This window comes from Lolium perenne, chromosome 1, assembly GCF_019359855.2.
Source record: "Lolium perenne isolate Kyuss_39 chromosome 1, Kyuss_2.0, whole genome shotgun sequence".
Lineage (NCBI taxonomy): Eukaryota > Viridiplantae > Streptophyta > Magnoliopsida > Poales > Poaceae > Lolium > Lolium perenne.
The window spans coordinates 135,678,286-135,747,372 of NC_067244.2; the positions used below are offsets into that span (position 1 = coordinate 135,678,286).

At 44.9% G+C, this 69,087-nt stretch overlaps 7 protein-coding genes and 1 long non-coding RNA gene across 15 annotated transcripts; 4 read left to right on the forward strand and 4 right to left on the reverse strand.

Moving 5' to 3' along the window:
* Positions 1–16,408: 16,408 nt before the first annotated feature.
* On the reverse strand, positions 16,409–18,280 carry LOC127305535 (uncharacterized). The gene is made up of 2 exons (XR_007853989.2): positions 16,878–18,280; positions 16,409–16,793 (listed from the first exon to the last, which is right to left on the reverse strand). It is a non-coding gene; the product is annotated as an uncharacterized lncRNA (long non-coding RNA).
* Positions 18,281–21,388: 3,108 nt separating this feature from the next.
* On the forward strand, positions 21,389–23,928 carry LOC127305544 (uncharacterized). Its single transcript, XM_051336019.2, has 4 exons — positions 21,389–21,548; positions 21,628–21,939; positions 22,062–23,471; positions 23,563–23,928. Exons 1-4 carry the CDS (start codon positions 21,497–21,499, stop codon positions 23,652–23,654), a joined length of 1,866 nt encoding a protein of 621 aa, XP_051191979.1. The 5' UTR covers positions 21,389–21,496; the 3' UTR covers positions 23,655–23,928.
* Positions 23,929–29,500: 5,572 nt separating this feature from the next.
* On the forward strand, positions 29,501–31,353 carry LOC127305554 (uncharacterized). Its single transcript, XM_051336030.2, has one exon. It carries the CDS (start codon positions 29,688–29,690, stop codon positions 31,194–31,196), a length of 1,509 nt encoding a protein of 502 aa, XP_051191990.1. The 5' UTR covers positions 29,501–29,687; the 3' UTR covers positions 31,197–31,353.
* Positions 31,354–32,158: 805 nt separating this feature from the next.
* LOC127305559 (heavy metal-associated isoprenylated plant protein 39) lies at positions 32,159–33,752 on the reverse strand. Of its 2 annotated transcripts, none has more exons than XM_051336044.2 (3): positions 33,435–33,752; positions 33,268–33,346; positions 32,159–32,551 (listed from the first exon to the last, which is right to left on the reverse strand). In XM_051336044.2, exons 1-3 carry the CDS (start codon positions 33,444–33,446, stop codon positions 32,322–32,324), a joined length of 321 nt encoding a protein of 106 aa, XP_051192004.1. In that variant the 5' UTR covers positions 33,447–33,752; the 3' UTR covers positions 32,159–32,321. The 2 variants fall into 2 exon arrangements, with proteins under 2 accessions (XP_051192004.1, XP_051191998.1); XM_051336038.2 differs by having other exon boundaries at positions 33,268–33,349; positions 33,435–33,746.
* Positions 33,753–37,049: 3,297 nt separating this feature from the next.
* Positions 37,050–46,187, forward strand: LOC127305570 (valine--tRNA ligase, mitochondrial 1). Its single transcript, XM_051336049.1, has 21 exons — positions 37,050–37,343; positions 37,540–37,587; positions 37,696–37,755; positions 37,863–38,032; positions 38,158–38,230; positions 38,462–38,527; positions 38,628–38,711; positions 38,980–39,057; positions 39,426–39,509; positions 39,614–39,693; positions 39,814–39,871; positions 39,974–40,276; positions 40,404–40,574; positions 41,476–41,666; positions 41,783–42,185; positions 42,478–42,729; positions 42,809–43,306; positions 43,545–43,642; positions 43,835–43,934; positions 45,412–45,557; positions 45,693–46,187. Exons 1-21 carry the CDS (start codon positions 37,335–37,337, stop codon positions 45,847–45,849), a joined length of 3,129 nt encoding a protein of 1,042 aa, XP_051192009.1. The 5' UTR covers positions 37,050–37,334; the 3' UTR covers positions 45,850–46,187.
* Positions 46,188–46,448: 261 nt separating this feature from the next.
* On the reverse strand, positions 46,449–51,710 carry LOC127305579 (uncharacterized). 4 transcript variants are annotated; one of them, XM_051336067.2, is made up of 15 exons: positions 51,505–51,710; positions 51,244–51,378; positions 50,840–50,926; positions 50,548–50,619; positions 50,200–50,410; positions 49,997–50,112; positions 49,303–49,689; positions 49,028–49,162; positions 48,788–48,925; positions 48,202–48,357; positions 47,876–48,109; positions 47,626–47,789; positions 47,411–47,525; positions 47,231–47,311; positions 46,449–46,877 (listed from the first exon to the last, which is right to left on the reverse strand). In XM_051336067.2, the coding sequence occupies exons 1-15, from the start codon at positions 51,631–51,633 to the stop codon at positions 46,653–46,655; spliced, it is 2,385 nt and encodes a 794-aa protein (XP_051192027.1). In that variant the 5' UTR covers positions 51,634–51,710; the 3' UTR covers positions 46,449–46,652. The 4 variants fall into 4 exon arrangements, with proteins under 4 accessions (XP_051192027.1, XP_051192020.1, XP_051192038.1 ...); XM_051336060.2 differs by having other exon boundaries at positions 49,997–50,115; XM_051336078.2 differs by lacking the exons at positions 50,548–50,619; positions 50,840–50,926; positions 51,244–51,378; positions 51,505–51,710 and having other exon boundaries at positions 49,303–49,699; positions 49,997–50,115; positions 50,200–50,340.
* A 105-nt stretch (positions 51,711–51,815) lies between these two features.
* Positions 51,816–53,997, forward strand: LOC127305609 (uncharacterized). 2 transcript variants are annotated; one of them, XM_051336115.2, is made up of 3 exons: positions 51,816–52,652; positions 52,744–52,810; positions 53,687–53,997. In XM_051336115.2, exons 1-2 carry the CDS (start codon positions 51,904–51,906, stop codon positions 52,754–52,756), a joined length of 762 nt encoding a protein of 253 aa, XP_051192075.1. In that variant the 5' UTR covers positions 51,816–51,903; the 3' UTR covers positions 52,757–52,810; positions 53,687–53,997. The 2 variants fall into 2 exon arrangements, with proteins under 2 accessions (XP_051192075.1, XP_051192080.1); XM_051336120.2 differs by having other exon boundaries at positions 53,694–53,997.
* Positions 53,998–54,167: 170 nt separating this feature from the next.
* LOC127305597 (vesicle-associated protein 1-2-like) lies at positions 54,168–57,311 on the reverse strand. Of its 3 annotated transcripts, none has more exons than XR_007854033.2 (10): positions 57,176–57,311; positions 56,989–57,059; positions 56,789–56,870; positions 56,566–56,681; positions 56,265–56,471; positions 56,127–56,195; positions 55,992–56,033; positions 55,374–55,456; positions 55,223–55,300; positions 54,477–54,519 (listed from the first exon to the last, which is right to left on the reverse strand). XR_007854033.2 is itself a non-coding variant. In XM_051336097.2 (9 exons), exons 1-9 carry the CDS (start codon positions 57,228–57,230, stop codon positions 54,415–54,417), a joined length of 825 nt encoding a protein of 274 aa, XP_051192057.1. In that variant the 5' UTR covers positions 57,231–57,311; the 3' UTR covers positions 54,168–54,414. The 3 variants fall into 3 exon arrangements, 1 of the variants encoding a protein (XP_051192057.1); XR_007854036.2 differs by having other exon boundaries at positions 54,488–54,519; positions 55,385–55,456; XM_051336097.2 differs by lacking the exon at positions 55,374–55,456 and having other exon boundaries at positions 54,168–54,519.
* Between the last annotated feature and the right edge of the window lie 11,776 nt (positions 57,312–69,087).

Below are 69,087 nucleotides of genomic sequence, written 5' to 3' on the forward strand. Positions count from 1 at the left end.
TTGACAAGGTATTAACTTGTCAATGCCTACGGATTGTAGACTAGGGTTTCGTTGGATGTAGAGGGCAAGTAGATCTCGAAGGTTTCAGCCGAAAAGTACTCGACGAATATGAAACTAGGGTTGTGTTGACAGTAAATTCGATCCTTTCTTTGTCCCTCGACTCCCCCTTATATAGGAGGTGGAGCCGAGGGTTTCGTAATACACAAGTTTACAGAGTCCGGGAGGGTTTCTGACCCATCCTGCAAGATTACAAGTTATACTTCCTAATACAACTCTAGCTTTCCTTATTAACATCTTGGGCTTCCCAATCTTCTTATCCTTCGGGTCGTGGGCCTTTAGTAAACCCCAGGTACCATCTTCGGCAGGCCCATTGGGGATGCCTATGTCACCAAGGTACTTATCGCTCAAAGCCTCCGTCATGATATTCAAAATTTGACACACTTCCGCTCTCTCCTCCACAGTAGTATTAGGACTGAAATATAAACTAGATTTTGCCTCACTAATTCTCTAGCCCGAACTTGCACAATATATGTCAAGGATCTCTTTTAATTTCAGCGCATTCCTGCTATCCGCCTTCATCAAGATCAAGGAGTCATCAGCAAATAACAGATGGGAAACCATCGGTGCCTCACGGCACACCCGCACACCTTCCAATTAGCTTATTTTCGAAGGAATAGGTAGGGGGATAATGGGTCCCCCTGCCTTAAACCCCTTGTAGGTACAAATTCATCTGTTTCCATAGAATTAAACCTGACATTGTATTGGACAGAAGGCACACATGCCATAACCATATCCACCCATCTTCTCTGAAAACCCATCTTGATCATAATTTTCTCTAGATAAACCCATTCCACCCGATCATATGCTTTGTGCATGTCAAGCTTTATAGCACATAGACCTCTATTTCCCTTCTTCTTCTTCTTCATCGCATGTATACTCTCATAAGCCAGAAGGATATTATCAGTAATCAACCGCCCCGGAACAAAGGCACTTTGATGATCACTAATAATCTTAGGAAGATAACCTTTCAACCTATTAGCAAGCATTTTCGATATTACCTTATAGATCACATTGCATAGGCTGATAGGTCTACACTGAGCCACACTTTCAGGATTCTCAATCTTGGGAATCAACACAATATTAGTATTATTCCACCCCCTGGTACTGCAATAGTATTCACCGCATTCAACACTTCCTTGATCAAATCATCCCCCAATAACTCCCAGAACCTTTTATAAAAAATGGAATGAAGAAGACCATCAGGGCCAGGCGCCTTCAGGTCTCCGATACTAAACAGTGCTTTCTTTACCTCCTCCTCGGTAAAAGGAGCCAACAAACCAGTATTCATGTCTGCAGTAACTTTTCTTTGAACATCATCCAGAATATTGTCCTCTGGTTCTGAAATCTCAGAAGTAAATAAATTAGTGAAATAAGCCAGCGCTACATCATACATACCTTCCCTGTCTTCATGTTTAGTCCCATTTGCATCAAGCAAACACTTTATTGTATTCTATTTCTTCCTTTTTGAAGCTACTCTGTGAAAGAAATTTGTATTTCTGTCACCATATTTTAGCCAGTTTGCTCTCGCACGCTGTACCCAAAATATTTCCTCCTTCTCTAGAGTCTGCTCAATCTGTAATTGGACTTCCTTTTGTGCAGCAAGAGCGGCATCTGTCATAGGACCCCTGCGCGGGAGCTCTAAATCTTGCTTCAATTCCTTCAGTTTTTTACCTGATCTTTTCAAGACATTTTTGTCCCATTTATGTAACTCCGAATGAACGTCACCACATTTTTGCATCAGCGTTACTTCTTCTCCTCTATCCTTTGCTCTTTCTCAGGCAACTTTAACCATATTTTCTACATCATCCTCTTGCAACCATCTTGCTTCAAATCTCTTCGGCCCTTGAATCCGACCTTGCTGTTTATGAAGATATTCCGTGTCTATTAAAAGAGGGCGGTGATCAGACCGTGTAGTCTCACTATTAATTAAACTAGCAAACGGAAACAAGTTGTTCCATTGATCATTAACAACACCTCTATCAAGTCTCTCACGAATTTTCCCCCTCCTCCAAGTGAACAGGTCCCCCACATATCCCATATCCTCCAACTCACAGTCTCTAAGAGCATCATGAAAATCTTGCATAGCCCTTTGGGCTCTTGATCGGCCACCTTCCTTCTCATAATTAAATAAAATCTCATCAAAATCTCCCATAACTAGCCATGGTAATTGAATTTGACCATGTAAAGTACGAAGAGCTTCCCATGTTTTTGCCCCCAAACCGGCTCACCATATATACCTGTGAACCTCCAGGTTACATCCTCTTGTTCCACCACATCAATATAATTTTTGCAGACGCTCTTTTCAACGATCTTTACATTGTTTTTCCATAACATCACTAGACCCCCACTCTGACCATCACTCTCAACAAAACTGTATTGATCAAACCCCATCTTCCTTCTCAGATTTTCTGCCCTTGATTTATCCAAATGTGTCTCAGACAGAAAAAAACACATCAGGTTTTAATTGCTTCTCAAGATTAATAAGCGCTGGAACTGCCCGGCGGTTACGAAGCCCACGGCAGTTCAGTCCACATAGTTTCATTGATCCCGGCGATCCTCCAACACGGAGGTCGCCGATCCTATGATTTCTTCTATTTCCTCACCATTAACCACCTTTCTTTGTCTCTTTGGTGCTTGCACCTTTTGTGGAGTAGTATCAGACTTCTCCTCATTATCACTTGCAGTACCATTTTCCAATAAGTGAACTTGTAAAGCAACCTTCCCTGAATTTGTACTTTGAGAATTCAAACCACTTCCACGTGTGTTCACTGTTCCATCCACCCCCATTAGACGCTTCCTTGTTCCAAAACCTGCAGACAAGGGATTCTCAGTACCCCAATCCATGTCAGTAGTCTCTGAATTGTTTGGTTCGCCCGACACAAGACCTCTTCCTCTACCACGGCCCAAACCAGCCCTACTCGCCGTACCTCTACCACCTCCCATAGGATTATTTGGTTCAAAGATAACCTTTAGCCACTCACCCCACTGACATTGCTCCTTCCCATGGATTCCATCACCACATTCAGTAACCGTGTGCCCCATCAAACCACATAAGTAACAATAATCTGGTAATTTTTCATACTGAACCGGATATACTTTCCTTTCCTTTATAGTGATGGGCACAATACGCACCAATGGTTTATTAACATCCAGATGTACTCGAGCTCGCAGATACTTAGATAAATTCAGCACTCCTTCATTGACAATTACCTTAATCGGAGGCTCCCCCACTTTCTTTGCAACCTTTTCAGCAAGTTCCTTCTTCTTCTTCATTAAACCTTCTGGGATTCCTTGGATCCGCGTCCAAACTGGGATTTTGTCAAGCTTTTACTCTTCCACATTAGTGAAACCGTCGTATTCCGACATAACCAGAGCCGCCCCTGGTAATAGACAGGGTCCTCCATCCATCACACGATCCCAATCCCCTAAACAATGAAACTGAGCAAGAAAGAGATTATCTCCTTTGGTTTTGAAAGTAACCGACTAAGCAGTTGCCCATGCAATACGCATTTGCTTGAAGAGTGCCGCATGGCTAAAGGGTTTTGAGGTATGAACCCTGAATATCGCCAGCCACCTGATCTCCCCAATCAGAACATCAATCTCTTCCAAAAAATCCAAATCCGTTTCTTCCTCCCCACACAGATCTAAACCTTAAAATCTATCCTCTAGATCATCCCAAGGTACCTTACTCCCCGAGACTTCTGCTGTATCAACATCCGCAGCACGATCCTTGGTCGTTTCTTCTCCAGATTTTGCCCCCAGAACCGCATTTGTTTTCTCCGGTAATGGTGGTGGTGGTGGCGGCGGCGGCGCTGCCCCCGCCTATTTCCGCCATGCACATGAAGAGAAATCTTCAGTACTAACCCCCTCCACCGACGCCGAGCATGATCTCACGAAGACAAGGAAGAAAACGCGTCGATCTCCTCTCGGTAGGAAAGAGACTCTCACGGTCGCCCGTGAGAGGAACTTTGGAACCATAGAAAAAACTAGGGGAAAAAACAGGTAGAAGCGGTGGAGTTAATGGGAGAGAATGAGTGCTGCGGGGAGAAAATCCAGGAGGCGGAGGCGGTATGGGCTAGTCCAATAATGCTACATAGTTGGGGCTAGTCGGAGCAGGCCAAATAGTTGGTCAAGGCGGTCCACTAAAAATGCTACATCCACCCATTCCAAAAAGAAAAACACCACACAGTAAAGAAAAGGTGCAACCAAAAATTCAAGAGAGCACCCGAACTACACACAAGAAAAAACACCCGAACCTCAAAATTCTAGCAAAAATCGAAGTTGTTGAGGTTTAATATAGTAGTTATATTTTTCTAACTGGCTGAGCGGTACAGGATAGTAAGAGAGGCGACTGGAGCAAACTTTTCTACCATGCATACCCGCCGGTACAGTAGCACAGAACCAAGGCAATGGAGAGAGACAACTTGGCTTGAGGAGGACAGATCGATTGGTTCCTCAAAACTACAAGCGTTGTTTTATAAATGTGCCAGTACCAAATCATCAAGCTGGATCTTGTCTGCCTCCTTGCATCCAATGATCCAACACCCAATATATTACAGGTGCAGCCCGGTGCATGGGTTGCTTGTTTCACACGGAGTACATGCGTTGGGAGATACTCCTCCATGTTTTTTGCTCCGTGTTCTTGTTCTGGAAGGTACTCTTTTCGTTTTTATTTACTTCATGTTTTGAATCTAATACTCGCTCCCTTTTGTGGAGGATATCTTAAATTTCTTAAACTGGGATGGATCTTGTTACTATTTTGTGTCTGAATACATCTAAATTTATACAATCGTAAAACATATTTTGTAGAACAGAGGGAATACATACAACAAATTCTATACTATAGATGTTAATATTTTTAAAAGTATTTGATTAAAATTGACAACATTTGACTTTAAACAGACTAGGAAAATTGCCCGTGCGTTCAACCGGGTGATTCAAATTCAGCTTCCTATTCTAAAATCTTATTTTGCTACGGATTAATTTTTATTAAATATGTTTTTAGATCATGAAGAATTTCACTGTTGGAGAGACAATGATTTACACATCCATCTACATAACTCACTTTTAAAATATGGATGTTATTATTATAATTATAAATCTAAATCAAGAAAAAAAAGACCATCTTGTGGTTTTAGTTAAAATGAAATCAGTTGTCTTGTTTGAATTAATTGTAGATACTCCCTCCGGTTCATAATAAGTATCATGGCTTTAGTTAATATTTGATTGAATTTAAAGTAAAACTATACCACTTATTATGAATCAGAGGAAGTAGGAAATATGCCAATAACTATTGTAAAACTTAAATTCACAAAATCTTTGCTGAATTGAAAAATACCACCCAACCGAAGAGAACTCCGTTGGCCCCTTTGATACGTCTCCAACGTATCTATAATTTCTTATGTTCCATGCTAGTTTTATGACAATACCTACATGTTTTATTCATACTTTATATCGTTTTGATGCATTTTCCGGAACTAACCTATTAACAAGATGCCGAAGTGCCAGTTCCTATTTTCTGCTGTTTTTGGTTTCAGAAATCTTACACAGGAAATATTCTCGAAATTGGACGAAATTAATGCCCACGATCTTATATTTCACGGAAGCTTCCAGAGAGCCAGAGAGGGACCAGAGGGGAGCCCTAGGGGCCCCACCCCACATGGCGGCGCGGCCAAGGGAGGGGCGCGCCAGCCTATGGGGGGCCACCCCCTGGCTCCTCCGAGGCTGCCCTTCCGCCTATATATTCTCTCCGCCTCGAAAACCCTAAAAACATAAGCCACAGGACGAGAAAAGTTACGCAGCCGCCGCCATCGTGAATCCAAGTTCGGGGGACAGAAGTCTCTGTTCCGGCACGCCGCCGGGACGGGGAATTGCCCCCGGAAGGCATCTCCATCGACACCACCGCCATCTTCATCGCCGTTGCTGTCTCCCATGATGAGGAGGGAGTAGTTCTCCCCCGAGGCTGAGGGTTCTACCGGTAGCTATGTGGTTAATCTCTCTCTCATGTACCTCAATACAATGATCTCATGAGCTGCCTTACATGATTGAGATCCATATGATGAGCTTTGTATCACTATTAATCTATGTGCTACTCTAGTGATGTTATTAAAGTAGTCTATTCCTCCTTCATGATGTAATGTTGACAGTGTGTGCATCATGTAGTACTTGGCGTAGGTTATGATTGTGATCTCTTGTAGATTATGAAGTTAACTATTACTATGCACTCTAGAGGTTACTTTAATATGAACTCCGGATTCACTCTCCACGGTGTGATGGTGACAGTGTGTGCATCGTGTGTGATTCATTTATGACGTTGTGGAGCTTGTTTACTCCGGCTTGAGGGTGCTCTCGTAGCCCTACACAATGAATGGTGTTTGTTATCCAACAATAGAGTCTTTGAAAGTAGCATAAGAGAAGAGAAGTTATTTATTTATGTGATCATTGATGAGAGTGTCCACTAGTGAAAGTATGATCCCTAGGCCTTGTTTCTAAGCATTGAAACACCGTTTCCAACAAGTTCTGTTACATGTTTGCTTGCTGCCATCTTTATTTCAGATTGCAATTACTACTTACAATCATCCATTATACTTGTATTTCACTATCTCTTCGCCGAACTAGTGCACCTATACATCTGACAAGTGTATTAGGTGTGTTGGGGACACAAGAGACTTCTTGTATCTTAATTGCAGGGTTGCTTGAGAGGAATATCTTTAACCTCTACCTCCCTGAGTTCGATAAACCTTGGGTGATTCACTTAAGGGAAACTTGCTGCTGTTCTACAAACCTCTGCTCTTGGAGGCCCAACACTGTCTACAGGAATAGAAGCGTGTGTAGACATCACGCTTCCATTTGTCCTTCCTACCAAACACCGAGAGAACTTCGCAGCACACCATCCATTCCACTCCGACATCACCTCCCGACCCTTCATCTTCCACCATTGGCTCTGCCCACGTTCTTGCTCGCCGCCTTGACTTGGCCCTCATCTTTTTGCTCGGTGGTGAAGCCCTGCCTCTGCTTCCTTATGATTTGTTTGCACGCCACACCTCTTGGGGACCGCCGATACATCTTTCTACGGAACAACCCTATTTACTTCTAGATGGGCATTTCTCGCACTTCTTCGAGCAATATGGGGTACTATTAGTCGAAGTTATGTACTTTCGATGAACTCCCAAATAAAAATCAACTCCTTCTTCTGGTGGTTATTTATTTTTAAATTTTTGGGCGAGAAATATACCACCTGGTTGAATTAGTGAACTACCAAATTGCTTTTACATTGGTATAGATTGTCACAAAAAAAACATGGTATCTTTGGTAGGACCGGAGATAGGCAGCACATGGAAAAAATCTACAGTAGCAAAGCAACATTTTTGAAATACCTTATATCCTCCGAGAACTTCATATTCTGCAAAGAAGTTGTGCAGCACTACTTTCTTTAGAATCTTTGTGCGAGATCCTACATCAGCTATTCAGGCTCCATGGCAATTTGTGGAGGCCATCCCACTCCATACTCCAACCTACACGTTAGATGGTGATCGCAGCTCGCAGGTTACCTAAGAGGGGAAAAGACTATGGAACGAGACACTGAAGATTTCTTGTGATCATCTCATCTAATTTTCTTGCTTCAGGTTGGCCGTCCGCTGCTTGCGCCATCGTCTAGAGTGGCGTCGTCGCGCCGGGACACACAGCCAAGGACAAAAAACTTACTCACCTTGTGAATCGACATCCACGCTGTTTCTTGCTATGCTGCCCTCCAAGCCGCTCCGACCAGTCCTGTTGGCGTGCCATGAAGTCCAACATGATGGGTGTGCTCTGGTTCCCGGCGAGGAGCCGATGATCATGGACTGTGGACTGTGTGCGTCCCCAATTACACACAGGACGAACACAGGGGTGGCAACGCTGCATCCCCAACTTTTAACTGTGTGGTCGCTGCCAAGGATTGTATCATTTGCGAGGCCATCAAAGATATTGGTGAATAATGTGTTGCTCTCAGCCGCGCAATTGACCCAATGCCAGAATATGCTTGGACCGCCACCACCTTGTCTGTGTGCCGCTGCTAGTCGGCCGTCTCCCACGTAGAAAGTCGACGTCACCACCCGATTCCCATCGTCTGAGATTGATCCCAGCAGCCGTCGCCCGCTTGACTCCCGCCGACCAAGATCGACCAAGACGCTGGACTCAACGTAGCCGGAGTTGTCTAGTTATATGCAACACTCGTTCGAGATCAATCCCGCTAGCCGTCACGCCGCCGCACCAAGACGACCTGCTGTCCGACCCTCTGGTGCAGCCCCCTGCAGCTCTCAGGTTGTCCATCTACATTGGCCTCCGCGCCGTTGCCTCTAATTCAGGCGACGCCTAGCCAGCACGCCTCCTCTTCCCATCGTGGCATAGCTCCAATCCCTCCTTATTTTCGTTGTGCATATGGATAGCCACGGAGAAGCCACTTGATCTATTCTCGTGGGATTGACCTGGCTGCATAGTTAATTGTGGTTTCAGACACCGTACGTACATGTATTTAAAGTCCAGGCTTGATCGATCGGGTTTAAGCTGGACTCCGCTGCAGAACCGACGGACAAAGCACTCCATCGAAAGTCCTGTTCTACCGGGACTCTAGCAAAACGTAGGAACAATGGAAACTTCACCGTCGGAAGACGGACGAAAACACACTTATGGACGGACGAAAGCTTATTATGACGGACCAACGGACGAAAGCTTATTATGACGGACCAAACCACAAAAACGTTAGAGTATCTCCAGTCGCGTCCCCCAAAGCGTCCCCCAAAGAGATTTGGGGGACGCCGGCCAAAAAAACGTCCCAGTCGCGTGCCCCAAAGGCCGCTTCGGTCCGGACGTGCTCCAAATGTTGTCCGGGGTCCCTAGCCCATCCCCTGTGTATAGAGTCTCTACCGGGGATGCCGGACACGACTTTTACATTTACTTTTTGTTTGGAGGTCGCGTTTGGGGGACGTGGCTAGAAAAGGGACCTTCTCCAAACGAAAATTTTGTCCGGACGTCCCCCAAACGACTAATCCGGCGCTTTGCCTAGACATCGTTTGGGAGATGCGACTGGAGATGCTCTTAGCACCTTTATTATCTTACCTATTAAATTGCAATCGGTGGTGGTCGTCATGGTACGTCAAAAGAACCAGATTGTCCGTAAAGAAAATCAAGCGTACGTAAAAAAAAAAAATCGGATGGATCGCCTTGGCAGGGAGGAAAAAGCGGAGGGGTTGGCGTTCCTTCTCCCGAGCGAGAAAAAACCGGATGGACCGAACCTCCTCCGTCTGCACGTATCCGTGAAGAAAACAACTCCACGTCCAGCACGTTTAGTCTTCCCTTGCACGGACGTTCCTGCTCCCCTGGTTTTCCTTGTACATATACGGCCGGTGAGGTGAGATCGACGAGATCGACCATCATGGAAACGGCCTCCTCCCGAGCACCAGGCTCGGCTTTGTCGTCCTATAGGCCCAGCCGCTCCTCCAAGCGGACGACCGCCTCAGACCCAAGAGGCGCGTGAGAGGATGCAGCAGCGGCCATGCGCTGGACACACACGCGCTGTGTGCAGGCATCGGTAGCTGAGAGGCGCTCGGTCTGCTCGAGGCGTGGGGCATCGGCGGCGCTGCAGTAGGAGACCGGGACGAACAGCAGCAGGGAGGAGGCGTCCTGGGAGTGGCGTCGGCGACATCGCGGTAGCAGCCCTTGGGCTCCTGGGGCGACGACGAGTCGACGATGCAGCAGTACGCCCGGGTGACAGAGCTGCCGGGCGAGGCAGAGGAAACCATGGCCGGCCGCGGCGAGTTGGAAAAAGAGCCGGCGAAGGTGGTGGCTGGATGTACTCTGCCAGATACCCGGCAGCCACCCTGCACTGATGGCGTATGCGCCATTCGACCGCGTGACCGCCCTCTCGCATTCGCTGCTATTCACCGACGGAGGCAAGCTCAAACCGAGATCCCACCGCTGATTTTTTTTTCTCCGGGATGAACCACCGAGCTATCGATTGCCCGAGCATGCGAACCAGTCACATCCGTCGCCGTTTGCCCCCAGCCGATTTGGCCCAGCTCCCGCCGCTGTCGATAGAGAGAAAGAGAGCTCCTGAGATATGGGGAAAAGTTTAGACCGTGCTTCTCTCTTCCATTCGGGCCCATGGTGATGTATTCGTTCGATGTGAATGGCGCCTATAGGCTATAGCACACATATTTCAATTTTGTTGTTGATTGCTGTATTTAGAAACTTAGATCAATCACACATTCCATCCTCAAAAACATGACCAGCCATCTAAATTCTATTTCCTTAAAAAGAATCAAAATTCTACTATGTTGTCAAGAAAGGCGATAAATCGTTGAAGCATGATACGAGAAACCAATCTTAGCGTGATTCAACATATAAAGTCATGATTTTTTATTGGTTATTATAGTTTTGTAATGATACATTGTTTTGTGAATTTGACTTCAAATGTTGAGACATTAACCAATCTATACCCCTACAATCAACTATTTTTAATAAAAATCTAAGAATGAAAAAATGTTTGAAATATTTGGGTATATATTAGCATTCACACTTGCTCTTTATCACAGAATATATAAGAATTGAAACTTAACCCTTATCTTTTACCCTTTTTGTGTGCGGCATTAATATTTGTTTTGCCATGCGCAATGATATACTTCCTCCAGTTCACTAATTTGGACATTTAAAAATGAAATACATACAAATCAAAATGAATGAAGCTACACAATAAAAATACACTAAATACGGATCAAATGAGTGAATCTAAAAAGATCAAAAAAGATTTATATTTTAGTGAACGGAGGGACTAACATAAGAAATGGCTAAAGGAGAAACTTGTGAGGGGGAGAGAGGTGAGATCCGCCGCAACGCGCGGGCACTTCGCTAGTTAGGTATAGAAACGGAACGCGAGGATGAAACGTACCAGTATACCACGGTACGAGATTGCACGAGATCGAAGTGCAACTCGGTAATGGATGGGCTGATCGGGAGGTGCAAGGCATCTCGCCTAGTCTACTGGGCCTTGGAAGAGACAAATCGATGTACGTGCGTAGGCTGGAATTTGAGCGCAATCCCTATTCCCCGCCCATTAGCGTGCGTTAATACGGTGTGCACGCTAATGGGATGGCGTGGGCCGAGGCCCATTTAGTGTGACTGTTTTGGTTTTTCCGATTTTGGTCGGTTTTTCGTTTTTTCTAGTTCGTGGTTCTTTTGGTTCTTTCCGATTTTTCTTCGGTTTTCCTTTTTCTCTTTTTTCTTTTTCTGATTGAATTTTTTTGTGACCAAAATATTTTTGTACAAATAATATTTGATTTAATAATTTTTTTGTGAACAAAAACATATTGACACATTGATTTTTTTTGTAAAAATATTTGGTTCAACCAATCAATAAACTTTGACATGTTACGATTCAGCTATGCGTAAATTAAATGAAGAAACATTATTAAATCAATCACTATATTTAGTGCTGGAATTTATATTATAAGGTGTTTGCATAAATTTCTTTACGTTCATGTAACCTTTCCACTCAGCATCATTTAGAAAATTAAAATTGCATAAGAGTTTCCACCATGCATGATGGGACACAACCTACCATAAAAATCATGTTATTATGAATTTTACTCAATTTATAATTGTAGGTGTGTCTTATTTATTTTGTATCATCAACGCTGTGTATGTATAGAAATAAATATTCGACAAATCACATATACATATATTTATATGTTTTACCTAGATCACAAAATATGTGCATATTTTTCTTATGGTTTTATTTAATTTAGAATTAGTTATTCTTTGTATTCTGAACATGAATACGTATGTGTCAATATATTGTACCACATACACATGCATATGTCAGTCTATATTCTATCTCGTAATACACGGTTAACTTATCTAGATTAGTATTTCTTCTGAACGCCTAGCCTATGCAATTTTAAAAAAACGGATAGGGCTAGAGTCTCGATGATTTGTACAGATTACAATTTTGTTTTTTAATAGGCCCAGCTAAAGTCAAATGTCGTGTCCTTGCCACGTATTGTATCAAATTGATCTTGTCCTACACATAGTATTTTTCACTGAACACATACACATGAAGCTTGGTCAACTTTTTTCTCTTTTTTTTTTTACACAAACACTTTTCTACTTGTTTTTTTTTCTTTTCTATTATTCTTTTTGCCAAAAACGATAGAGGCGGCCGGCTGTGTATCGAGCCATCAAAAGATCCACATGCCAAAGGTTTACTATGAGTCACTATAGATTTTTTTTTTTCATTTTCTCCGTTCCAAATTAATTGACTCATATTTATCTTGACATATGAATATATAAAAAAATTGAGTCAGTTAATGTTGGATGGAGGGAGTATTTGGATAAGGGTTTATTATCTTGGCCGGAATTTCCAAAGTTTTGCCGAAAGTCAATTACCACGAGAAAACTGTAATATTGGACGCAATTTATCAGTACCACATAATTTTGCTCAGATTTGAGAAAATAACAAATTTTGGATGATTTTATAAATTTATTTGAAAAATGTTTGGTGGCATTTTGGTCGGTATTTTAGGGAACCGGATTTACCCATGATGAATCGGTATTTATTTCTACAAGGATCCTTGATTTGGCAGAGAAATAATAATAGAGATAAGTGAACTGACTTCTGCTTTCTTAATATATGTACGTGCTTGCAACGTTAAATCTGCACTACAGTAAATCTGCACTATTTTTTAATTGGACACGTAGAGTCCTTGGGAGGTACGTGTGTGATCAAGATAACCCACGCAATATTTCATTTCCATATTCTTTCTAATATATAACGTGTCAAACGGACTTTTTTTTTTTGAACATGTAAAGATTTTATTACATCTAACAACACTTTACAGAGAGGAGTGTGAACGGACTCACACTTAACAAGGAGAGAACATCTCTACCCGGACAAAGACATGTGTCCGAAGAAAGGCACCTAACAAGTAGAGTCCTCTTCTGAATTCTAAGCGCTAGATTTGCTTGATGATGTGCCTTTACATTATAACACCTGTTGATATGGGCTACCCTGCTACGATGGAAAGTTGAGGATGCATGTATAGTAGCAAGGATAGGTCTAATGTTCCAGTGACCTGCGTCTTTGAAGATGGATGTTGCCGCTGCTGCTGATACGTCTCCGACGTATCGATAATTTTTTATGTTCCATGCTACATTATTGATGATATCTACATGTTTTATACACATTATATGTCGTATTTATGCATTTTCCGGCACTAACCTATTAACAAGATGCCGAAGAGCCAGTTGTTGTTTTCTGCTGTTTTTGGTTTCAGAAATCCTAGTAAGGAAATATTCTCGGAATTGGACGAAATCAACACCCAGGGTCCTATTTTTGCACGAAGCTTCCAGAAGACCGAGGGGGAAAGGAAGTGGGACCACGAGGCGCCGCCACACTAGGGCGGCGCGGCCCAGGCCTTGGCCGCGTGGCCCTAGCGTGTGGGGCCCTCGTGTGGCCCTCTGCGTTGCCCTTCCGCCTACTTAAAGCCTTCGTCGCGAAACCCCCATTACCGAGAGCCACGATACGGAAAACCTTACTGAGACGCCGCCGCCGCCAATCCCATCTCGGGGGATTCTGGAGATCGCCTCCGGCACCCTGCCGGAGAGGGAAATCATCTCCCGGAGGACTCTTCATCGCCATGATCGCCTCCGGAGTGATGAGTGAGTAGTTCACCCCTGGACTATGGGTCCATAGCAGTAGCTAGATGGTCGTCTTCTCCTTATGTGCTTCATTGTTGGATCTTGTGAGCTGCCTAACATGATCAAGATCATCTATCTGTAATTCTATATGTTGTGTTTGTTGGGATCCAATGGATAGAGAATACTATGTTATGTTGATTATCAATCTATTACCTATGTGTTGTTTATGATCTTGCATGCTCTCCGTTATTAGTAGAGGCTCTGGCCAAGTTTTTACTCTTAACTCCAAGAGGGAGTATTTATGCTCGATAGTGGGTTCATGCCTCCATTAAATCTGGGACAGTGACAGAAAGTTCTAAGGTTGTGGATGTGCTGTTGCCACTAGGGATAAAACATTGATGCTATGTCCGAGGATGTAGTTATTGATTACATTACGCACCATACTTAATGCAATTGTCTGTTGTTTGCAACTTAATACTGGAAGGGGTTCGGATGATAACCTGAAGGTGGACTTTTTAGGCATAGATGCATGCTGGATAGCGGTCTATGTACTTTGTCGTAATGCCCAATTAAATCTCACAATACTCATCGTATCATGTATGTGCATTGTCATGCCCTCTCTATTTGTCAATTGCCCGACTGTAATTTGTTCACCCAACATGCTATTTATCTTATGGAGAGACACCTCTAGTGAACTGTGGACCCCGGTCCTATTCTTTACATCGCATACAATCTACTGCAATACTTGGACAGGGTGTTTCTACACCCGGGTGCATATGCACCCTTTATTTGAAATGCATATTAAACATATTTTAAAATGTTAGAAAAATACAAATAAAAATTTCCCGTGTATACCTTGACATATTACATGCTTACAAAGTTGTTTCAGCAAAAACCGATATGTTTCGTGCCTTGTGCAAAAAAGACAAATCTTTGGTGCTAAAATAGTCTATTTTTTGAGGCATTATTTGTCTTTTTTACACAGGGTAGAAAAATTGTTGGTTTTATGTGAAACTTTACGTGCACACATAGAACATGTCCCTCTATATGCTAAATTTTTTTACTAAATTTTTTATGTTTTGGAAATATATTTTATATATATCAGGTGCATATGCACCTGGGATCAGATTTGGTTTTCCGGCAATACTTGTTCTTTACTGTTTTCTGCAAACAATCATCTTCCACACAATACGGTTAATCCTTTGTTACAGCAAGCCGGTGAGATTGACAACCTCACTGTTTCGTTGGGGCAAAGTACTTTGGTTGTGTTGTGCAGGTTCCACGTTGGCGCCGGAATCCCTGGTGTTGCGCCGCACTACATCCCGCCGCCATCAACCTTCAACGTGCTTCTTGGCTCCTCCTGGTTCGATAAACCTTGGTTTCTTTCTGAGGAAAAACTTGCTACTGTGCGCATCATACCTTTCTCTTAGGGTTCCCAACGGACGTGTGCTGTACACGCCATCAGCTGCCGACACCAACATATGTCAAACAGACTTAGAAGGTGTACTACACAGTTACGTAACAATAAAAAAAAACTCTTTTGTTAAATCTCAACCACAAATTTTAAATCTAACTATCAATATAATTTAGAGGATGTGGATTAATGCGGTGCCTCGAAAAACACCCTCATTTTGCTTTTAGTATATAATAGATAATAGATGAATAAGATGTTCTAGTTTTTCGTGTTTTATCTTTGACCAAACATTGGGGTTTGATGGACGTGGAGTAAACCCATGTGGCATCATTCACGAGCGTTTGTAGTATCGAGCGGTCAACTATGACGGGTTACCACATGTAAGACTCACTTTAGACTGGTCAGTGCTGATAAGTTAGGGTCGACGTTTAGGTTAAGATAGGTGTATATCTCTTACAAAATGTTATATCGGCCTTTTAAAATTAACAATGATCAATTTCCCATACAAGAATAAACAAATTGTGCAAAATTATTTTCTTGATTGTGCAACATTGACTACTCAATTCTGCTAAACTTAACATATTACTTTTGCGAAACTGAACTTAACATTGTTAATAAGTTGTGGGGAGCGCTAGGGATCGGCATCCGATTTTTAGCTTCGCATCGGACTTGTGCTACGCCGTCTGATTGATTCCATCCGATCCGTGTGATGGCTCCGTGAAAAAAGACGTTTGCCCACCTGCCCACCCTACACGGGAGTTTCCAAAACGAAATTAATTAGCTTATGGAGGTGGATTGCTCCCGCTAACCTCTCACAATTGCCAATTTCCATGAAACTAATTCTGGTTTGATGGAAACTAATTAATTACCCTAGCTCTGATGTTAGCTGCTTCCTTATATAGCCAATTTCTTTCCAATGTTAACTACGATCATATAATTTGTTTCCTTATACAACAAATTACCATGCTTCGCACACAATTGAAGCTTGCTACAAGCCCAAAGAAAATTTATCTCTGTTCAGTTAGTTAAAACTATCATATAGTTTACTTTCTTATGATGCTTCCAATGTTACTCCACTTGGCTTCCCATGAAACTAAATTTTGCTTCAAACACAAGAAAATTTTGTTTTCCTGCTAAGAATTTTCTTCCACAGGAATTACATTTGCTTCAGTAACAAAATATCAATATAGTGTGCTTCTATATTAAGAATATTTTGATTCCAATGTCATTGTACATTGCTTCTTATAAACAAATAAAGTTCGCTTCAATGAAAAAATATTATAATTGAAAATGCATATGTTACATTGTTCATGTCACTTGCTTCATACATAGGGGGATAGAGTTTTCGTATATATCTACATTGTTTGAACAATCGAGTGATGTGCTTGCGTTGATGTTTGGTGCGGTTTGATGCTGTAGCCGTCGACGGGGGAGACTGCACCACGCCTGTCCATTGAAGGCCGCTTGCAAAATAATGCAACTACATCATCACAGACCATACCAACACGTTTGCCGCGGTTCGTTGCACTGGAACCTTCACCATGCCAGCTAGCTCATCATAGACCATGGCGACACATATTGGTCCACTGGTTCCATCTTCATGACGTATCTTCGCTAAACGCCTGACATCCATGTCGGGGATTGTTTGCTATAGAAGGAAAACTTATTAGAGAAAGTAGAAGCATGCTCAGCAGAGTATGAAGCAAAGGTTATGTACAATACAAGCACGTACCAAAAAAATATGTTCATGATCCTATTGTTACCGCCAATTTGTGTGGATGTAAACCCACTGTCTCATTAGTGTATAATGCTTCAGAAGCATATGTAGGAGATATAAGAAGCAGGAATACAAAATATAATGCTTCAGAAGCATATGTAGGAGATATAAGAAGCAGGAATACAAACTTTAGAAGCATAACTGTATTGCCAATCAACTAAGCACATACTGCACATCTTCGAAACAATGAATCTATGTAGCAATTAAAATTTCTATGACAACACTTGGGAGTGGAAGCATATAAATTTATAAACGAAAATTACCGTGCTGCTGCAAATATCTGGGTGATGAAATTTGTGACCAAAAAATAATTTGAATTTTCATCATCCTAAGTCAAACAACAAAAATCATTTAATTAAAAAATACACTCTAGCAGTAGCAGCTTGTAATATCATATTAGGATCTAATATCAGCGGATCAAGTGCTATGCTTGCAGGCTTGTACTTAAAAATAGTAGAAACTGTGATTTTGGGCCTTTAGTATTTTGAAAATATAATAAACTAGAATGAAAGCATAGACTTACATGTACTAAAAGTGGATTTGACAAATCTTGCATGTCAGTAATGGTGTTAGGAAAGCATGGAAGCACACAATAACATTGACCAAGAAGCGGGGTCATAGTGCCACTCTAGTTGTAGATGAGAAGCATATACAGAAGAAGTATGAAGCGTGCATGTTGAAGACAAAATATGATGCTATCACTACATAACTGAAGCGCATTGGAAGCATATAGAAACTAATTGGATGTTTGCTTCCAAGATCAGGTTGCATGAATTTTCGATCTATTAACTAAATGCTAGCCTTCAAACTTAATCTTCAAAATTGCAGAAGAGTCTAATCCTAGCAGCAATTTGCATGGTACTTCAGTAAACAAAGGGAACAACGGGATGACATATTTAGAGATTGGTAAAGAAGTGGTCACCCTGGAGGAGAAGATCTGGTGACGCGCTGGTAGAGGACATAGCCTGCCGCTGCAAGGAACGAAGCCATTCCCTGCCTTGAATCAAATGTCCGGCCGCAGGCACTCAGGGAGGCCTTGACCACGCTTCAACATGGCGGAACGGCATCATGTGCCGACGGCCGACGCGGGTATCAATCCAGGTAGAAGTGGCGCAGGGAACGGGATGGTAGGGCACGACGCAGTGGATCTGGAATAGGCGCCGAGCTCGGCGGTGGAGCTGGCATATGCGGCGATCTCGGCGGCGCATCGCAGGAGAGGCGATTTGGGGAAGAAGCCAAAGCCATCCTTAATTAGCAGCGTGATTTGGGGTAACCTGGCTGGCATAGTGCGGAAATAAATGTCTTTTTTTAGTGATGAATCAAGCTATTCGTGGGCCATCAGATGAAGCAAAGATGGACGGTAGGGAATGGGTCCGATGATTTGCTCCGGTCGGACTACGATAGGTAGTGTTTACCATAAGTTATTTATTCCATGGAAGCAAAAAAAATTGAATCAAAGAATGGTAACGGAAGAAGAGTTGACTGAATCCGTGTTATCAAGATGTTTATTCCCCACTAGTAACAAAAAAATGGAACCAGGCACGAAAGAAGATGTTTAATCGAAGGACTGGAGGACTATATTTATGACAAACCATCAGTAAACTAACTACCACATACTGCAATGTTCGGTCGAATGTTTGCAGATATCATCTTAGATTATCTGAGGTTATAAGTTTACTGCGGAGTACGTTAGTACGTAAGGTTTATGTTTCCTACTGCCATTTGGCCTTTTCTTTCTAGGGAAGCACAGGGCACACTCCTTGCTGATTGCATGAATACGTCCTTAAATTCACAAGAAAATTTCGCGGTTCCAAGTTCCAACAGATGGGCGAGCATCTGTACCGATTGACAAGGCTTTGCCTGTGTGATTTTGTTTTTAGAAGATTGCTTGGTCCCCTTGCTACACCCGCGGGCATGACAAACAAATGGGCCTATCGCTTTCACCTGGGCTTCGTATGTTCTTGGAAAAAGCTACTTACTAAAAAAAAAATCTTAACTTCGTAGATACAAAGGTATATAGACATGTTTTAGTTATGGGATATCCGTAACTAGAAAAAGTTAAGAAGTTTATATATAAACGGAGAGAGTATTTATTTGAAAAGTTCATATTTAAAAAGTGTTAAAAGAAATTCAAAACAAAATGACGCATGTATATTTTCACATTCTACGTGTTCCCAATTGTTTTAGCAAAACTTGATTTTTTTGTGTAGCACGTGCAAAAAGACAAAAATTGGTCCTAGAAAATGTTAGAAAAATGTCAACTTTCAGCGAAACATTACGTGCGCACATAGAATATCGAGATATACTGACCTAATTTTCCTAAATTTCTAACATTTTAAAATTGTTTTTTTAATAAAAGAAGCGAATACAACTATGATCAAAAGTTAACTTCTTTTCCAAAGATAAGGACATACAACATTTTGTCACTTAAAAGAGGAAAACAAAATCCATTGAAAAGAAGGAAAACAAACGGGAGACATAACATTTCCGCTACGAAGTGGCGAGCACAAAATCACCACTTATCCAGGGAAATTCCTATTTTGATACCACTTGCGGACAACACATATTGCGAGGTTTTCTCATGAAATACCAAATGTGAATTGACAGGAAGGTCCCACACGTCATGCTAAGATGGACTTGGTCCCACTAGTAGTCCAATAAGAGTGCCAACCGCCTCCTTCCTACAGTGTAAATTTTCCTCCAGCCTCCAGGCGACGCATGTATATATAAATTTTCCTTCCTTTAATCGTGTTGGGCGTGGCACCAAGGTTTGATCATGGCTTGACAACGCGGCGAAACGAACAACCACCATCGGCTGATATTTTGTTCAGTGGATCCGCAACGGCGTGCGCGGCAGAGTTATCGTCTCCATGTAGTCGATATCCATCGGCTGCCGCTGGGATGTTGATGAAGAAATTTGAAGCACCATCGTAGATGAGCTGACCAGATGCGACCTAGTCGATGTTGATGATAAACTCGACGGATCCCCGTCCAGATGACAAAAATCCAGTCGTCGCGCTTCTCACAGACGGCGCAAATTGACGAGGCGGTTCCTCGGCAATGCTCACCATGAGGGGCTTGAGTTTTAGAGAAAGATGACGATGGAAGTTCCGGGAGCGAGGGGAGACACGACGTACCCAGGTTCACGTCCCCGCGGTGGAGGATCGCTATGTCCTGCTAGCAATCCACTATATGAATATATGTGTACAGGGGGCCGCCATAGGCGGAGTTGTTGTATCTAGTCTAGTTCTAATCTGCGGGTTGCGTTGTCTGAGCGTGTCGCCCTATGTTTTATGTTTCTGAATATGACTGTCCTCAGGGGTGCCCCTGCCTGGCTTTATATATCAGTCAAACTAAGGTTTACAAGAGTCCTAGTAGGATTCGCATTGGAGTCTTCTTTCTTGTAATCTAAGTTGGTATTCCTTGTGGGTCCAGCTTGTTGAGTCCTTGTGCTGGTCCATCTTCATAATCTGCACCGGGTATGGCAATGTCGGGCACCCGAAGGGTAATGCCTACATGAGCTGGTCATTTTCCTCGGGCTCCATCTCCGTCTAGATGCCCTTTATCTATGGTGAGTTTTCGATCTAGCCTCTCTCTCTGGTGCCATTCCCTCTCTCTCCGACGAGGCCTAGGTTTAGGCAGTCAAGGCCGGGAAATCTACACTATCTTGCCCTAGGACTCGGGGCCGAGCGTCGTCGTCGCACGCCATATAACCCCCGGGCTTGTCGACGAGCGCCTCCACCCATCCAGAGCCTGGCCATGGAGGGGATCCCTTGCTCGTGCCGCACCTCGCCCGATGTTGCTCGCCCCGAGTGCGGGTGGGACGCGTCGGTCAGGTGGGTGGGACTTCGGTTTATTCCTTTATTCTCAGATTTCCCTTTTCCCCCCTTTTTGCAGGTATTTTCATTTTTTTCTTAATGTGAGCTTATAAGTGGGTCCGAGTACACATCAACAAAATAACACTGACAGTTGGATCCCACCTGCCAGTTTTCGTGTCAATTTGTTATCAAGAACGATTAGTGTTTTTGGATAATTCTTGGTAAAATATGTAGTTTTCTCTCCTAAAACATAAAGTCGTATCTAATTCGATATTTAGTATGAAAATGTGGTGGTTTTATCCTAGCTTGAACTTGGACAACGTGATTTTCTGAGGTCTACTCAAAACACCGACCAAAGAGGCAAAACCCGACGCGGCATATCCCAGCCAAAACGGGGATGCCACATGATGACACGGCTAGTCGGCTTCGATTCCACCTCGTCGGGGAAACGCGCAACCGAACCATGATCGCCTCCGCCTCTCAGTAACAGGTGGACCTTCGAGTCGCTTCCCCCCAAACCCAACCCCGTCACGGCACGCAGGCGCGGCGCCACGCGTCCCTCCTCCCGCTCCTGCCCACCCCCACGTATGCGTCGAGCTGGCTTCGTCTCCCCGGCCTGCTCCGCTTATATCCATCCTCGCCGGAATCAGGCTTTCACCATCTCACACAGCTTTAACGATCGAGCAAGCAAGAATCCCATTTCGTCAGCGACCGATCAAGGATCAAGGAGTTTCCAGTTTACCAGCTGCACCGACGATGGACGCGCCGGCCATGTTCACGCGCAAGCACGTCCCCGAGAACATCGCCGGTGAGTAGGGCGACGCGGAATCTGGTTTCCCGTTATGAATTCTTTGCTGACTTGGTTGCAAATGTGTGTGCGCGTGCAGCCGAGGAGGAGGGCGGACAGCAGCAGCTGCACCGCGACGAGAAGCCGCACAAGCCGGTGCTCAAGAAGGTCAAGGACAAGGTGAAGAAGATCAAGAACACCATCGCCGGCAAGGGCCACGGCAACGGCGACGAGCACGAGCACGAGAATGACACCGGTGGCAGCAACAGCAGCGACATGGACGAGGAGGACTCGGCGATGAGGGAGGCCGAGGTGGAGAAGGGCGGGTACCAGGTGGAGAAGGGTGGGTACCAGGAGGACGTCGAGGACAAGCGCGTCATGGATTCCAGCCCCGAGCTGCACGGCGCACCCAGTAAGTATAGAAGCTTGGGATATCAGTCACAAGCTTGAGATATCAGTCACTCATGTGTGCGTGCGTGTTGGTTCTGTTTCGGTGCTGATGGCTCGCTCGTCTCCTGTGACAATCCGTTGCAGTGTACGACTCCGAGAGGATCGCGGAGGTGAAGCGCAACGACGCCACGGGGGATAGGCTCGGGGACTTCGGCGTCCCGGCGGCGAAGAAGGGGGTGGAGCGCACCGACGACACGGAGGTGCGGCTCGGCGACCAGCTGGGCGGCCCCGTCGTGGAGGACCCGATGGCGCCGAACTCGAAGACGCCAACCCCGCGAGGCGGGGAGGACATCGGCACGACGGACGTCGTGCGGGACTTCGAGGCGCTGGCCGTGTCGGACGACCCGAAGCACGCGGGCGTGCAGAAGATGGATCGCGACCAGATCAAGGAGACGGAGGCAATGCCGGTGTCCGACGGCACCGGGGAGGAGTGGACCGACGCGCCCGCGGACGCAGAGTACACGGGGAGCTACACGGACAGGCTCAAGAACACGGCGGCGGGCACCACGGAGTACGGCAAGAAGCTGGCGAGCACCGTGTACGAGAAGGTCGCCGGCGTCGGCACGGCCGTGGCGACCAAGGCGCAGCAGGTCACCCCCGGGTTCGGCGCGGGTGGGAGCGCGCAAGACGACTCCACAACCGCTGAGCCAATGGCCGTGGACGCCGGAAAGAGGGACCTCGACCAGGGGATGCCGGCCTCGTACGCCGGCACGGATGAGCTGAAGAACGCGGCCACGGACGCGACGACGGAGGGCGCGCCTGCCGCGACGACGTACACGGACAAGATCAAGTCCGCGGCGGCGGGCACCACGGAGTACGGCAAGCAGATGGCAGGTACGGTGTACGGGAAGGTCACCCCAGTGTTCGGAGCGGGCGGGAACGCGCGGGACGACTCCAGCACCCCTGCCGTGGACGCCGGTAAGAGGGACCTCGACCTGCAGAAAGAGGGAACGCCGGCGTCGTACACCGGCACAGAGCAGCTGAAGAACGCAACAACGGACGCGACGACAGAGGGCGCGCCCGGCGCGACGACGTACACGGACAAGATCAAGTACGCGGCGGCGGGCACCACGGAGTACGGCAAGCAGCTGGCAAGCACGGTGTACGAGAAGGTCGCTGGTGTGGGCACGGCCGTGGCAGGCAAGGCGCAGCAGGTGATGCCGAGTTCGGCCGGAACCGCTACTCCTGGCGTAGGCGCGCAGGACGGCTCGACCGCGCGGACAGTCACCCCCGGCGCCGGCGGGCCGGGGAACGGGCAGGACAAGGGCGTGTCTGGCGTGACGGCGTATATCGCCGAGTATCTGCGCCCGGGCGACGAGGAGCGGTCGCTGAGCGAGGCGATCACCGGCGCCGTGCAGCAGCGCAAGGAGGGTGTCGGCAGCACCGTTTCCAAGGCGCGCGAGGTCCCGGCGCAGGCGGTGACCAGGGCGCGCGAAGCCGTGACGTCGCTCACCGGCGGGAACCGCGTCTCCGAGACCGTGCAGCCCACCACAGGTAAGCGCACGACGTCGCACTTAGCTTAACTGCAAGCACATTTCGCCGCACGCCGCTCACTGACGTTGGGTTCCTGTTCTTGGTGGTGCAGAGGGGAACATCGGGGAAGGCGTCGCGGCGGAAGTGCCGACGCTTCACGGGGAGGAGATCGGAGCCCCGAGGACCAACACCAATGGACTGTGAACTGTGAACTGTGAAGCCTCCGCTGGTGTAGCGTGTGATCAGTATGCCGGAGTGGTGGGGATCGCCGGAATAAGTCGCCTGGTTCGTCAGGTGTACATGCAGTGCGGGCTACGGTGCTTGGATCCATCTATGGCTAGCTGATTTTCCTTTTGGGTATTTTGGGACTTGTTTTCCAGGAGTGTTCGCGAGTCGTGATACGCTCTGTTTGTCTGTAAACTATGTATGTTCCATGTTCTACTTGTTTATACACCACTTCCATGTTTTTGTTTGTAAATTGTTCTGAACTTCCTGCGTGATCAGTGTGACTCATTTCTCTCCGTAAAAGGTTGCTAAATGAATAAAATCCCTCTGTTCAAAGAAAGCAAGTAGCGGATGGTTTCTTTGCCCTGTTCATGGTGCTGCTCGCTTCGAAATGACGCCCCGTTGTAGCTCCCGCTCTCATACAATGAGGGCTCCCTTGATTCAAGTGATTTCTAGAGGATTTGGTTTCATAGGAATTGCTACAATTCACAAACGACTATGATTGTAGTTAACAGTTTTTTTTTTTGTTGCAACATGGGTTGCAAGTTGCAACCAAGATTCCATAACATTGTAAAGTGAAATTAACTTAACTAAGAGCATCTCCACTGGCGTCCCCTATGAAAAAACGTTCCCAGCCGTTTGTATCAAAGCCTCTTTTTGTCCTGCGTGGTTCAATACGGTGTCCGGCGTATCGAGCCCGCCTCCTACATATAGGACACTTCGGCCATGCCCCCCTACATATAGGACACTCCGGCCACACCGGACACAACGAAATGCGAGACGAGGAGGCGCGAGCCCGACGCCTTAGCGGGTCCGTAGCCTAAAACCCATCGTCTACCTTTTGTCAAGCGACGTTAATGGCATCCCAGATGTTAATGGCATCCCGGATTTCCGTACGACGCAGGGACACATCTCGTCGTGCATGGCCGTCTGGCCATCCGCGCCGGTGTTTATTGCGTACAACGACCCACTGCCGCTTCGCCTGCCGCCGCTGTACATTAAGAGTGCCCCCTGCTTCTTCCCCATCTCAATCTCTCGCCGCTCCCAAACCTCCTCTCCGTAGCCAATGTCGTCGTCCTCCCGCAAGATCGCCGCGGCGAACAGCTTCGGCCGTGGCAGCCTCACTGTGGCAGAGGCATGTGCGATGTACCGCACGGGATATCCCGTCCCGCCGAACATGCGTCTGCCAAGCAGCGACAAGTGGAGGATGGCCGTCAACGGCATAGGCGTCCCGCCTCCGCCGTCGCCGGGCACAGAGCGCTGGAGGGACGCGATCATGGCCCGCCGGGCCGCCTCACCTCCGAGGAGCGGGCGGATCCAACCTGGGCGGCCACCATCAACGACGCCTGGTGGGTCGGCTACTTCCAGGCGTAGCACGACATCGAGATGAACAACACCGCCGGCCTCATCGGCCAGCGGAACATCTGGAACAAGGACGGGCGCGTCATCTTCTCGGGCGTTCCGGGGCGCACCCTAGAGAACGTCATCGACGGCATCCACAACGGCGCTCCAAGGTTGGAGACGCTGTCCTCGCCGCCACCGTCTCCCGCAGCGCGCTGGCAGCCGAGGTGGACGTACTCGTCCTCCTCCAACTCTTTCTCGTCAGGGTCGGCGCGATCGACGCCGCCCTCGTCGCACCGGGCCGTGCCCTACACCGTCCCCAAGCGCGAGGTGAAGGAGGAGCCGGAGTTCGCGAGCGACAAAAGCGACTCATCGCGAGCAGCAACGACCCCCCGAGGACTGTCCAAGGCTGCACGCGACGTTCGCGGCGTCGCTGAACGACGAGGATGCCTCGAGGGGCAACCTCGACAGGGCGATCGCCATGTCCATCCGGGACACCGGCAAGCCGCTCGTGGACCTCACCGACGACGGCGAGGCTGGGCCAAGCGGCCTGGTGAAGGACGATCCCGTCGACGAGCACGTCAAGCAGGAGGTCGTCGCCAACGACATGTACAACTTCCACCAGTACTACGACGCCTCTGGCCGCCGCAAGTACTTCTAGATTAGGGTTTAGTTTAAATTTCATCGAATTTCGTTCAAATCTATGTAATATGTAGCAACTTTGAATGATTTCGCTCAAGTTTTAAATTTCTGAAATTTTGTTTAGGGGACGCGGCTGGGGAACGACGTCCACCAAACGCGGCACGAGCAAAACACGTTCCCCAAACGCTCGATCCGGCGCCGTTTGGGGGATGCTTTGGGGGACGCGGCTGGAGATGCTCTAAGATTCCATAACATTTTAACTTTACGGCGTTTCCATAGCATCATAAACTGAAAATTAACTTAACTAAGATTTCATAACATTGTAAACTAAAAACCAGCTTAATTCTCAATTCGATTGTGAATTCAAATGATTGAAATCCTTAGGAATCTATGTTTCCTAACAATTCACACTCATATTCATTGTAGAATTAAATCCTTTGATTTTCTATGAGTCAAAGATCGTGTAGGGTTGGTTTTCATGTTTCTAAGTTTTGAAGATCATGCAAATGGAAGTGAGCCTACGTTTTAAGAATATTGCAACTGGAAGTGAGCCAATATCCAGTACAGGGACGGAACAAAAGGGTCTTGCATGTGTTGGAAGAGAATTCGTCAATATTTTTATGAATGGAAGAATTGTCCAAACTGGAAATTTGCAAGTGATCGTATGAACAAGTGCAAAACATGAATTCTCAAGTCAAGTCACACTTGCATGAAGTGTTTATGTTATTTATACTCCTATATTGCAACATGTTGACATGTATCTTAATTGTTAGGCGACCATGAAAATAACATTGTACAACAAGATGTATAGAGACAAGAACTTTGAGTTGGTTCATTGGTAGACCAAGATCAACTAGGCCCACAAGTGGAAAGCACTTGTAACATCACTTGAGAACCCCAACACATCATCCAAGAGGAAAAAGGGAAATGGATCAAGCTCCCAGTTAAGCCACATGGACTAGAGATGGGGGTTGGGCCGGCAACCAAAACAAAAAAAAAAATCACACAGGAGCAAGAGCAGGCAAAGCACTAGGGTAAATATTATGTCCAACAAAGAGCAATCAAGTCACAATAGAGAAGAAAAGACGGACAAATGATACAAGGGATTCAGAGAGATGCAAGTAGAGAAACATTGAGAACAAGGTGTTAGTCAAGGCGAAGAGGTTTTCCATTGAGTCAAAAAGGGCTGCTGAAGAAACATGTACGGGATCTCAATGCCTCGTTGCGTGGGACAAGTTATGTGTTCCGACTACACGAGGGGGTCTTGGCGCAAAAAAATTAAATGCACAGAATGTTTGCCTTCTTTTGAAATTTTGTTTCAAGTTCTTGCATTCACATGATCTACCTTGGAAACAATGGATACTATCCCAGTCACCAAATCCATACACTACCTCAAACCCCTCCTACCTTAGCAAAATTATCTCCAAAAACCTGGACACACTCCTACAGATCACTACTTGCATTGTACACAATGGTAAATCGGTACTTTTTTGGCATGACAAATGGCTCCTACCAGAAACCCTAGCCATAGCCTACCCTGCCCTATACTCCCACCATACACAAACTCATGCATTGGTATGTGACATTATGCAACATGATATTTCTGCTGGCCTTCGGTGTAGACTAACCAATGCAGCGTCCCAGCAACTTGCTTCTCTCTCTAATCTGCTGTAGGATGTACACCTCACTGATGGACAGGACACCAGAACGATGCTAGATGGATCGCCTTTCACCACCAAAGCAGCCTACAAGCAACTTCAAACCCAGCTCCAAGATCCAGACGCCTCACATATTTGGAGCTCCAACATGCCAAAAAAGATCAAGGTGTTTGGGTGGCTGCTCCACCTTGATAGGATCAATACAAGGGCAAACATGCTGCACAAAAACATCATCACATCGCAACAATGCCCGAGATGCCAAGCACCTGTCGAGGACCGCTCACACCTGTTCTTCTCCTGCCCAGCCTCCGCAGCGATATGGAGGCGGCTGTCCATAACACCAAACACTCATACATTCTCGGATATCTGGTCCACGCCGCTACCTCGCCACCTCCCCGCTTCGATATGGAACTCTGTCGCCCTCACTATTCTATGGAAGATCTGGGATGCAAGAAATGCCAAAGTGTTCAGAGCGGTTGATCAACCAGTGGAGATGACAGTTAGGAACATTGTCTCAGACTTCACACTTTGGTCTCACCGCTTCAAGAAAGCGGAAATGAAGGTACACGCCGACCTGTGGCGTGACTACCTCTCCCTATGTAACCAACAAAACATTTCTTGATGCAATATATTCAGGTGGGGATCCTCCCCCCCCCCCCCCCCCCCCCCCCCCACGGTGAAAGCTTCAAAGAAAAAAAAAGGGGTGGCATCAGAGGAGAAGCAGGTTGGCCTCCTCAGGTTCACGAAGGAGTCTACAACATTCATCACTCTATGTTGGCACGACATGCCCAATGGACGTGACATTTGATAATCTGACTATGTTGTAAGATCATGTCACAAATATGTTTGGGTATGTGTGCTCATATCAATATGTTGTTTATGCATGGTATTGCGCTCATTTTGGTATTTTTTCATCAAATATGTTCTGACTATTTGTGCAAGATGTAGTTTAAGTATATGTGTTTAATTATTAATCATTCATTTACTATGATGACAATCGAGTTGTAGAACAGAAAAAATCAAAGTTGGTTTAGACAAATGGGGTGGTCATGCCAAACAGTCGACCCACAATGTCGAGGAAGAGGCACCTCCCACTTTGAGGAAGAGCTTCGAGGAGAAAGTTGAAGACCTTGAACCGATGAAATCCACGCGCCGGTAAAGCCTATCAAGTGGCATCATTTTTTACGGCCACTCCGCGACCCCACAGCTCTAACTTCACCATTCGCAACACGACACTGCACATGAACCCAAAAACACACAGGATGGCTAGTGATGAAGGACATGTCACGACTTAGATCCACTCCCCACAATGGTCATAGTTCTCATGAGAAGTCCCCCAAATGTTGATTCCACATTTTCACAACTTCTCGTGCTTTGTTGATCTAGTTTTCACTACTCCCACAAGGGACCATCTAACCTGTTATTTACAAGATCGAACATGTTTATTTTTATGATATTTTGTGAAGGAACGAAAACAAATTCTATGTCTAGAGTGGGTTAGGAATTATGACTCAGTACAACTTTTTTTAATTGATAAACCTCCTAAGTTATAGTCACTTTTACTAGGAATGGAACTTTTTGGCTCCTGGGATCCGGTGATCCTGTTATTTAAAAACAATCGAAAATAATATTTACTAGTTTTAGAAAAAAATGAAAAGATTTCTGGATGTTGTCAATGATGTATTCAACAAACATGCAAATTATCATGTTCAAATACTTTGTATTCCAAGCTAGGAAAAAATGTCAAAAGTGTGATGTGAGTATGCATGTTTTCAAACCTCCAAACTTTACCAATTTTTTATTTATTTTTGTGTCGATTTTGCATGTTTTAGGATACATCAGTGACTATGCCCAAATATTTTTCATTTTTTCTGAAACTTGTAATTATGATTTTATTTTTTTTAAAATGAAGGGATCCCTTGAACTCGATGGCAAAGGCACTTTTCATCTGTACTAATCTCCAAACCATATTGCTTACTAAATCTGCGACAAGTAATATGAATAGGACCGTAGGAGGGAATACAAACTTTTTTTCTTAAAGTTTTTTGGGTGAAGGAGGGCCACGAGCTAGGAATTCCATGCAGCGTCGGCCTGTAGTAGGCTTAGACAAAGACTAAAACTTAGGCCTTGTGGCCCAATCTGTTACGAGCAACACACCTCGACGTTTCCTTCCCCTGAAAAAAATCCTTGGGCGTCTCTGCTGCTCCTCTTTGACGCCGCCGCTCCCGCCTCCTCTTCCCCAATCACCCAACACAAACCAGATCGAGCTAAAGCCGTACTTCCTGCCACTGCAGTCCCAAGCTTCCCGCCACCTCTCCCGCAGTCGCTCGCGGGAGATGCGTTCGCGCGAGCTCCTGAGCGGCGCCTCCTTATGATCCCGGGCGCTCGCGCACCTCCCCTCCGAGCAGCCCGGTGGTTCTTGCATTCGCGCCGGCTATGCGGCGACCATTCAAGAAATGGCGTCGAGCGGCGCAACACTGGGCAGCAGGGTGACGGCTCCATCGACGAGACAGCGGGCGAGGGTGGCCTTGATGCTGGGACCCTCTCGCCCGAATTGCTTCTCCGGATTCCGCCGCCCCAGCCCCCTCCCGGCCAGCCGGAGAGCGACGACGATGATGCCGAAAACTTATCCTCCGGTTCCGGTTCCGGTTCCAGGAGGATTCCCCGCGAGGAACTGAGGCTGGCAGACAGCATTCTCAGGATTCTTCTACAGGACGGGCCAGGGTTCAGCGCCCGCCAGGCGCTCGACGAAATGAACCTGAGGGTGACAAACAGGCTGGTCACAGAGGTGATGTTCAGGTTCGTCGTCTCTGTCGACAGCGTCAACCGCGAGCGGTACCCGAGGCTGGCATACAAGTTCTTTCTGTGGGCAGGGCAGCAGGAGGGGTACCGCCACAGCACGAGCATGTACAACCGCGTCCTCAAGGTCTTCGCCCAGTGCGGCGAGGTCAAGGCGATGTGGGGGCTGCTCGAGGAGATGACGGAGAAGGGTCTCCCGGTCTCTGCGCGCACGTTCCACCTCTTGATATGCACGTGCGGGCAGGCCGGGTTGCGGCGGAGGCTGGTGGAAAGGTTCGTCAAGTCAAGCAGCTTCAACTACCGCCCGTTCAGGACTTCGTTCAATGCGATACTGCACACGCTCCTGATGATAAAGCAGTACTCCCTGATCGAATGGGTTCACCAGAAAATGCTCACGGACGGGTACACGCCTGATGTGTTGACGTACAACGTGGTCATGCGTGCAAAGTATTTGCTCGGGAAGCTTGATCAGTTCCATAGATTGCTTGATGAGATGGGGAAAAATGGGCTTACGCCTGACCTTCATACTTACAACCTCTTGCTTCATGTGCTTGGTAAAGGAGACAAACCCCTCGCAGCTCTCAATTTGCTCAACTACATGAGTGATGTTGGCTGTGTACCCAGTGTGCTCCATTTCACCAACTTGATAGATGGCCTTAGCCGTGCTGGCAACTTAGAAGCCTGCAAGTATTTCTTTGACGAGATGGTGAAGAAAGGGTGTGAACCAGATACTGTCTGCTACACTGTTATGATCACAGGCTACGTGGCAGCGGCAGAATTTGAGGAGGCTCAGAACTTGTTTGATGATATGCTGGTGAGAGGGAAGCTTCCGAATGTGTACACGTACAACTCAATGATACGTGGGCTTTGCATAGTAGGGGAATTTGATAAAGCTTGTTATATGCTGAAGGACATGGACTTGCATGGATGCACACCAAACTTCTCGGTGTATAGCACTTTAGTGTGTAGATTGCGAAATGCTGGAAAGGATTCTGAAGCTAATAATGTCATTAAGTACATGACAAAGAAGGGCCAATATCTTCATTTGTTGTCGAGGTTTGGCGGATATAGAAGATGCTGAGATGAGTGAGAGGCCCTGTACTTTTTTGTGATTTGTTGTTTCCTAGTGAGAAAGAGAGATCATAAGGGAACTCATGTGAAACTAGTTGCACTATAATCGTTATATACTTCGTGTAGGATTACTTATTTAGTGATGAAGTGCACAAATGTATGTTGTATACCAGAGTTATTTATGCAAATGCAGTAATTTATTTTGACAGATAATGGGCACTAGTCATAAATAGTCCTAAATCCGACAAAAAGATCCATCTCTTTTGCTTCAACTGTAGTTCATGCTGTAGTTTTGTGCTCCTGCTTTTAGTTTCCTGAATCAGATGATAGCAATCCTTTGTCATCAATATTTTTTGTAGTGTCACATATTTATGCTAAGTACAATATGGAGCATGGTGGTTTTAATCAATGATGCAAGAACATTTTTCTGTTGAATGGTAAGTAACCTGCCCTCAAATTTATTTTCCTCTGTTTAGATAGCATTCAAGGCACTCAGTATTGCTCCCTAGTTTCATTTCTGCCAACCCTAGCATAGTCTTAGACTCATAGTGGTTTACATGTCACAAATCAGAAAAAAAATAAAACTGTAGATGAATTGTGCATTATCTTGTAGCACCAAGACCTTAAAGCTTACACATTGGTTTGACTCGGTGGTTCTCATTTACGTTATCATATCATATTTTGCCGTTTTTAAGGGATAACAATAGGTGCAGCATGGCAGTTCAGTTATTTATTATTGTTCAGACCTCTAGTCAGTGTCAACCTTCTGTATCTATGGTCCTCTGTTTCTCTTGATAAAAGATTATTTCAGAACTAATTTGGTAGGTACACACCTTCGATGATTAGCATATTATACATAGTTTTAGGCATGAGGTGCCAATTTGATGTTGGCATCTTAACCGCTGAGCGCATGGATGAAGAACTGAAGATAATTCGATGAGGTTGGGCGTGTAAATGCAGAATGCTGAGAAATAGATGAACAGAGTGTATTTTTTTCTTTAAAAAGATTTACTAATCTGTACTATAATAAAATATAAGGTTACAGATGGATTTCTCTTAACAACATTAATCTGTGGTCAAAGCTATTGGAACTGCACACAGGAGAAAAGTCCATGCAATGATGCTGTGTGCTTAATCATTTCTTCTCTTCTTTCTTCTCTTCTTTCTTTTCCTCTTTCTTCTCCTCTTTCTTTTCTTCCTTCTTTTCTTCTTTCTTCTCCTCTTTCTTTTCTTCTTTTGCAGGTCCAACGGACACAATGTCAACCTTACCAATCTTCTTTAATTTCTTCGCAATCGCCACAGTGTCCATGTCGCCTATGATAACCATCTTATTTTCCTTCAGGTCCGCGACTATGGAATCAACACCTGTGCACAAAACAAGGTGTGTGTTGCGTCAAATTTTCTTGCTGGTGTACTAATATTTGTTATACCAACACTTTTCCCAGCAATGCATTCATTTTTTTCCTTTTACCTGATGTCAAGATATGGCGCGCATAATTAAACTAGGCAGGAAATAACTTGTTTGAAGGTCATAATAGGTATATGTTCTGAAAATATACCTTTTCTCATAGAATTAGCATGAAGATTGAAGATATGGGTGAATTAACATGTTGTTAACATGCAAGTACTAAAATTTTACCTGATAATATTGGTATTGCGAAAATACAACTCTGTAAAACATCTACCAACTTTTCGTACAATTATTCACATGTGTAACTATATGACGTCGCTCTACTCACTGGTCCTCCTCATCTTCATGTTATTGTGTGCGACAACTTAACATGATTTTCCCTCTCTAGCTTGCATGCTCTATTGTGTTGTTATCATCTTTATGTTAATACATGTGACAGAATAATTCCACTTAACAGGATTTCTGCTCTCAAGCTTCGACCTAAAAACCTGTGCCAATGCTCGCATGCGTGAACTACAGATTGAATGGTAAGCAAATGATGCAAGGATCCCCTATGCCAGTTCATGCCAACTATCATATGTATTATGTTGTTTCGAAGTCCAAATAACCATAATTTTGAAGTCCAACAGCTACACAAGCAACAGAGCTAGGAGGCGCAAAGTGCTAGTACCATAGATGTCGGCAACAGCTTCGATGGCCTTCTGCTTCACCTTGTCGTCGGTCATGGTGGGAACCCTGAGCACCACCTTCTGCTGAGAATCGGCCAAAGAATCTGAGGGTCAGGTGCGAGAGCAATCCAAGGAATTTGCTGAAGAATCCAAGCCATCAGCTGCATACCTGGGCGGCCATCTGGAGCCTCTGATCGGAGCTGAGTCTGTGAGTGGAGGAAGGAAAGGAGTGGAGAGTTCAGGAAACTCTGCTGAGGTAGTATGTGAACAATGGGAAGAAACCAGAGCTGGTGACGGCGTCGGGGTATCCTTTACATAAAGGTGCGAGCGTACGTGCTCTTGCTGAACAGTAGGTTTAGCACTGACGTTGAGCGGTGATGAGTCGGGACGGGCTACTTTTTCGCTAGTATATCCACCTTTGACCTTGCCGGTGTCTGCATTGCGGAAGATGTACGCAGCTGTTTTGCTCTGCTTTTTAACACCGTGCAGAAGCTTGATGTTTGTGGTATATGCAGGATCGCAGGATCTGGTCCGCGACGGGTCAGTGCGTGCCAACCGGCACCGGCGGCCGCCCCACCCACACCGTGCACAGCGCACGACGACGAGATTTTATTCCGGAAGAAGAGGGATATGGCCATTGGTTGGTTTGACGTGGGGCGGCGGCAACCGGGGTCTCTGTCGCCATCGGACGTGACGCTGCTTGACGGCGGGCGCAGCCGTGTTGCTTTGCTGTATTTCGTTCGTGCATCCAGTGATGTGTGTGACATAATCCAGTGACGGGTTTTGCAGTGCCGCGCGAGTGATTACTCCCTCCGTCCACAAAAATGGACGCGCGCGGTTTCCAAGAGACCTTAAACATTTTGTAAAAAAATTCTCATTCCTTTAATTAATCTGCTCATTAATTAAAAAATGCTTTGATTTAGGCGCTAATAAATGTTGTGCATGCTAGTAACCAATAAAACAACATTGAGAAACCAAAAATGATTAATGGGGTTGAAATCAAGGCATGCACTAGGGGTTTAAATGTAAAAAATATACCAAAAAGTCTAGATGTACACTTATTTGTGGATTTCTTAGAAGGCTAGATGTGCACTTATTTGTGGACGGAGGGAGTAAGGGCTTGTTTGATTTAAAGGGATCGCGTAGGATTTTTGTAGGATTTAGATTTACTAGATTTTTTTTTCCTACAAAGGATGCTTTGATTCATAGGATTGCAATTCTTTGGAGTTTCTACAAAGGATTTATTTGCACTATGTTTTGAAGAAAAAAAATTCTTCACTCCAATTCTTTTTTTAATTTCTTTGGTTTTCATGTGCAATCAAGCGCTCGTGGATCTAAAATCTTGTAGTTTTCTAATTCTGGATTGAAGAGGACATGCCATTCCAATTCCTTGTTTTTCTTATTCATGTGTTTTGAAAATTCTGAGAATCAAACGAGCCCTAAATCTATATGGGTAACTTTTGCAGTACACCTTTTGGATCTGCACCAACGGAATCTGCGCCGGTACCTTAAATCAGAATATATTGCATAGAACTCAAACATACAGGAGTTTGAAGTTGCTGATATTTTACAACACAGTTACTAATAAACACAATAGCTTTACAACCAAACGAGTTGCCGGTGATCAAACCAAACATACGAAATAGACCAAGTAGCAATTTAGAACATGTCCTAATTAATGCGCAATGAAATAAGTTGCCGATGATCAAACAACACACAATGTGATCAAGCTCATCCCTGACACCATCTTCCACCGTGGCAGCTGCCATAGCATCACCACCTTCACCGGCCATTGTGTCATCGTCGCCACCACCACCACCGAAATGATCACCACCACCGGAATGATCACCACCAACAACAACGGAATGAACACCACCACAACCGACCATGATCTTCTTTCTTTGCATCTCCCAAAGATCTCTTGCAAAGGCATCCAACCCAATAGGGTCCATCATCATGATCTAGACGTCCTCAGCCCTAGCCTCGGCCTTCACTTTCTCCGCCACGGCCAACGCCTTAATCTCCTTGAGAGCAAGCTTTAGCTGCACGGCTTACGGAGCCCGGAGGGCCTCCCACTTTTCTTCTTTAAGTTTGTGTTTCTTCTCGACCATGGCCATTTTGGTTTTCATATGCTTAGTAATAAAAATTTCTTTTGTCTACATCAACTCACCAATTTGCTCTCTCAAGCATGCGCTCTGGGCTTTCTTCTTGTTATTGTCCTTCTCCATCCTCCTTTCATCGGGTTTCCCCTTGTTTCTTCCACCCTTCGCATCATCCTATCTTTCAGATCATCCAACGTAATGAATGTTCCTTTCTTCGGTGGAACTTCTTGATCTCTCAACTGCCACTTTTCACTATGCTCAAGCACCTTCCAGCAATGGTGGAGCGTAAATGGCTTGTTCTTGGAAGCTGACATTTGCTTATACCTTTCTTGTGCTATGTGATCCTACATATAACAAATGGAAACACAAAAGTTACCACATTTGCTCATAGTGTACAATAGCACAAAAACTTCAAAATATATGATCAAAGAAATCCACATAGTCGTCAACCGTGCATTAATTTGGAGGTGTATTCCTCACATGCTCCAAACAACCACTCCAACGGCTACGATGTTGCTTGATCACATCCTAACAACCTTGAATTGATCTCAATGACTGGGTAGATGAGGTCGGCATCACAATGAAAATTGTCCTCAATTGGTAGAGAAACATCACAAGCTTCCTCTCAAATCTCCTCCAACTCCGAATCCACATTATCATCATTCCCCTCCACCTCAACCTCCCCCTCCCAACATCTCACTCTCTCCAACATTATTGTCGGCATCAAAATCGTCAAGTGGTTCGGTACCAATATTCACCTCATTCTCCTCCAACATATTAACATACGAGGTAGGAACCGTATGAAACTCAAAGCTTTGCAATTCAAGTACCGAAAAACCAAGAAATTTGACCAATTCGGCACAATTTAGGTAAAGGGGGAGAAATTTTACCTCGCGGGCGTTGGGTCGAATATATTGGAGGCATGAACGTTGACACCAACGCCCGGAGCCACTGAAGGCACATAATCTTCATGAGGCACCCGTTGTCGCGGTTGTACCTTCTTCTGCTTGGTTGGTGGTCTAGCCGACATGGATTTCACCTGCAGCCCAAAAAGGCGTCGCGTTGCAACCGTTGGTGGCCGCCCCCGTCAATGCGAGAGTTGCCCGAAGCTCGCGACTGCAAGGGTACCGCCTCCTTGCATGTCGTGGTTGCCCTGCTGCTTCCGCTTCGTTTCAGTGGCTATAGAATTGGGCACCGCCCTCGCGACAACGGCACCAGAAGGGCAGGAGCGTGGAAATTTAAAACGGAGGCCCGAGCTATATGTAGCCCTTTATTTTCAAACACTTCGGATTATTTCAAAGTTCTAAAAAATCGGAAACATAATTTTCGAGGTAGCCAATGATATTGATATGTACTACAAACATGCAAAATCTTAATACGAACCACTTTGTATTCTAGGCTACAGAAAAATAACAAAAACCGACAAATTAAATAGTGGAGAATAGAAAGTAACTTGTATTGAGATTTTAGACGTTTCTACTATACATCAAGGGCTATCACCAAGATTTTTTTCGATTATTTTAAAAACTTTTAATTTTTTTTTTAATAAAGTAAGTCGTATTATAGCTCCCTATTACTAGAACATTGGTGAACGGGAACATGGACAAAAGCATGCTCGATTAATGGGTTCATCATCATAATCCAACAAACTGAGCTCCAATTCTGACGTTGCAAGACTGCTTTCCTTTCCGGTTCAAAGAACAAAAAACTTGACTGTCAAGTTTCGACACAACTTGGTTTCCAAGTCGCCTTCTCCGTCAGAACTCGATCAGAACCTACCTATATTTAGCGAAATTTCGCACTCAAACTAAGCAAAAACCTACGCGCCCAAAGCTCTGAACCCAGTCCGCAGGTGCGATTCAATTCAAAACAACATTCGAATTGCTCGTAATCGCAACAGCGTGCGCCGGCCGGCGGTCGCGGCGGCGCCTTAGAGCTCGCGCCCGATCGAGGGCGCGATCCGCGCCATGGAGCAGGTGAGTTAGCCACCCCCGCCTGCCTCCCTCGCGATTTTGGTATCACCTTGCTGGTCGCGCGCGCAACCCTAGCTTGTGTCTTGGGGTGGGGTTGCGCTTTTATTTTCCTGTGGAAATTTGGGGTTGAATCGCCAGATTTCTGTGTGGCCTGTTGGTCTCAACTCTGTACTGAATCGTTTACTGCGTGCGCGCGCAGCCGCTCGATGAGAAGGATTTGGAAAGGAAGCTGAAGAAGGAACACAAGGTACTTGTTCTAATTGCGCTCCGTGCTGAATATTCACGACGGAGGAGGAGAATACTCTAGTCGAGTTTCTTCCTGTTTTACCCACGGTTCAAGCGTGTTCTTTCACAGGCCAAAGAGAAGGAGGAGAAGAAGCTCAGGGCGAAGCAGAAGGAGGCAGCTAGGCTCCAGGTAGGGGCTGGCGACGCTGACTCCTGATTTACCCTCTTTTGCAATCAGTTTTCGCTGCTCGATTCAGAGGAGAGGTTCTGTCTGACTGATGTGATTGTCGACTCTAGGCCCAAGCAGCATCTGATGGAGCTAGGCGAAGTGAGAAGAAGCAGAAGAAGAAAGGTGCCATCGATGAGAATCCCGAGGATTTCGTTGACCCGGATACTCCTACTGGACAGAAGAAGCTGCTTGCTTCTCAGATGGCCAAACAATATAGCCCGTCTGCTGTCGAGAAATCGTATGCTGCCTTTCTCGCTTCAGTGAATCATGCCGTTAGTTTCCTGAAACAAAACGAATCAGGCCATTTCATGGTCATAAATTTCTCACTGGACTATATATTTTCCTTCTCTTATTGACATGCAGATGGTATACTTGGTGGGAATCATCACAGTATTTTGAAGCAGACGCGGCAAGCTCAAAGCCACCGTTCGTGATAGTAAGTCCCTCATAACCCCAAGGGTACATGATTATATTCAGAATAAGCATTTGCTCACCATCACCATGTGAACCGTTCTTAATCTGGTTTCACGCAGTAAATTTTATTTAGGAAATGTACAAATGAGTATTGATTAATCCCTGCAAAAAACAGTATTGATTAAGCATGGCTCTTCTTAATTATCATCTCAGCAGTACACAAGAATGACAAGAACTAAATGCCTATTCGCAGGTCTTGCCACCCCCAAATGTAACTGGGGCCCTTCACATAGGCCATGCAATTACAGTGGCTATTGAGGTAGTGATTATTTATGTTCATGCCCTTCTGTTCGTACCTATCAAGTAATTAAGTATTTGTGTTCATGCTCTTTTGTTTCTTCGTGTTGCCAACAATGCAGGATGCTATGATTCGCTGGAGGAGGATGTCAGGCTATAATGCTTTGTGGGTTCCTGGAATGGACCATGCTGGCATAGGTACACAGGTATGTTATGCTTCAAGTTGGCTGAGAAGTGATAAATTTTAATGCATAGAACATGTATACTATTACTAGATCCCAAGGCAACAGAATCTATCTTCTGCAAGAGTTACATTTTTGCTGTTGCTAGCAGCCTGATATTATTAGCCTGAGTTCAGACTGACATGTACTCAAATATTATATTGGTTATTATTGATAGTTATCTGATCGATCCTTTGTTACTATGTTTTACAGTAGCAAATTTCATCTAACAAAATTGTTCCCTCCATGTCAGGTGGTGGTGGAAAGGAAGCTCATGCGTGAGAGAAAGCTGTCAAGGCATGATCTAGGGCGTGAGAAATTTCTATCTGAGGTAAGCACTTGATTTCTGACCCATTCATATTGTCTCAACAGAATGAGCTCGTGTTTGTTATGTTAACAGAGTAAATAATCATAGTGATTTTTGGTTTTCTCAAGTTTGGTGGTCAACTCTGTCTTTTGTTCAATTCAAGGGGAAGTTATCTATATACCAGTAAAAAAACTGAAATTTTGTGTCATGAGGCTACAAATGGTAGCTCACTGCCAATGAGAGGCCAAAACCTTACAGTGCCATGAAATGAATTGCCTCGTTAACTTAATTAATTGAGACGATTTTTTGTTCAGTGTCATCCCATACTTTTGTATGCTGGTTAATTGATTTTCACATTTCCTCATTTCATGTTCCAATAATCATTTTGGCAGGTCAACAACTGGAAAGATCAGTATGGTGGCACAATATTGAGACAATTACGTACCCTTGGAGCCTCGCTTGATTGGTCACGTGAAGTAAAGTTCTTTCCTGATGCCTCCATTCATATAGCTAAGGAAAGCAACATTTATGTCTGAACAATGTTTTTTTTCTAACTCTTCAATTCCCTGTTTGTTTTCAGTGTTTTACAATGGATTCACAGAGATCAAAAGCTGTAACAGAAGCTTTTGTCAAGCTCTACAAGGAAGGTTTAATATATAGGTTAGTTTTCCATAATAGAGTGTGACGTCATTCTTGGTATCATGGATCTGTTGACCTAGTGTTTATTTGGTACCCTCTCATCTTACTTTATCACCTCTTGTATGATCTATCAATATACAGGGATATCCGGATTGGGCACTGGGATTGCACACTTTGTACAGCAGTTTCTGATATTGAGGTGCATGAAACATGCAATTTGGCACTATGCTGAACTGTTTATTTTCTTGCATGTGTATAAGAATGCAGGATTATATCTTACATTTCAATCACTGTTTTTCAGGTTGACTATTTGGAACTTAAGGAAGAGACTCTGTTAGTGGTCCCTGGTTATAAGAACCCAGTTCAGTTTGGTGTTTTGATATCTTTTGCCTATCCTCTGGAAGAAGGGTTGGGTGAAATTATCGTTGCAACAACAAGAATAGAAACAATGTTTGGTGATACCGCTATAGCTGTTCATTCTCAGGACGAAAGATATAAGCATTTGCATGGAAAATATGCCATCCATCCGTTTAATGGCAGAAAACTTGAAATAATTTGTGACGATGAGTTAGTGAAAACCAATTTTGGTACTGGTGCTGTAAAGGTAGGTATGCTCACCTGAAGAGGTGGTTTTGAAATCCTGATCCATAGTTCAGTATTTGCACTAATTTAGTTCAGCAATCAGCGCTCACTCTTATATATATTTCTGTTTCACTGCTGTCTGTATGCAGATCACACCAGCTCATGATACTGAGGACTTCAAAGCTGGGAAACGGCATAACCTTGACTTTATCAATATTTTCACTGACGATGGGAACATAAATGAAAATGGAGGTTCACAATTTGAAGGAATGCCACGTTTCACTGCTCGAGCTGCTGTTATTGATGCACTGAAGGCAAAGGTAGTATTTTTAATATTCAGTTTTTACCTTTTCTCCATCCAATTGATTCTGTGGTGTTCATGCAATGTGCAATCAACTTTATTGCTTATTTTTGATGATATGGAAAGTTGTATTAATGAATCCTTATAATGCGATAAAACTTCTCATTACAAAAAGCTATGGTAGTTGCATGTTTGTTGCTTATCTTTCAATACTATGGAAAAGGTCTATCAATGTTTTGTCATAATGCGATGAAAACTTCTCATTAGAAAAAAGCTAGCATGTTTCTCAAAAAAAAAGCTAGTATGATAGTTGAATACTGTTAACTTACGTTCTGAAACATCGAGAGTAATACTGATATGATTTGGTTTCCACAAAGTTCGGCAATTTTTTACACTAAATTTAATTGTGCATGTATGAGCAACAATTTCTATTGACAAGCCATTTCACAGTGTGAAAACATTACATTAACAATTTTCATCCTTAGAAATATAATACCTTGGTTTGCATACTATGTGTGATATATACATAGCTGGCTCTGTTCAAGCTTGTAGCGTGCCTCAGCTTTGTTTTTGAGCTGGCATTTCCATAATATATCAGTCCTTCATGCTACATAAGATACCTATGTGAAGATGATTGGTTACATTGTTACTTAAGTCCAAAGTTTAACCTTTTGACCTGGTTATTTACTTTTCTTTGTTGCTCATCCTTTTCTGTAATGTACTCCCTCCGTTCCGAATTATAAGATGTTTTGAATAATTTAATGTGGACTACATACGGACTGAAATGAGTGGACATACACACTGAAATACGTCTAGATACATGCGATTCAGGAAAAAGTTAGAACATCTTATAATCTGGAACAGACTGATATTGTATTAATAATTGCCAAACTATAATCAATTTGTACTTGTCGATGAAGGGTCTATACAGAGGCATGAAAAATAACGAGATGAAATTGGGCCGCTGTTCAAGAACTAATGATATCGTGGAGCCAATGATCAAGCCCCAATGGTTTGTTAATTGTAATACAATGGCAAAGGCAGCTCTTGATGCTGTGAAATCCAAAGAGATCGAGATCATTCCACCACAATATGAGCAAGACTGGTACAGGTACATCCTATTTATTGTACTTTAGGCATGTACACTTTAGGTCATTTTACACTAACGATTTCTACAAAATGAGTAGACGAATAATCTATCCACCAATACTATTCTGAGCGTTGCAGATGGCTTGAAAACATTCGCGATTGGTGTATTTCGAGGCAACTTTGGTGGGGACACCGTGTACCTGCTTGGTATGTAACATTAGAAGATGACGAAGAGAAAGACATGGGTTCATACATTGACCACTGGATAATCGCAAGGAATGAAAATGATGCAATACTGGAGGCAGAAGAGAGGTACCCAGGGAAGAAATATCAGTTAGATCAAGATCCTGATGTGTTGGATACGTGGTTTTCATCAAGCCTTTTCCCATTATCCATATTTGGTTGGCCAGATGATACAGCTGACCTTAGTACTTTCTATCCTACTTCTGTTCTTGAAACTGGATTGGACATCCTCTTCTTTTGGGTAGCAAGGATGGTGATGTTGGGAATACTATTGGGTGGTGATGTGCCATTTCAAAAGGTAATATGAAGGTTACAGTTTTATTAGATAGTTCAGGCTCCAATTTATGGAATTGCAGCTACGCCAAATTGTTGTCAATATCTATTATGTCGCATCATCCATTTGCAAGCAGAAAATTTCATCAAATATGATAACATAGCATTGACATAAATAAAGACATCTAGGTTCCTAGTCCAATTATAGCAACTTTAGTCACACTGAAAGTGAAGCACACCAATTCTTCAGCGAGTTCTCACTGGAAACTTCATCCAAACTTGGTGAATCATGATGCTCCTCATCTTTTTTTCCCCAGATTTACTTGCATCCAATTATTCGTGATGCACATGGCCGTAAGATGTCCAAGTCACTTGGAAATGTCATTGATCCCATTGATGTAATAAATGGTATAACGCTAGAGGGTCTTCAGAAAAAGTTGGAACAGGGCAACCTGGACCCAGACGAGTTAGAAAAGGCAAAAGAAGGCATGAAGAAGGATTTCCCTGATGGTATTCCTGAGTGTGGTACTGATGCCCTTCGTTTTGCACTGATATCCTACACTTCTCAGGTTATACTTATCGCTAGTTTTATCATTATTTTTATTTTCATTGCAAATCTCTGTTACTAAAATTTCTCGTATTTGCCAGTCTGACAAGATAAATCTCGATATCAAGAGAGTGCATGGCTACCGACAATGGTGCAATAAACTATGGAATGCAATTCGTTTTGCCATGATCAAGCTTGGAGATCAGTACACTCCCCCAACAACTATTGTGCTGGATTCTATGCCACCTGTCTGCCGATGGATACTCTCAGTACTTAATAAATCTGTTGGCAAGACTGTGTCATCATTAGAAGCATATAAATTCTCTGAGGCAACATCATCTATATACTCTTGGTGGCAATACCAGCTTTGTGATGTATTTATAGAAGCAATTAAACCTTACTTCAATGAATCTCAAGAGTTCGAAGCTGCAAGAGGTACTTCTAGAGATACATTATGGCTATGCCTGAACACTGGTTTGCGTCTGCTCCATCCATTCATGCCGTATGTAACTGAAGAGCTTTGGCAGCGCCTTCCTCAGCCTAAGGAGGCTTGTAGGAAAGATTCAATTATGATATCAGAATATCCCTCAGCTGTACAGGTACATATTTGTTTTCAGGACAACTTAGAAATGAACCAGAGGATTTGATAGTTTCCAGATAACAGCAGAGTAGAGCCTAGTATGTATAAATTTAAAAGGAATCCACTTTATGATGACAATATGCAAAAGAAGTCAAAGAAAAAGTTTCATATGATATCTCAATTTGACAAATCATACGTTTAAGCAATATTGTACCTGAAATACTATTTTACCTGAGAGAAGTTTCCTGTGATCACAGGAATGGGAAAATGATCAAGTTGAGAATGAAATGGAGATTGTGTTAGATGCTGTGAGTAAGCTGAGATCTCTCCGGCCACCAACAGATATACATGAAAGGTGTGTTTCTTTTCAACAAATATGTTTTTCTACAAGTTACAGACTGTATGACAGATGCTATGCTCAAATGCACTAAGAAAGATTGCCATTTTATTTTAGTCTTGATTCATGATTTTTTTCTCATCATCAGTTCAGAAAGAGAAATTTGCTTATTTCTAGCAGATACCTTATTTTCTGTTTACACTTCAACAGGCGCCCATCTTTTGTACTCTGCCGAAACCTAGAGATTGCAGCCACTGTTCAGTGCTACCAGGCTCAAATTGCAACGCTTGCTTCGGTATCATCTCTGAAGGTTTGACAGATCATGTGTCTTCTATGATTTATTTCTGTCTTCTCTTGAACTTTCTTGTCCTCTTTAGGCCCTGTTCGGTGCCAGTGATTTTGTGTGTTTTTACGAGTGTTTTGAGGAGTGTTTTGGGTGAAAACACCAACCACCCAAAACACTAGCCAAAACACTGCAAAATCCCTTTCAGCCAAAACACTTGTCAAAACACTTATTTGGAACACTGGTTTTACAAACTAGTGTATTCAAGTGTATTCAACACAAATGGATAAAAAGATAATCTTTTTTAACAGTTCCCGCGCTTGCTCAACACATTGGCAAATTTCGCCGGCGCTTCGCGCGCGCGGGAAACGACCTGCGCGGCAATGCCGTTTCCCGCCCCGCCGTGGATATATATGGTGGACACCGGCGGGGTGACAGGCACACCTCAAGCTAAACCAAACATCCATCCATGGGCGAGCACAACCTTAGCTGGGATCAGGTTGTTCAGATGTGCCGCCAAGCCCACCCGGAGGACGAGCAGCTAGTCGCCGACGTGTTTCAGGCCGAGCAGCTGGACCTGGAGGCGGTGGAGGTTGTGGAGGCGGAGGCGGCAGAGTGCGTGCAAGGGCGTGAGCGCCTCGCGGCGGCCAGGGCGGAAATCGCCGAGGCAAGCTCGCCGAGGCGCAGGCGGCGATGGCGGACCCTCCGGTGGCCCCACCCGCGGACGCCGACATCCACGACATTTTGGTTACCTAGTCACTGCCGACCGGGCTTGGATGATGCAAACAACGCAGTTACTTTTCGCAGACTGTCCATCACTTCGCGTCGCCCCGCTGGAGCAGGGTCCAAACGTATTTCGATCTCCGCGGACGAAAACGATCGCTCAGCATCCGTTTGCCTCGGCCCGTTGAAGATGCCCTCGTCGAATCTAGAATCAACACAAAAACGGTGATCCTTGCGCAGCTAAAACTTGCAAATGGAAATCGACTTTGCGAGCATGCGCGCATATGTACCATGTCGCATACGGACGAGGCGCGGTTCACGGTTCATGGCGGCCAACGCCATCGGAGGAAGTTGCGCGGTGGTTGTTTGCCCTGAGCCGCCAGGAAAAACGCTAGGGGGGTGAGGCGTTTTATTTCCACGCCAACCCGACGAGTTTTGAAGTGTTTTTTGGGGCTTACCAGGCCAAAACTGGCCTACCGAATAGCCCACAAGTGTTTTGCCTTGTTTTGACGTGTTTTAATTGAGCCCGGAAATTACACCTCAAAACCGGCCAAAACATGACACAAAACACTTGCACCGAATGAGCCCTTAAGGGTAAAAGGATCTGTTGGGAATGAAGATAAGATCTATGTACCAGAAGTAACCATATATGATATAATGCCTTGCTCTTGCTGTATGCACATTTCCTGTTTGAACTCACCTTACTTTATCAGTAATGTGCAATATGCATAAATTTTTAGTCCAGCGAAGTTTTCAACTGACCCTTGTTGCAATTTTCCAGATCCTGACAGAGGATGATCCAAGTCCACCTGGTTGTGCCACAAATATTGTAAACAAAGATCTAGCAGTGTATCTCCAGCTCCAGGGAGCTCTCAACACGGAAGCTGAACATGAGAAGCTTAGGAAGAAGAGACAGGAAGTTCAAAAGTATGTGCAATTACGCGATCTTTGTCCTGTTAAATTAGCGAATCGCCAGTTATGTTAATACTGATAGTTTCCTTTTGAACTTCTGTTTGCTTTTTTATATCTAGTAACATGCTCTGTTATCCATCACCAATGCAGGCAACATGACACCTTGTCACAGAAAATGAATGCTTCAGGCTACCGTGAGAAGGCCCCACAGAGCAAGCAGGATGATGATATGAAAAAACTTGCTTCTTTATTGGAGGAGCTTGAGATCATCAGTGAAGCTGAGAGTAAACTGGATGCTAACAACTGACAATGTTTTGTGACTCAAATCTTTTGAAGTCCTGCAAAATCTGATTTACACGCATTTTAGACGGATGATCCTCTGCAACCTGATACACTAGCTCCCATAGTTACATCAATGAAGGCATGCTCACGTCCTGCAGAAGGCCTCACTCAATCATTTATTGCATATCGGAAGAAATTGTGCATATGTTGCGTGACTACACTTTTGGGCACTTCAATTTTGTGCACAATTTTTAGTTCTGATTTCATGTCCATAACACACCCATGACCTTTTTCTTTTCTATGATTGCATGTGGAGTGTAAACTTTGTTGGTTGGCACGTGAGAGAATTCATGAGTTTGGAAATGTGCTCTGCCAAATGGAAATATTTTTTTCCTCACACAATGGGTACATAAAATGGTTACTTCTAGGCTTGGTTATGGACCAAAAATTAGCAGGTGTTTATACACGTAGTTCTAAGTGATACATAATAAATTGTAGTAGATGAAGTTTATGCCAGTGTTTCATGGAGGCAGTTTTAACTGGCCTTGAGCAGTTTACACTGCCAGATGGTAAATTTTTGTAAGCTCTAAATTATAGGAAATCATTAGAAAATTCTGCAATTCAGAAGTTTAAGAAAGCTCGGAATCGTAGATGGCATTGGCAAGATACATGATGGGTCAACTAATCTGCCTGTCCTAGATTTATATCTTTAGCTCACAGAAGAAAAAAACTGCACCAAGCAATACTATGCACTGATTGATAAGCATTAATTTATACATTCTCCGCGAAGTGGTGCATATCTGTGCGGTTCGTCTGCTCCTGAGATAGTCAAGGTGATTCGAAGAACTGTCCACGAACAGTTCTTTTGAGTACATCGATATAAGGTAAAATCCTTAGAGCATCAGGTCCATAATAAAGCGAGAATATCGCCTCTGCCTGGGCGAATGTAGCTTCTGCGCTTGCCATGTCCCCCATGGACAGCTTGATGGAAACGAGCTTGATCAACTCATGCGCGATGGCTATGTGTTTGGGGTGGTACAGCTTCTTGAGGATCTGCATTATCATAAGATGCAATTCACAACAAGTGAAAATTGTAAAAGTGGATTATGTGAAGCTGTAAATGCGCTTCTTAGCATGAATTTGACAGTTTATCTAAGGATAGAACAAGTTTCCAGAGGCTTCCTATGATTGCAAGTTGCACGACGGAGTCTTAAATCGTGAATTTGTGATCACATCAGCACCCAGAACCTAGCTGGTAATTTAACTATTGCTTGTCGGCGAAGAGAGTAGCGAGCACTATGCGTCCTAAGAATACAAGGGCTCGATATCGAAGTACAGTTCTCCCTTATATTTCAACATAGACCAGTTAAAGATTTGAGCGATAATTGAGGATGAGAACTGACTACCTTAATTGAATCTTCACAGTGCTTTTCTGCTTGTCCTTGATCTCCTATCTTTGCAAAAGCCTCTGCGATCATGTCTTCTGCCTGCATGTTTCAGTTTCAAAACATATTTTTCAAGAGCAAGTGCCAGGAGAATTTGGAGCCAAATTTCTATAAAAAGCAAAGTAACATGAGCACCCTAACCTGGGCAAGAGCTTTGCTATATGGGTGCCTCAGCTTCTTTATCTGTTCTAGGGATTGTAATGCATCTGTGATGGAAACTTCAGAGACTTTGTCTATAACTGTAAGTTCCTTAAACCTGTGAGTGTAATTGTTATCCAACTTAGCTATGAATAAAAATTACGAAATACCACTGATGAAAGATGCATCAAATTCCGAAGCAATAGTGCATAACATACCTGTTGATCTTTGATGCTGCCCTGTCTGATGTAGCAACAGCAGAAGCCAAGTCAAGTTGTGATCTACAGCTCATGCAATATCCAGGATCTATCTTCAAATCAAGATCATTTCTGAAAAACAATTTCCCAACTTTCTTTGTATCCTCGTCAACGTTGGATATATGCTGAAAAAAAATTCAGGTTGATGCCACCAAACAAACTAATTAGGAGATTTTGGGTTCAAAATGTTGGGAGGGAATAATTATCTTACAGGCAGCGATAGTTTGCAAACATCAGATTCTTGTAGGGAAACATGAATAAAATTCTCTTTGGATTTGGAGTAAGTTAATTCTGATACGGCACCAAGACAGGTACTTCGTGGACAACGGAATGAATCAATGACAAGGTCCGACAGATGTAGCTCTGAACAACTTGAACATCGGCAACTAAATTTGTAATTCTCCCGAAGTGACGTTTGTCTCTCCGGAAGATCCATCTTGCCAGCCTAGAATGAGAAGCACAAAAAATGCAAAGCATAAACTCATAATTAATTTTCAGAATGTCACACATACACAAGAGAGGAAGGGTGGGAAAGACCTGTGGACCATATGATAGCTCGACTGGCCTCCCTGATTCTATATATTCGGTAGATCTCAGAAAGAGAGTGCGGGAATGAAAGTATGTGTGTACGTTTGGCCGGCACGAGTGATTCAAGAGGCTACCAGACATGTAAATAGCTTGAGCAACCCTGACCTAGAAGTAAGCAAAACAAAACACATGTAACGAATAGTAAAAGAACAAATGAGCACCAACTGCGGAAGCCACAGAAAGCAAAGTAGACATTGTAGCAAAATTGCAGTTAGCAGCGACATGCAATCTATACCAATCCAACAGTGTCAGGTAGTGCGACCTACAAGTACGTATTTGACGCTATAACTCCAACACTCCACAGAATTTCTCAATTTTATGAATTTAAACATTTTATTAAAATTTTCCTCACGGATTTTATCAAGTTTTTTTTACTTTCAGTGTAACAACGCATGCTTAAGAAATGTTCTAATATTTAAAAGTGGATGATAAATTTAATAATCAAGAACATTAAATTGAATAGTAGGCAAAAATACCCCTCATTTTTTATAGCATGGTGTATGTTGATCCCAGAAAAGAGAACTAAAGGATATACCTGCTCCACACTACACATAACCGCATCACCAGCTGCAGAGTACCCTTTGTTCTCTGTACTCCCCTGGCCTTCATCCATGGATTTCATACGAACGATGGCAATTGAATTGACTTTGACTTGACATATCAAAAGAACAAGCTGTATATGATCAAAGAATGCTTAGTAACCCCTGCTGACATATATCAAAGCAATAACGATATACATAAATAGGAAAACTCTGAAAATAAATGTCAGATATACCTGAGATAAAGTTTCCTCCTTCCATGAAAGGTCTGATTTATAATACTTTTGGAGGCATAATGACAAGACAATCGCATATATATGTGATTCCAACTTGTTAGTAGGAGAATCAATATCATAGTGGTGAATGAGATCCTGCAATATGCAGTTTAGTTCATTATTTCCTGGCCTGGAAGTACTTAAAATACTTGTGCAATAATATCTTGTTTTATGGAGATACTTATATGGTATAATACTTAAATGCTACCAAATGAAAATAAGATTTTTTTTTTTACCAAATTTGGCCCAGAGATGGTAGAGTTCTTTCCAGCCAGCATTCTTCTATCTATGTATTGTGCCATAATTCGCCCAGCTAAAACTATATCAGCTGGCAAAACAGCTGCCCAATGTGCACCACCACATTCATGCCTATGTTCAGCAATCTGTTTAGAGTCTGGAGCCTTGCGCTTTGTAGAAGTTAGGCTCAGTTTTCCAAGATCAATCTCATTGCTGTTAGATTTAATAAAAGTATCATGATTCAAAGAAATTCCGCCAACAGCTTGCTCCTGGCACTTTTTTGAACAGTAAACTGGTAGTGTACACAAAGGGCAAAACACAGCATCTGCGGGTGCTTCACTAAAGCAATAATGGCAATGAGTCTCCCGGCACGATTTCAGGATAATCTGCATAAAACTGTTGCAAGTAAGAGACACACAAAACTTCAGCTCACGATTTTTGACAGATTTGCAATAAAAGACGATTAAAAAAACCATGTATTGCAAATAAAGCACATAGAGAATAGATTGATTACTGGCTTCGTAAAAAAAATATTTGTATGCACCTCAAATAAATACATAATTTTCCCAATTCATATGTGAACTACACAAATCAAGTTGGCAACTTAATGTGGCCACAGAAAATACAAAGAATTACAGAAGGTTGAGACACAACATTTGTGTAAGCAATTGAAGAGATAGGTCTGAATCATACCGCAGCAAGAGGATCCTCAACATGAATCAAGGAGGCCGGAGAAATATCATTTGGAGATGTCATTCCTCTACCTTTGCCGGGTGTTGAGACACACTCTAGAACTGACATATGTGGTTCTGCTGCAAGTTAACCAAATATTATCTATGAATTAGTATTAATTACAAATCACAAAAAAAAGGCTTATGCCTACCCAAGGTTCCAACCTGTATGTGGCAACCCTGCATCCTTGCGATCACTGCTTGGTCTTCCAACTTCGTTCAAATTTCGATGCTTTAGCAAAATCAACTTCAATTCTTGTTCTATGTTGCTCTTTCCAGAAGAAGTCGCTTCCATGCTCAATGCAACCTCCAGATCATGCATGGCAGATGAATAATTCTTCAATGACGCATTTATCATTCCCCTCCTGTACCATGCCTGAAACATAGAAATAAGGTGAAACCAAAACAGTAACTTGGAGTCCATGTTGTAGCTTGGATTCTCCAAAAAAAGAAAAACAGAGACGCACGCAGTATAAATAAGATGCATGCTTATAGCTGTCACGATCCTACTACCTTGGCATAATTAGGTGAAACGGAAATGGCCCTGTCGCAATCCCGTAAACACTCTTCTAGGAGGCCCAATTTCTGCAAAGGTTGAGAAAAATCATTCTGACGTAAGGACACCTCATTCAACAGGATAAAATAAAATCATTGTTAGCAATGTTAACTTAAAAATAGCAGAAACAATTTTGCTAGCTGCCTTCCAAGATCTTGACTATTTTCCAAGAGACAATTCCAAGTACTATTATAAGAAAAGTGCAGCAAACGTGTCCAGATTCTGCAAACTGATAAATAGAAGACTCACATGCATGGTGGAGGCACGGTTGACATATAATGTAGCCAGCAAAATCTCGTCAGTGCCATCAGAACAAATCGGGACGTAACGTAGCGCCTGTAGAAATACAATGCAAAAAAAGTTTGTTATCACCGAGAAAGAATATTAATCAATGATCTAAATCAAAAAGGCAGTAAAAATGATGTGTGGTGGATTCGTCTAAATCAAGGTGACACTGTTTTAATACTCCCTCCGGCCCAAATTAATTGATGGCTGCGCCAATTAATTTGGGCCGGAGGGAGTAACTAAACAAGTGAACAATCCCACATGTTTTCACCCTGCTAAACGATTGAGTTACTTTAGCTTGGGATAATAAAAGTGCAAAGAAAAGCGTGTCAAATTGTAATTTTCAACCTTGTGGTCACAAAAATTACCTGCGAATAGAAACTAAGCGCCTGTTGGAACTCTCTCCGGGAGAAGCACGCATTGCCCTGGCCCTTGAGCTCCACCGCCCTCTCCTTGTCCTTGCGGCACAGCGCGAGCTCCGGGTCGGTCAGCTCGCTGATGACCTTTTCGATAGCGAGACGCAGCGAAACAGCCACTGAGTGAGACCACAGACCAAGACGCCTAGCTACGCTGGCTGGTGGCCAGGAGCACAAAATAGAGTACAGCGAAGCGGCGGGGTGGGTGATTACCTGGTGGAAGAGAGGGAGACCGTCGAGGAAGTTCAGAAGTAGGGAGGTGGTGGATGGGAGGTCGCGGGTCGTCCCCTCGCCGACGGCTCGCCGGAGGTCGGCCGGCACCGCCGATTTGAGCCGCTCCATGGAAATCGAAAACGGGGCGGAAGGAAGAGAGCGGGTGACGTCACAGCCTTGAACCCACAGGACGGCCCGTCGGGCTCTTGGGCCTCACGTCCCGAATCTGGCAACAAATGTGGCCCAGTATAGGGACGAATAGCCCATACGTGGCCCACCCTCTCCTCTCTAGTAGAGAACCCGTGGAGAACAAGGCAGAAATCCCCAATCTCCCGGTCGCCGGAACACCCCACCCGAGCGCACCGGCAGCCGGCGAGGAACCCGCTCCGGTAGGCGGCGATGGGCGGGCACGGCGGTCTGAACATCCTGCCGCAGAAGCGCTGGAACGTCTACAGGTTCGACAACCAGGAGAAGGTCCGCGTCGACGAGGCCGAGGCCGCCCGCCAGGACCAGCTCCAGCGGGAGGCCACCCGCCGCCGCGAGTCCCACTCCCGCCTCGTCGCGCTCCGCCGCAACCGCGGCCTCCAGGCCGACTCGCCCTCCCCACCCCGTGCCCCGTCTCCACCCCGGTCCGCGGATCAGGTCGCCCCGCCCCCGCCTCCACCCCCCGCCGCCCGGCATGCGGATCCACTACCCGTCGCCTCCGACGGCGACCACATCAACCTCTTCTCCGGCGGCGGCGGGGCCGCCGACTTCGCCGCGCTCGCCTCCGCTAGCGGCGGGAGGGGCGCGGCTCGGGAGCGGGAGCCCGCTGCCGACTCCAAGCCGAACCCTAAGAAGCGGAAGAAGGAGGAGGAGACCAGGACGGCGGGGCCCGACGATGAGAAGTACAGGCTGGGTTACGGCCTCGCCGGGAAGGGCGTCGCTGCGCCCTGGTACGCGTCCAAGCCCTTGGCTTCCTCGTCCAAGGATAGGAGAGATTGCGCGGCAGGCAGCGGGGAGAAGAGGAGTGGAGGGAAGAAGAGCATCGAGGAGCTTAGAGAGGAGAGGAGGAAGAGGGAGGCCAAGGAGAAGGAGCGCGAGCGCGCTTTGCTTACCACTACATCGAGGAAGAAGGAGAGGCAGCCGGACCGGGGGTACTCGTCAAGGTAGCGCCATTGGAAGGCTTTTGTTGTGATTTCATTGATTTTCTGTTTGCGATGCCATTGTAATTGTTGTCTGTGTGTTCCTCGGCTGCAGGTATGTGCGTTGATGTGGTGGTTCGTGTGATATGGTGTGAAGGATTTGCAATGGATATTCGCTGGAGGTACGGTAATGCAATACATGTTCAGGTTCTAATGTTGGGTTAACGACTAGCATGGATAGTTAGTTTTTTATTGGTTGCAAGGGTGCACACCAAAATCATATAGAATCGTCAATTTGTTCGTGGTTTATGGTGACTCTGTTCTTAGATATTGTACTGAGCATTAAGTTTGATGAATTCATGGCACAGCATGATCATATGGAGGACTTGTGCAAACAGAAATACAATTGTAGTGACTTATTTATGTTTTACTGCTACTCGGCCTTTCCCCATTACTGGCTATGTTGTCAAGAAGCTCTTAGTTAGTTAAGAAGTTGTTTTTACGAGCTTTATATGCACTCCACCCCTTAACACCTTATCTTATTTTGCCAGTGATCTATCTCTTTATGTTGAATCTTCATTGTTTTACCTTTCATTTATATATTTTGATATTTCAGTCTACAAAAAGATTTGCCTTCCAATATGTTTGTTTGACAGTGCAATATGCCACTTTGAAAAATAAAATAAAAGAAAAGAAAGAGTTCTTACATGCAAATTGTGGGCCCCTATGTTCCATGCACAATTTATTATTTCACTCCCCATCACTCCACTTATAGAACAAATATTAGATCGTGAGTGTAGTACATAGTCAGATAGTCATCCTTCTAGAAATTGGGTGTTGTAACTTTGTCTGTAAGCTAGTTTTGCAATCTTAAGCATCATAAGCTTACAGCAATATGCAATTTGTGGTTTTTGCTAGAAATAGGGAGTCTTTGAAATTTTCTAATGGAATGTTGATAGTTTGGCTTATTATTGTGATTCCACTTGAGAAAGAACAGTCAAATTACTTAACATGTCTCCACATCATTTTCTCTGTCCGCTGATCTATCTCTTCCCCAGGAAACAGAAGATGTCGTGACTATCCTAAGCGAAAAGATTGGGAAAGATCAATGGGGAGGCCAAGAGCCATGCTGCTCAGGTGCCATCGCATGAACTTTGAAGCAGTTTAAGATCATCTCAATGAACAGCCTAAGATTTGTTAGAGATTAGTTTGTTTGTGATTTAATTCTGTAAACCAACAAGTGTATTAGTAGTGTGCCAAGCTGGTGATTGCATATCCACTATTCTTGTAAATTTTACCAACTCTTTCCTGCTGTACATACTTGGTTTGGGTTTCTGAATTTCACTATTGAAACAAATGTTCCAAGTTCTGCTGCACTGTACTATAAGAACCGATGCTTTATGTATCAGCGAAAATCCTGGTAGCTAAGGTGCTTCCTTTTGGAACTAACCAATTCGAGAAAATGTACTTGGATTTGGACAATATCTTGTTGGTTATTAGCGACATGGTTACACTGAAACTGACAATCAACAATTCATACAACCACGGACCACAATCAATTGTATTATTGATATTAATTAAAATACATCATGGATCAAATTAGATGCCAACTTGTCCTATCAATTGGATGATTCACTTGCAAACTTCAACAAGCTTCGTTTGATCTGGAGTTTCAAAAAGAAAAAAAGAACTCTGTCTGATCTGTTCCGTGTAACCTTGGAACACCAAGGTGTTACTTCTTATTTACTGTAGTAATGTCATTGGACAAGACTGGAAACTGAAATCCTCATTTCTTTACAAGATAGCCCAGAATGATACTAAGCAGCCCAGCCACCAGTACGAATAACAGCGAGAAGCCTCCTTGCTTGCTAGCTTCACGTTTTACCTGCTCCTGCATGTTGAAGAGACGAATATTTCACATTGAGTTCGTAAAAGGATATGAAAATTTGGCAGATCAATTCCTCCTAAGGACCTTGACTAAATTTGTAACCTAAACTTTGCATCTTGAATGTTCAGATAAAACTGAAGTGGAGAAGCTAGAAATTTGAGTCCCCTCCGCTAGCAAAGAATTTTAATTCTGGTTACAGAAATCAACTAAGATACATCATCAAGATGCAACAGCTTTGATCTTTCTACGCAATAATTCTCATCTACTAAGAGCAGGGAGAGCCCTGCAGCATTCCATTCAGAGAAGAAATAAATTTTCTTCTTTAGGGAAAATTCTACTTCAGCCAGAATTTTTTTGTGTTGATATATACGGATGTCTAATAAAAATAATGCATAATGAACAAACTGCAATAATTGATGGCATATAATGCCTACAAATATGCAACTTGGAGCCCCTTCAAATGGATTGATTCATTTAAGTTCTGTACTGACATCTATATTTAATTATTCAATGATAGTTGGGTTATGCGACAAACCGGAATACTTAAGAGAAGATAGGGATTTTTTCCTAGTATTTTAACTATGAGGAAGGAAATATCTCATTAGTAAATATATCGGCTTTGAGTACCAAACTGCTAACGGTAGCCCATGGAAAGAGCGCATAATTTCAAGTTTCAAGCCTAATACAATGCAGAATTAATACTCACCAACTCATATTGAAGCTTTTTATTTTGCTCAAGTGCAGAATCCTTTTCCTCTGTCAATTTTCCAATTAAAGCCCGCAGCTGAAATTAGAGAAATGGCTAAGTAGTTATTCAGCTCAGAAATAACAATTACAAGTTCCTCTAAAAAACTTACAAGTAAAATACCCGCAAAAAAACCTGCTACAAGTGAAATGACAAAACATTTTCCATTTTTTGTTTGAACAAGGAACATGGAACCTGGAAGGATGGGACAATCATTTAGTAAACACACAAAAAAAAAAACTAAAATTTAAAAGAGGTCCATTGTTACGAATGCCAGTTCTATGGTTTCTATTGTGAAGGAGAACGATGGCCTGGACTATCTAAGAACAAACAGTCCCAATAACTGTTAAGCAAATTAACTGGATGGACAACAATAAGTGTTTGCTAGTACCAATGTTTGCACAGTTAAAAATCACAAGTACACTTGGTCATACAGTTCCAATATAAAGCAACTAAAAATCAACCATATATGCATTATTGTTGGTCAAGAAAACCTACTATTATTTCAATACTGTTCCTAGACAATAACGCTTCCCAGGTTATAGAACAATGAATGAGTAGAATCTGCAAAGGTCAAAATGTATTCTTTTGTCTACATCTCTCTTCTGTCAAATAAGCATCTCTAGTAATATTTTACTAGCCCTGCGATGTAGCTGTCGGTATTCCACAAAAAACAACAACTATGAAACAAAAACTCTCGGACTGAAATTTGGAAGACAAATGGACTCACATCAAGGGACCGTGCACCAGGTCCTGCATATGTTCTTGTTTCCTATAATTCCACATCAGAAAGGCAAAACAACCAGCATGTTAAAAATTATACAAACAACAAAATTATAGAGCAAATAACCTATATAGCACATACAGCAGCACGTCCTGTAGGCATGAGTAATTCTTCAGTCTTTCCAACTGCTCCGGTTGGTGATCCCACCTCCTGAAAATACACAATCATCTCCTTACAGATTCACATTTATAGAGAAGCATTGCAATTCAGTAGACTTACTGTCCCCAGCTGAGCTGATCTCAAGGAGACCGAGCCACTCGACAGCTCCGATGCACTCCTCCCATTATCCAGAGTTCGCTGCACAGGCACCAAGATTGGTTGTGGACCATCGCTTTCCTCGGCGATCTCTGATTGTGATTCGTGTGGCATCACATAAGCGACCTTCATCCTCACTTCCTCAACAAGGTTGCCCTCTTCTTTCATGAACTGGGCAACCGACACGAAGCCACAAATTCATTATGAAACAAAAAAAAACTGTGAACTAGTAGTGCATCAAACTACACTCTAGTAGCACCATTACCATTTGAGGGGTAACGTCTTTGGCCGATAAGCCGTCACCGACGACTACGCTCTGCACCAAGAATTTGTCCTTGCACTGCAAGTCCGGGGGTGCAACAGCCTGTGCTTGCATCGTCACTGGTCCACAGATAATATATTGAAACATCTCAATTATAATCGAGAGAAGAAAAACTCCAAAGCCTAAATTGAGCAGTTTAGCTGGTTCAGTGAACACAACAGGCTACCTACAACTTCGCAGGTGGACCGAGGCAGCACGACACCATTGTTGGGGCGGACGCAGTACTTCTTTGGGCTTGTCGTCTTAACCTACTACCCACACGCACCACAGGGTCACCAAGAAGAAGAAAAAAACATACGACAATCCCTCGAGAAGTGATGGGATTTCGTAGGGCTAAACACCGCGCACAGTTAACAGGAGAATCACCTTAAAGGCGACGGTTCTGTCGATCTTGTTGGTCATCTTGAGGGGGCAGGAGATCTGCTTGTCGAGTTCGACTGTGCATGACAAGAAATTGCAGAGGGGTCAGCAGGGGAAATCGGGAGAGAAGTGGTCTGAAACTGAGGCGAGGTAGTAAGCGGGAGCTTGGGGAGTAGAGGAGCGAGGATCTTACAGGGGAACTGGATCTCCGGCGGGTCGACGTCGAGGAGGTCGCAGGAGGCCGCCATGGATGTTATGCCCGGGGAGGAAGGTGCAAGTGGTGGGAAAAGGGAGCACAAGGCGCTGGACTGCTGGGGCCGTTAGTTCTTTGCTTCTTGGTCTGGGAACATACAAATTTCCATGGGGTTTTTATGTTTTCACTAAATGTTATAAATTTCTAAACGAGGAGAAATTATTTTTATTTATTTTACATTAACTAAGCAATATCGGTGCTTTTTATATTAACTGTGCAATCTGTTTTGCTCTGATATATAGGCATACTTTTTTTGGAAAGTGATATATGGGCATACAACACAGTCTTCTTCACGAAGAGTTTGAACAATATTCTCAACTTATAATTTGTGAGAACTATGAATAATCATATGTGTTACCGTCGCTATATATTTAATTGCCCCCTGATTTTCATGGTCTACATATCCAACGGCATTTTTCTAGGATCGCCTGGTGGAACCAAGAGAGTAAATTTATTTTTAGGAGTGCTTGCCAAGAGGTCATATACCTTTTCTTGTTGTCCCGTCGTTTTCACTCGAGTTTGCATCGCGTTCTCAATAAATAGAAAACTGTCCATACATCCTCCAAAGAGGCAAGGTTTTTTTCTGAAAAAACACACTACAAACATAGATCCTCACATACACAGCCAAATCATAATTCATATGAAGGCACGCACAAATCCTATCTATTTGAGCATCTCCAAAAGACTATGCCGGTGGGTTAGGTTTAGAGATTGACAAGGTCATCAAGAGCATCTCGCTATCGACGGGAATATCACCGAAATTTCTTTCTTTATAAGACATGTAAGTGCCAAATTCAGGAACTTTACTAGGACGAGGGTATAACCACCCTCCTAGCCATCCAACCATCGGTTGGTTATGCTCAAGAGACAAGTTGAAAGAGGAAGAAGTGCCCATATATGAGTGTGCAAAAGGCTTATCAAACAGGGTGTCAAGATCACTTTTTTTATGGCTTTGACCAATTTGATGCCTTCGTATATTATCATGCTGCCTCTAGATAAATTGATACCTAGTCTCGACTATTCTTATTCTTTAGTCCTTGTCGTGTTTCAAATGGTTTCCCCATCTTCATGTTGCGCCAGTGTACTTCAATGAAAAAAGGAAAACACAAAGTTAAAATAAGCAGAGTAAACGACATGACTTGAAGGGAAAAAAAGTCTTGCTCCATCTACGACTCAGGGTTTCACGGGCAGCAACAAGGTGAATATCCTTTTAGCCAACGAACTCATTCTCATACTTGACGTTGGCATGGAATCTAGGGAGCTCGCTCAGGAAGAGCATGATTTCAGGAAGCTCCTCAAGCGCAAACTCCTTGGTCTTGCCTCGTTGGAGCGGACTGCTGCTAGGCAGATATCCAGAATCACATGGCTCTCCAAGGGTGATGCATGCATGCACCAAAATTTTCACTTGCATGCCAACCATCGACTTCGCAAGAAATTTATAGCGCAACTAAAGTTGAATGGGGTGCTTGTTTCGGACCAAGATGAGAAGGCCAACGTTGTGGACTCCTTCTATGGAAATCTCTGGGGTTCCTCCCCAGAGTGTGGATTAACTATGGACTTCGATTTTCTAGGGATGCAATCGCATGACCTATTCATTTTGGAGGTGCTTTTCACAGAAGAGGAGGTGTGGGGAATTACATAGGAACTGGACAAGGCATCGGGGCCTAATTGTTTCTCTGGAAGGTTCTCACCACGTGTTGGCATATCGTCAATTAAGCACGACATGATCGAGGCTTTCCAAACCTTGTGGAGGGGCGACTATGGCCAACCAAGACTTGGTCTCCTTGTTGCCTAAGTGTGCGGAGGTTGTGGAAGTGAAGAATTTTAACCCTATTAGTTTGATTCACGGTGTGGTTAAGTTGATGGCCAAGGTCCTATCTTGTTCTCTAGCTCCGCGCATGCCTGAGATAGTGGTCCATCAACAGAGTGCTTTCATACGTGGATGGTGCCTCCACGATAACTTCCAATTGGTGTCATATACGGAGAAAAATATCCACGCGCTTAAGAAGGACGCATGTCGCGATCATGCTAAAGCTCAACATTACCAAAGTTTTCGACACGGTGGATTGGGCGTCCCTCTTGGAGGTCCTGGCCAAACTTGGGTTTGGCCATAAGTGGCTAACCATGATCTATGGGTAGCTTATTAGGACGGCGTCTGATAGAGTCATGATCAATGGCATCACCGGGGAGTTGATTTATTATTGGCATGGTCTGTGGCAAGGGAATCCCCCACTCCCCACTTCTGTTTGATGTTGGCATGGATGCGCTTCACCTCATGTTTGAGCGTGCGGTGGCAGATGGGATTCTCATGGAGCTTGCGGCTAATGGTGTGGCCTCGTGCGTCGATCTACGACGATAGTGTGGTCACCTTCCTAAGGCCAATGAAGGTGGATCTGGAGACCTATATATGTTGCCATCTGATACGTCCAAAACGTATCTACTTTCCCGAACACTTTTGCTATTGTTTTGCCTCTAATTTGTGTATTTTGGATACAACTAATAAGGACTAACGCTGTTTTCAGCAGAATTGCTCTGCTGTCTCGTTTTTGTGCAGAAATTCAACTTTCAGGAAAATCCTCGGAATTTATGTCGAAGGGCTTATTTTTTCAGAAGATTCACGGAGCCAGAAGGGCAGGCCTGGGGGAGGCCCAGGGCCCCCACACACTAGGCCGGCGCGGCCTGGAGGGGGGCGCGCCGCCCTAGCGTGTGGCCCCCTCGGCCAGCCTCTGACGCCCCCCTCTGGACTACTTAAGAGTTTCGATCTAAAAACGCGAGACGAGAAGTCGAAGTCGCCAGAAACCATCCAGTACGCCGCCACCGTCGCGAAACTCCGTCTCGGGACCAGAAACTCCGTTCTGGCACCTCGCCGGGACGGGGAATTGGAGGAGATCATCGCCATCATCACCACCGACGCCTCTCCATCGACCAGCCATGTTTCCCCCATCCATGTGTGAGTAATTCCCCCGCTGTAGGCTGAAGGGGATGGTAGGGATTGGATGAGATTGGTCATGTAATAGCATAAGATTGTTAGGGCATAGTGCCTAGTATCCGTAATTGGTACTTTTATGATATTGTTGCAACTTGTTATGCTTAATGCTTGTCACTAGGGCCCGAGTGCCATGATCTCAGATCTGAACATGTTATCAATTCATGATGATATTCATTGCTTTATGATCTTACCTGCAAGTTGTATACACGTATTGTTGTCCGGAACCCGAGGCCCCAAAGTGACAGAAATTGGGACAACCGAAGGGGAAGGCGGTGATATGAGGATCACATGTGTTCACGGAGTGTTAATGCTTTGCTCCGGTGCTCTATTAAAAGGAGTACCTTAATTTCCAGTAGATTCCCTAGAGGTCCGGCTGCCACCGGCTGGTAGGACAAAAGATGTTGTGCAAGTTTCTCATTGCGAGCACGTACGACTAAATATGGAACACATGTCTATTGATTGATTAGTACTTGGATACCGTTTTATTATTATCTGCAAATGCCTTGCTTTGATTGTTACATGAGTTTCTCTCATCCATGCAACGCCCGTTCATCCATCCCTGTGCCTACAATATTTTAATCCTGTTGTTTACTATAATCACTACTGTTGTCTTTGTTACTCTGCTGCTGTTATTTCACTACTCACATCGCTATAAAGCTGACTACTCTTGATAAACTCTTGCGAGCAAGTCTGTTTCCAGGTGCAGCTGAATTGACAACTCCGCTGTTAAGGCTTTCAAGTATTCTTTGTCTCCCCTTGTGTCGAATCAATAAATTGGGTTTTACTTCCCGCGAAGACTGTTGCGATCCCCTATACTTGTGGGTCATCAAGACTATTTTTTGGCGCCGTTGCCAGGGCATAGCTTTATTTGGAAGTTCACTTGGATTGATATTGTTCTCTGCAAATTCTCCATCATGGGTAAACCTCGCGATACTAAAGTCGCCATATTACCATCCACTACAAGAAAAGGTACAACTCTGAGTACCTCTGCTGCTCTTGATTCACCATCTGTGATAGATAAACTTGTTTCACCACCACAAGCTTCACATGCTGGTACTTCTGCTAGATCTGAAAGTTCCTCTTATAATTTTGATGATGCTTTTGCTGTGCTTGATAATGATGGTTCATTAGGATCTTTTCTAGATGCTACAATTGCTAGGTCTAGTTGAAAATACTGAAACTCCTAATGAAAATGCTGCTACACCTGTTAATTCACCTGAGTCTGTTGAATACTCTAGTGATGATCCTGATGAAGATTATGTGGAACTTGATGATGATTTTATTGATAAATGCAATGCTACTACTGATGCAAGAAAAATTAAAAAGTTGCTTGCACAACATACTGTTAGATATAAACTATATCCTATTCCTAAATTTGCCACATCTCCTATAAACATTAAGGATAAGGATTATGATTTTTCTCTTGATTTATCTCATATAGCTATTGTTGAGAAAACACCCTTTTGTGGTACTAAGAAAGTGTTGTAGAACACATGAATGAGCTTTCTACTTTAAGTAGCTTGTTTTCTGATGACATCAAGTTGCGTACTTATTTTGTTGCTAAATTTTTTCCTTTCTCATTAAAGGATGATGCTAAAACTTGGTATAATAGTTTGCCTCCTGGTTCTATTGATACTCCAAGTGGTTTTCTTGATGTTTTCTTTCGGAAATACTTTCCTGCTAGTGCTCAACATATTGCTTTGCAGAAAATTTATAGCTTTGACCATGAAGATGGAGAGAAATTGCCTGAAGCTTGGGCGAGATTTTGCTCTCTTATCAGAGCTCGGCCTGGACATGATTTGGAAAAGCATGATTTACTTGATATATTTTATAGTGGACTAACCATTGAGTCTAGGGCATACCTGGATAGTTGTGCTGGTTGTGTTTTCAGGAAAAGGACTCCAGACGAAGCTGAAGAATTATTGGCTAAAATAGGCCGGAATCATGATGATTAGACTACACCTGAACCAGTCCCGACACCTATATTGAAAAAGAGGGGTTTAATTAAATTAAATAATGAAGATATGAGGGAAGCCAAGAAATCTCTTAAAGAGAAGGGTATTAAATCCGAAGACGTGAAGAATTTACCTCCCATAGAAGATTTATGTAAGATAACTCCCCCTTCTTCCATGATTGAGGTACACTCTCTTAAATGCTTTACTAGGGAAGATATTCCGTATTCAAAACCTCCTGATCAATGCTTAGATGAGTTTGATAATTATATTGTTAAGCAAGAAAATTTTAATATGAGAGTAGAAAACCATTTAATGGAAAATTCTCGAGCTATTAGCGAATTGCATGGTATTGTGGAGAGAACCTCCAATGATGTTAAGATACTTGTTAAACACTTTCATATGGTTCAAACTCAAATTGATCAACTCACTAAAGTGCAAAATGATTTGTTAAAAAATAGTTCTAAAGAAAAACATGCTTATGAAGTAACAACTAGAGGTGGTGTTTCTACTCAGGATCCTCTATATCCTGAAGGGCATCCCAAAAGAGTTGAACAAGATTCTCAACGAACTGAAACTAGTGCTCCTTCTAAGAAAAAGAAGAAGAAACATAAAACTGTTGTAGAATCCTCTGAACCTGTTAATGATCCTAATAGTATTTCTATTTCTGATGCTGAAACTGAAAGTGGTAATGAACATGATAAAGATAATGATAAGAATGATGCTTCTGATAAAGAAGAGGTTGAAGATGAACCTGAAAAGCATGCTCAAAATAAAAAGTACACTAAAGAAGATTTTATTGCTAAGAAACATGGTAATGAAAGAGAACCTTGGGTTCAAAAGCAAATGCCTTTTCCTGCTAAGAAACTAAAATCAAAGGAAGAGGAACACTATTAATTTTGTGATTGGATGAAACCTTTGTTTTTGCAAATCCCTTTGACTGATGCTATTAAATTGCCTCCTTATTCAAAGTATATGAAAGATATTTTCACTAACAAAAGGAAAATTCCTAATGAGGAGATTTCGACTATGCTTGCTAACTACTCTTTCAATGGCAAAGTTCCAAAGAAGCTTGGCGACCCAGGTATACCGACTATTCCTTGTTCTATTAAGAATAATTATGTTAGAACTGCTTTATGTGATTTGGGAGCAGGTGTTAGTGTTATGCCTTTTTCTATTTATAAGAGACTTTATTTAGATAAGTTGATACCAACTGATATATCTTTGCAAATGGCTGATAAATCTACTGCTATTCCTATTGGTATATGTGAGAATGTTCCTGTTCAAGTTACTAATAATTGCTTAATATTAACTGATTTTGTTGTGTTGGAAATGCCTGAAGATGATAATATGTCTATTATTCTTGGGAGACCTTTTCTTAACACCGCAGGGGCTGTTATTGATTGCAATAAAGAAAAAGTCACTTTCAATGTTGATGACAAGGAACATACTGTTTATTTTCCCAAGAGGATTGATAAATTATGTGGAGTTAATACAATTTCTAATTTGAGATCTATCAAAGTGGGAGATATTGATTGTCCAATATATGAGCCTAAAGAAGAATATCAAACTCTTATGATTGGATCCGTATCAATACAATACAAGGTAACATGATTGATTTGAGGTTTAATTCTTCTTATGTTATGTAAAATTTATTTGGTGGCAAGACTTAATCACCCTTGTTAACAAGTATATTTTATATGCATAGAAGAGCTAAACAACATTTCTTTCTTCCTCCACTTGTTTTACTTGCTGTAGCATTACTTATTTTGCAAGATGCTTTAGTTGTTTAGAGGTTTGCAAATCTTTTTCTGCCCAGTAATAATAAATTTAATACCCAGAAATGTGCGTTTTTCAAAGTTTTCAAAAATTCACAAAAATTATACCGTTGGTCTTATTTTTCGAAGAGGCACCTGGGAACACCTGGGGATGACCAGTGGGGCACCCCAGGGTGGCACCCCACAGGCCGGCGCGGCCAGCAAGGGGGGCGCGCCACCCTGTTGTGTGGGGCCCTCCTTGCCCCACTTCATCATCTTTTCCACTCATTGCACTCTCTCTCCCAAAAAAACTCGTACTCACTTTCTCTCACTCGCGTTTCTGCTCAAGAGCTCAAGATTTCTCGATCTCTTTGCTCAGCCCAGATTTCTGTCTGAAATTTGGCACATTTGCTCTCCGGTATGTGACTCCTCCGATTATCCAAGTAGAATTTTGTTTGGTTGAGTATATCTTGAATATTTTGCTGCTGTAGGTAACATGTTTAGTGAGCTTGCATGCTTGTTCTAAGTTGTAAGAATTAGTTTTGATGCATGTTTAGTACTCTAGCAAGTTCCTATAGTAGTTTCACTCAATTATATGTCACCAAATCAAATTTTATATTGTTTGTTGGAAAATTTCAGAAAAGGAAGACGGATAACTATAACTTTGGAGAAGTGTTTGAAGGACAGACTACAAGCACGGGGAGACCCTCAAGGTCATCCACTCGGATTAGACGATCCTATAATGAGGATGTCATCGCACCGAGTTTCGAAGTTGAAGAGGATAATGGAGTCCCTGATGCTTCATCTTTTCCATGCTATAACTTTTTAAGTAATGCAGGGTTGCTTGATGATTTCTTGGTCCTTATCAATAATGTGGGCTTAACCTCCTATATGGAAGATGAGAGGGATCAATACTACATGCTAACTAAAATCTTTGTTGAGAGCTTTCAGTTCAACAATAAGCACTACCAACCATCAGTTGCATTCAGAATTTATGGTGATCCTATTACTATGAAGTTGAAGGATTTTTGTACTGCATTGGATATTGCCCCTGTAGGTACAGCAAAGAGGATTGAGAACAATCCCAAGGCTTTGCTGGAGCTCTATCAAGGAATCACCAATGATGATTGCCACACCATTCAGCGTGGCAAGATAAGAAACATTCAACTCCCTGCTATTAAATATTTCGCGTACTATCTTGCTACTAGCATTCTTGGTAGGGAGAACACTAGCAATATCTCTAGTTATCATCTTGCTTTCTTAGTTGCTGCACTCACTAGAGAGACGCCTTATCATCTTGGTGCTCTTTGTCGTGGTATCGTCACGGCATATGCCATAGGGTGGCTAATTGAAGTGGTTCCTGAGGGATCTCACGGCGGTATCCGGATGCGGGTATGGGCACGAGCGACACGGCGACGTACCCAGGTTCGAGGCCCTCCGATGGAGGTAAAACCTCTACTCCTGCTATGAGTGTATATGATGACCACACAATACAATGGTGCTCCTAGAGCTGTGTCCGGCTGCTCCTGAGAGGCTAAGGGAGACGATGGTCTCTCTCACAGGGCAGCTCTGTAGGTGGGTGAAAGTAATAAATGATCGATCCCCTGCACGAGAGGGGGTAGTGCGGCTTATATAGGCACCGGCACTTTACATATAAAACCCTATAGTTTACTGGCCGGCTTGGCCGGCTCCGGCTTCCGCTCCTTCCCGAGGCGGTGACGTCAGGAGTGGTTGAGGCATCGTGGCCTGTCCCATCCGGATGCCACGGTCAGCGGTATGGAGAGGAGGTGTCCCTGTCTCTGTCAGCCACTGTAGCCAGTACGGATCGTCGTAAGCCCTGACGGCCTGTCCGGCGCGTGGCACTATTGCTCCACAGTGCCCCGTGCTTTACGGAAGATGGAGTCAGCGTGGACTTTGGGAACCCGGATCACCAACCCGGTTCCTTCCAGTGCAAGACTCGCCAGCCTCGAGTCGGTCTGAGGTACAAACCCCAGTCGGATATGGCTTGTAGAAGCCGGCCCAGCTACAGCATTGGTGGCCGCAGCCAGGCCGACTAGGACCTAGAGCCAGCCGGCTTCCGGACCAGCCGGCCACGGCGCCAGCCGGCTGCTCCTCAGCCGGCCTTTGCCGCGAGCCGGCCAGTGGCCGGCCGGCTGCTCCGCGTCCATTGCCCTATCCGGGGTCTTCCCCCCGACATTAGCCCCCGAAGCTGGCAAGGTCCTGCGTTTAGAAGGACCTAGGCAGGTTTTCCTGGCTTCTCGAATATATTTGACGGCACTAGGAGGGGCCGACTGTGAATTTCCATTCAGCCGGCTGCGCCCTCATCCGGCTCGTTCCTGCCGGCTGCTCCCAGCCGGCCGCTTTTTACACTTGTATAGTTTTTGCTTTCTTGCAAGATCTGATGGCGTCTCCGCCTTGCTGATGAATTTTGGTTCGGATGGAACTTATCGTCCGGCTCCGGCTTGCGGCGCGCCGGAGTCTCCGCCGCCTCGGGCCCTGCGCCCGACTTGACTGGTCCGACGCCGGCTCGGCGGTCGGTTCGTCTGGTCACATCAATGTCCCTCCGGATCCGGTACGGTAGTGGGCGACGTGGTGTGGCCGTTTCTGGTAACGGTAGCGGTCGTGGGAGGAGTTACGGCGCAGTAAATCCGGAGACGTGGCCCACGTCGGCCACTTGGAGGCCAACCGCCCGCCGCGGTCGGCTATAAATGCCGCGGGGGCGGTATCGAGGCGGCACTTGCCCCTTTCTTCCTCCTCGCGCTCCTGCCTCGCTCCTTCTCTTCACTCGAGCTCTTCGCTGCTCCGACGCCGTTCCTCTTCCGTTCTTCTAGCGAACCTCAGCGAGCGGTTGCCCCGACGATCTTCCGCCGCAAACCCGCCAATCCGGCGCCACGGGGCCACGCGCATCGACGGCGCGCCCTTCTCCACCGCGATCTCCTCCGGCGAGGAGCGGCTCTTCTTCGCCCTTCCGCCTCTCCTGGACCTCCTCTTCTTCTTCGTCCTCGATGGCCCAGCCGAGCGGCTCCTGGAAGGGTTCCTATATGCAGGAGGACGACATTGCCCGGCTCGTGCGCCTCCGCCGCATCCCGGCGGGGGTGATTACCAGGGCGCCGGGCGCGGAGAAGGAGCCTCGGCCGGAGCCCGGCGAGCGCGTGGTCTTCGGCGCGCATCTTGACCGCGGATTGGGTCTGCCGGCTTCCAACTTCTTCCGCCGGTTCCTCGACCACTTCGGCCTGCAGCCGCATCACCTGCCGGCCAACGCCATGATCCTCCTCAGCTGCTACGTGGCCTTCATGGAAGGCTACGCCGGCTTGTGGCCGGACGTGGAGTTTTGGAGCCGGCTTTTCTACATCAAAGCGCAGACGACTGAAGGCCGTCTGAGGACCTGTGGCGCCGCCTCCATCTATCCTCGCACGGGTACGTCCTTCCCGCGGATTCCGACTGTCGATTCTGTGAAGAATTGGCAGATGTCTTTCTTTTATGTGCGGAACGAGAGCCCGGCCTTCGACCGGCTCAACCTGCCGGAATACAACCCGGCTCCGCCCGATCCCGGCCGGATCAATCGGGGCTACAACCCCAAGTCCTCGGACCCGGACGCGGAGGTGAACCTCCTGTGGGACTTCCTGGGCGAGTGCGTCGCGGAGGGCCGGCTGAGTGCCGAGGACCTCCTCTGCACCTACATCTCGCGCCGGGTCATACCGCTCCAGTGGCGTGTCCACAAGATCGGTCACATGTCCGGCCGGCTCGACCCGACACGGACGTCGAAGGTGGAGCTCTCCAAGTCCCAGGTGGCTCACCGGGTGAACAACATCACCAAGGCCAACATGCCGGACAACTGGAATTGGGGGCTGCCGCCTTACAACCGGGAGCAGCCGCCTGAACTGGTAAGTTTAACGTTTTTTTTGCCGTCTTCCGGCTTGCGGCTGCGTGGCCGACTTGATATTTATCTTGTTGTTTTCAGCTTTTCACCCGCCAAGGCATCGAGGATGGCGACTTGGCGACGAAGGTCTGGACGCCGGATCACATCGACCCGGCTGACCTAGCCGGCGACCAAGCCGGCGACGACGATCTGCCGGTGGTGCAGGATCAGGGCGGCCAGGGGGAGCATAACCCGCCGCCCTCGCCTGAGCATGAGCAGGAGCAGGAGCAGGAGCAGGAGCCGGCCCAATCCGGCACGGGGCCCATCCCGGCGGTGCCTCTGCGCGCGGTGCCGCCTACGAGCACGGCGACTTCTGCGCCGAAGGGGAGGAAGCGGGCCGGCGTCGGGTCTACGGCCGCTTCGGAGGCGAGGGCCAAGAAACAGCGCCGGCTGGCGCCCAAGAAGGTCCCGGAGAAAGCCGGGTGAGTTCTTTTTCCTTTGTTGTTTGATTCCTTTTCTTTCCTTCCTCTCTGTACTTATCTTTTCTTGCTTGTTCAACTAGGGCCGCGATTAAGTTTACCCAGGGAGGCAGCTCTCGGCAGGCTCCTCCCGTCACGTCGCCGCTTCAGCGGCAAAGGAGGGAGCCAACCCCGCAACCTTCAGCACGCGCGCGCACGCCGCCGGCTGCTAACGTGCCGCCTGCGGCCACGCCACCTTCTGCGGGGGCGTCTTCTTCTGCCGCGCCTTCTGCGGCGCCTGGCGGCGGAGACCAGGGTCAGTCGGCGCGCCGGCCGACCCTAGACGACATGTTCCCGCGCCGCGCCCCGTTTGTGGAGCAGGCAGCCGGAGCTGGCAGGGGCATGCCATCTGCGGCTGGAGCTGGAGCTGGTGGGGCTGCGCCGCCTTCGACCGGAGTCGGCGGGCCCGCGCCCAATGTCGTGGTGCTGGAGAGCTCTCCGGAAGGAGCGCCTCAAGCGCCGGATGCGACGGCTCCCACCGGGCCGACTGCTTCGACCGCGCCGCCTCCAGCTTCGGAGCCGACGAGGAGGGAGCCGACCGGGAAGGAGCCGGCGAGGGAGGAGTCAGTGCGCTCGAAGGACGCCGACTCCCGTGCGCTGGTGAGGACGAGGGGCCCGCCGGGCCTAACTGAGGGCCTTCATGTGGCCAAGGGGGCCCGGCTGCTGCATGTGCCGTCTGCCTCTGACTCCAGCCTTGGCTCGGCTGGCACCATGGAGGCTGCGTGGCACAAGGCGGATTCTTGCGAGGTGTTCAACCGGGAGGGACAGCCTGGTGCG

Excerpts from the sequence above, each read along its gene's own strand:
- LOC127305544 (XM_051336019.2), top strand. The coding sequence starts at position 21,497 with ATGGACGCGCCGGCCATGTTCACGCGCAAGCACGTCCCCGAGAACATC. Across the intron at positions 21,549-21,627 it reads CGTCCCCGAGAACATCGCCG|CCGAGGAGGAGGGCGGACAG; the intron begins GTGAGTAGGGCG and ends GTGCGCGTGCAG. Across the intron at positions 23,472-23,562 it reads GACCGTGCAGCCCACCACAG|AGGGGAACATCGGGGAAGGC; the intron begins GTAAGCGCACGA and ends TTGGTGGTGCAG.
- LOC127305554 (XM_051336030.2), top strand. The coding sequence starts at position 29,688 with ATGATCCCGGGCGCTCGCGCACCTCCCCTCCGAGCAGCCCGGTGGTTC.
- LOC127305559 (XM_051336038.2), bottom strand. Across the intron at positions 32,552-33,267 it reads AGCTGTTGCCGACATCTATG|GTGTTGATTCCATAGTCGCG; the intron begins GTACTAGCACTT and ends TTTTGTGCACAG.
- LOC127305570 (XM_051336049.1), top strand. Across the intron at positions 38,528-38,627 it reads CAATTACAGTGGCTATTGAG|GATGCTATGATTCGCTGGAG; the intron begins GTAGTGATTATT and ends CCAACAATGCAG. Across the intron at positions 45,558-45,692 it reads AAGAGACAGGAAGTTCAAAA|GCAACATGACACCTTGTCAC; the intron begins GTATGTGCAATT and ends TCACCAATGCAG.
- LOC127305579 (XM_051336060.2), bottom strand. The coding sequence starts at position 51,633 with ATGGAGCGGCTCAAATCGGCGGTGCCGGCCGACCTCCGGCGAGCCGTC. Across the intron at positions 50,116-50,199 it reads TGCAGGGTTGCCACATACAG|CAGAACCACATATGTCAGTT; the intron begins GTTGGAACCTTG and ends GTTAACTTGCAG. Across the intron at positions 46,878-47,230 it reads ACTGTGAAGATTCAATTAAG|ATCCTCAAGAAGCTGTACCA; the intron begins GTAGTCAGTTCT and ends ATGATAATGCAG.
- LOC127305609 (XM_051336115.2), top strand. The coding sequence starts at position 51,904 with ATGGGCGGGCACGGCGGTCTGAACATCCTGCCGCAGAAGCGCTGGAAC.
- LOC127305597 (XM_051336097.2), bottom strand. The coding sequence starts at position 57,230 with ATGGCGGCCTCCTGCGACCTCCTCGACGTCGACCCGCCGGAGATCCAG. Across the intron at positions 57,060-57,175 it reads GCCGGAGATCCAGTTCCCCT|TCGAACTCGACAAGCAGATC; the intron begins GTAAGATCCTCG and ends TGTCATGCACAG. Across the intron at positions 55,301-55,991 it reads CTGGTGCACGGTCCCTTGAT|CTGCGGGCTTTAATTGGAAA; the intron begins GTGAGTCCATTT and ends CTCTAATTTCAG.